Raw genomic sequence first — 72089 nt, forward strand, 5'->3', positions numbered from 1 at the left:
AGTGAAAGAAGCCAGACATATCCACATAGTACAATTTAAACTAAGTTCAAAGACTTAGTTCAGCCAAATGAACTGACAGTGACAGAGGTCAGGATAGTGACTAACTTCAGGAAAAGGATCTAAGGAGGGCCACTGGACTTCAAGTTGTATCCTAATTCTTGAAGTGGGTGCTGGTTACATGGGTGCATTCAGTTTATGAAAACTCAATGAATCTACACACTTACGATGCAATTGTTCATGACTATCATGCTTCAATAAACAGCTAACAAAATCACAAATGTTACTGATGTCAGGACAGCAGTTTGAAGAAGGTACCTCAGAGACTCAAAGATTCAACATGTCCACAGAGTCAACTCACTCATTTAGGCAAGTGAGACACAAAGAGTTTTTTGGTGGGATGTTTACTACTACTGGGGCTTCCTTTGTGGCTGAGCTAGTAAAGAATCTGCCTGCAATGCTGGAAACCTGGGTTCGATCCCTGGGTTGGGAAGATCCCCTGGAGAAGGGAAAGGCTACCCACTCCAGTATTCTGGCCTGGAGAATTCCACGGACTGTATAGTCCATGGGGTAGCAAAGAGTCAGACACGACTGAGTGACTTTCACTTTCACTTACTACTATTGAGAACTTATGCCTGCTTCCTCATCTTGCAACCCAGTCCAATAACCTCCAATTCAAACAGCAAATTTTTTTATTTACTACCTAAGTGCACCCTCAAGCCTTAGGAGTCCTCAGGAGTCATATTTTTGCAGATACTAAAAACTGTACAAGCAGAATTACAGGGGAAATGGATTTCTCTGCTAAAGAGAACATGAATTTTTTTTTCCAGTAAATCTCTCCTTGCCTACCCTCCCTCCTTTCCTCCCTCCTCCTCCTCATTTTTGCCCTCTCACCCTCTATCTACACACACGAGCACATGCACATACGTATGTACATACATATACAGGAGAACCTACAAGATTCTAATGCAGTCACACCTCTTGACTCACTGAGGCAACCAACAGCTGTAGAGTTCAACAGGCTTATGCCACTCCAGATGCAAAAGAAGACTCTCTGCCCATCAGGTCCTGTCATGGAATCAGTACATGGCTCAATCTCCAGGGTTCACCATTTCTGTATTGGTTGATGTGTATTACTTACAGCCCTTTCAGGACTGAAACCATCTTAGACTAGATCAAGAAAAAACAAAACTGTGGCCTGTATAAGTAAACCCACCAAGGTATACTAGCTCCTGGCATGGCTGGATTCAGAGCTCAGATGCAATGAGAATCCTTTTTCCCAGCCTCTTACTAGATGCTGACTCAAACTTTCAGCCAGAGGTCCCCTGGGACTGGCACATATGGCTACAGGACGTTTTGGGATTACATTTTTAAAGCCCATCTTCATCGAAGAACAAAGTACTTCCCTGCCAGCTCAGTTCAAAAAGCTCTGGGTGAGAGCTCTCATTGGCTCGGTCTGGGTCACAAGGGCTGAAAATCAGCAGCCACTCATGGATATTATGGCTGGCATGGGGAAAGAGAAGCTCCCAAAGGAAGAGAAGGGATGTTCCAAGAAGGAAGAGGAGTCCCAGAAGTGGAAAAATCACACATCTACAACCCCGGTATTTTTCAAACCTGGGCTGCTACTTATATAGGGCAGGGGGTCATGAAAATAATCCCTGGGTTGCAATCAGCAGAAATTAAAAATGAAAAAGGATAAACAGAACAGAATCAGACTGTACCCAACTCAGTATTACTTTGTGAAACTTTTGTTTTAATTATGGCTATGTGTGTATGGTGTATGTGTGTACTGGGTAACAATGGAAAAATTTCTTACTGTGGGTTTTGGTGTTAAAAAATCAGAGTAGTACAATACTCTAGGCAATCATCAAACATCAGATCTGTTTAACATCTATGCACACACACCTACCCACTCCTGGGAATACTTAGTGGATATTTCATGCCTATCCCCATATCTTCATTTAATGTGATTATGGCTATAGATAATACAAAAAAGGTTTAGCTGAGACATTTTTATTATGAACCATTACACCTTATCCAATCAATAAGAAGATGTTTAGGCATAAGAAATACATGATTGTAAAATTCTTTTCAGTGACACCCAAACAAAAGAGCCTAATAAATTAATTGGTTTTAGCATAAATACCAAGGAAAATTACTTTCAATTTACTTAATTGTTTATAATTATCTTTATAACCTTACTTTCAATCATATGATTAATACATTCTTGTTGGAAATAATGTGTTCGTTACAGAACAGCATGAAAGAAAAGATCATTTTACTGAAATCCTGTCATATAAGAAACACAGAGAAGCACACTCCCCACTCACAGAAAACTCTGGCCCTATGAGCTCTTCCTCATGAGGGCAACCACTGTCATCAGCTGATGAGTCAGTCGGTAATTACTAGGTATCCATGTAACCATCCCTTTCTGGAGATCAATTTAGCAAATCCTCCCTATTCTCCAGAGCTGGCCTAACCAACAGTTATTTCCTCTCCTTCTTTCCTCCCAGTGTCTCAGTTTTGCAGAGGCATCAGATGGCTCTGTGCAGGGCTGGGGGTGGGATGGGGGTAGTGGGAGCTGAGGTCCTCTCCCACACTAGAAACTAACTTTGAATTCATAGAAGCCAGTGCTATTTTGAGTGAGACAGCTCTTCATTATACAGAACTGTTTTGCTCATGTTAGGATGTATCACTGGTTCCTTCCTGCTGTATGCCCATAGAAACCCTGCACCCAACACTACAAACAGTTGGCACACTCAGGGTCATTGCCCATCAGTTGCCTGCCAGTTGAAAACCACTGGTTAGAGAAGCAGGGGTCAGCAAACTTTTTCTATAAAGGGCCACTTGGTAAATATTTTAAGCTTTGTGGGCCACACAGTTTCTGTTGCAACTACTCAACTCAGTCACTACAGTACAAAAGCAACCATAAATTTTTTGAATGGGCATGGGTGTTCTAATAAAACTTTATTTACAAAACATATCCTAGGCTGTATTTGGTCCACTAGTCATGGTTTGCCAATGTCCACAAGTCTAAACCAGCCAAGCCGATTCCCCAAACCAAGCAGATTTAAGAAAGACATGAGATATCATGATAACTCTGGATAATGCAAGATCAAGGGACTCTGCTATGAGGTTTCAGGGAGAGTTTTCCACACTCCCAAATAAGGGAGGCATTGCAGAAACATATTCTGCCCCTCCTTCATCTTTAGCTTTTTTGGTGTAAAGATATCATAGCTGGAGCTACTGTAGTCACTTTGCAACCATAAGAAGTGCAGTCTACGTGCTGAGATGGCACATGAGAAAAAACAACAAAACCCAGAGCCCAGGAATCCAGTTAACCAACACTAAAATGGCCCTATCTCTGAATTCTTATGTGAGAAAATAAATTCTCCTCCTCTTTAAGCTATGTTAGTTGTGTTTTCTATTACATGCTGATGACAGTATCTTAACAAATACACGTTGATCATAAAGCAGTAAGAGTCATACATTAATTTCTACTGGCATATGAGTACAGTGTCTACATTGACACTTGTTAGCTACCTCCAAAATTCAAGTGTTTATTCTGCAAACAATAGCCTTTTTGTTGTTCTCCAAGTACAGTTCTGAATAAAAGAGAAAATACAAGAGAATAACTATATGTTGATTGCTTCTTCAACATCTTTCCCCTTCTTTCTCCATGATACTGGAACCCTGATTCTGAGCATTAGGCTCTCTGGGAAGGTGAGCCATAAATGAACATCTCATTGCCCTTTGCTAGATGTGGCCATGTGATCCATTCTAGTCAAGGAGATTCTAAAGGGAGAAAGTCAGCTTCTGCAAAAGATGTTCCTCCATGATTCAAAAAAAGAAAAAAAGAGCCACACAAGGAAAACACCTCACAGTGCCCCAGCACTTGCTGTTTCCTTTCTCTGAGCCCAGTCATGTTATGATATGATGCCTGGAGCTGTAGCAACCACTTTACACCATGAGGTAATAAGCATGACACTGGTGAAGCAGAAAGAAGGAAAGAGCTTGAGGAAAGCCCAACCTAGGAATTATCTCCCTCTAGAAATATATTGTTTAAGCCAAAGTTATTCAAGTATTCTTTTACTTGCAGCTAAAATATCTTGACCAATAAACAGATAATAAGAAAGGATGACATTTTTAACTGTAAAACACAGAACCTATTCAGGTTACATATGAACTACTAAGGGCTTTCCCTGTGGTTCAGCAGTAAAGAATCCACCTGCAATGCAAGAGATGTGGGTTCGATCCCTGAGTCAGGAAGATCCCCTGGAAAAGGGAATGGCTACTTACTCAGTATTCTTGCCTGAAGAATCCCATGGACTGAGGAGCCTGGTGGCTACAGTCCATAGCGTTGCAATGAATTGGACACAAGTGAAGAGACTGAGCACATCCATGAACTACTAAGTATAGGTGGCCCTAAATGAACTACCCATAGCGTAGTGGAGTTTTGATGTCCACTTCCAAGAAAGCAGACACAGTAGGATAACCTTATAGGGCTAGGGCTGGCCTGAGGGAGTGGTCCACATTCGCTTCTGTTTCTTCTATTTTCTAAAGCAATTCTACTTTTCCAATGTGGTTTCTACACTTCCCTTCAAAGCATCCACTCATCATAGCAAAGCACTCAGTGGACAAAGGGGGAAGAGTTTATCACTCTTTTGCTTTGAATCCTTTACTACATAGCATGTGGGGGGTATTACATCTTCTTTGTGGGAAAGAAAGCAAGCACGGCAGGAGGATATAAACATTTACAACACAATTCCTATTCAAGTTGTTTAAAATCTATTTGGGAAGAGAAAAGACTGTTCACAGTGGGAACATTTATACAGAGAATCATCTGTAAGTGCAAAGTGATATTATCTAAATTCTCCTTTATGCAGAATTTCCCCCAAAGCCCAGAAAGATAAAAATATTTATAAACCCAAATCTGTATCCACAGAGAATTCCCTGATGGTCCAGTGGTTAGGACTCCTCGCTTTCACTGCCGAGGGAGTGGGTTTGATCCCTGGTTGGGGAATTAAGATCCCACATGCTCCACACTGCGGCCAAAAAAAAAAAAATTCTGTATCTGCACATTCATTTGTGATTTTCTTCCCATCAAGAACTACTTTTAATGATGTTTGATGACACAGGACAAGGATCAGCAAACTTTCTGTAGAGGGGCACATGGTTTCAGCCTTGTGAGTCATCTGGTCTCTGCAGCACTCAACTCTCACATTGTATGGACAAAGCAGCCACAGGCGACACATAATGGGTGTGGCTGTGTGCCAATACAACTTTATTTTCAGACACAAATTTGAATTTCATATAATTTTCACGTCATTAAATACTGTTCTTCTTTTGATACGGGAAAACCATTTAAAAATGTGAAAACCATTCTTAATTTTACACAAATATAGGCCCACAACAGGTAGGATCTGGCCCACGGGCTGTCGTTTGCCAACCCCTGATCCCTGACCTAGGACACAGGAAAAATATGAAATGACTTCTAGGTCAGCATTAAAACTGAGTTATGCCCGTGTACAGTTTTATGTATGTTTCTTCTTGCATTCAGATGATCTTTTTAAAACGTTAACACATATGCCTATAATAGCCAGACTCTTTGATTAAACACACCACTATATTCCAGAGAAATGTAAGTTTATGGAGTTATACATGACCACATCATTACCAGAATGAGATAAACGAAAGGATTAACCAGTAGAGACGAACCAGGCACTTTATTGCCTCCTACGTGTGTTTCATCAACTTAGTTAAATAGCACTCTATTCTTCAGCCTGTCAACATGATCTCAACCGGAAAGCCAAATTATGAACTAATGGCATCATAATCAAATTACGGTCCTAATGGAAACATCCATCAATATATCCCCAGAACATGGTTCTCCAAAAAACACCAAGTTGTCCTCTTTGGTGAACAGAAGATTGTCAGAGGATACAATTTTTAAGACTGCTGTCAAAATGTGGTGGTGTGTGTGCTCAGTCATATCCTGCTCTTTGTGACCCCATGGACTGTAACCCTCAAGGCTTCTCTAGCCATGGGATTCTCCAGACAAGAATACTGGAGTGGGTTGCCATTTCCTTCTCCAGGGGATCTCCCCAACCCAGGGATCAAACCTGTGTCTCCCATGTCTCCTGTATTAGCAGGCAGATTCCTTACCACTGAGCCACCTGGGAAGGCAAAATGTAATTAAGTTTAAAAAACTTATACATACTCTTTGTTGGGTGGTAGGGAACAAAAGAAAACATACTTTTTCATTTTATATTCCTATCAGAGAAAGAGTTATCCAGATATAAAAACTGATGGAACTTTGCTTCAGAGTACTCAATTCTATACAAAAAGTAGGAGATCATTTTCATAATCATATGATTTTTCCAGTTTCATCTTAATTTGCTAAAAAAAAATCTACCTGGTAGTCAGCGGTTAGGACTCCATGCTTTCATTGCCAAGGGCCAGAGTTCAATCACTGGTCAGGAAACTAAGATCCTGCAAGCCTTGCAGTGCAGCACCCCCCCAAATTTATATATATATATATATATATATATATATACACACACACATATAAAATAAAAATTACTACTAAATTTTTATAGATCTGAAATTTATATTACATCTCTATGACATATATCCTTAATGTAGTAGACCATCTCTTGTGCTTCATTCATCCTAAATAGAGAAAACTATGTATAGGTTAAAACTGAGTCAGCGATTTAAACTTTCATCCAAGGCAGATTTTTCAACATTTTGTCACATTTTGGGAGATCATATTTACCTAAATTTTGTTGTTTTTTTCTAAGTAAACTTCCTTCTCCCCCTAGATTCCCCCAATCTAATAACACTTTTATTAACGTCTTATGTGTCCTTTCAGTATTTTTAAACATAAATAAAATTGTACCGTTGTATAATTGTCTATGTTCACTTAATAAGTACATTTGGAAATGGTTCTATACTACTGCATAGAGTGTTTCCCTTTTCTTTACTTTTTATAGCTGTGTTTCACGCTATCTTAATCTATGTTCTTATAGGTGCATTTCTTAGAATTTGCTTATTCTATGTGTGTGTGTTAGTCGCTCTGTCATGTCTGACTCTTTGCGACCCCATAGACTGTAGTTCTCCAGGCTCCTCTGTCCACGGAGTTCTCCAGGCAAGAACACTGGAGTGGGTTGCTATTCTCTTCTCCAGGGGATCTTCCTGACCCAGGGAATGAACCTGGGTCTCCTGCATTACAGGCAGGTTCTTTACCATCTGAACCACTATCAATAAAATGATAGAAGTTTAGAAACAAATTAAATTTAGAGGGAATATTGCATAATTTCCCCATTTTACAAATGTGAAGAAACAAAGATCTGCTTGCTAAAAATCCACCTGAAGTTTCTGCCACCATTATGCAAGTCTTCCATTCCCAAATGCCTCAAGTCTTGTCACTAGGTTAACTTCTGTGACAAATGCTCCTTGTCAACTTTAATACCTTTGAGAAACCAGAATGTCCACAATTTTAGCATAAAATTTAAATACCATTTTAATGGCATCTCAAACTACCTTCTGACTTTTATGAGTTTTGAAATACTCAGTATGCTATTATTAATGTCATAAAAAATATGCTCATGAAATCCAAAGACTTCACTGTAAAGATATTCATCACATTATTATTCAAAGCAAAACACTGGAAAGGATCTAAATGTTAATTAAATAGGAAGTCATTCAGTAAACTGTGGTATATATAGCTGTTTATTTCATATGTGTAAAAAAATTTCATGATACAAGAATACATTTTTTTTTAATTTAAAGATAGAATTGTGTATATAGGATATTATAATAACTATGTAAAATAAATGGAAAGGTTAAAGAAAATAGAAAGATAACAGTGATTATATCTCGCTGGTGGAATGTCAAATATTTATATATATTTTTTCCCTTATACAGTCTATATTCTCAAAGCTTTTTACAATAAAGTTATCTTACTTTTACAATCAGAAAAATCATGTTAAAATTCTGATGCTATTATTGGACTCTTGGATTTATATGGGTATCCTCACTTTTTTGAAATTCAAATTTCTTTGTTAATAGTTGATATAATCCTAGGGTTCAAAAAATCAAAAGACAATAAAAATGTAAAGTGTGGATGGAGACATGGGGATCCACCCACGTCTCCTATCTACCCAGTCTGTCTCACACATAATCCCCTGTACCCACACTTTACAGAGTTAAACACTGTTGTTAGCTTTTTGTGTATTGTTCTAGTCATTTTTATGCAAACATAACAAATATGTGTATTAAATCCTCCTTCCTTTTTAATACAAGTTTTTCCCTTACTGTTAGCACTTAACAATAAATATATTCAGAGATCTTTTTTTTTTCAGAGATCTTTTTATATTACTACATATAAAGAAGTTCCTTGTTCTTTTTCCCCCCTGGCCACACTGCATTTTATGTTAACTTTTAAGCCAAGTTCTCATAGACCTATTTCTTAAAATTTTCTCATTCAGTGCGATATTTTAAAAGTGCAACATAAAAACTAACCCTCGGTCAAATATGTGCACTTTAACAAGATAATATCTTTCCTTTAGTACAGTGACAATTTCAATTTCTAGTACTTTATTTCCTTTTCCCAATATACTGTATGCAAGATACCCTGATCATGGGTTTGTTTGTTTTTTATTGGAGTATAGTTGATTTACAATATCCTGTTAGTTTCAAGTATACAGCACAGTGATTCAGTTTTATACACATATATTCTTTTTCAGATTCCTTTCCCTTACAGCTTATTACAAAATACTGAATATAGTTCTCTGTACTCTATAGTAGGTCCTTGTCATGGGTTCTTTACTCTCACATTAAAGTACCTAAAGCTCTCAATATCAAATCATTAAATATGATAACAAGCATTGTGTACAATTCTCTCCTGGCAGTAGAGAAACAATGTGTATAATCAGAGAAGACTAGGATATTCAGGACTAGAAGAAAGGAGAGAAAACAAAGTGAGACTGTGAGGATCTGGGTCCAGATGTAGAGCTGGGTCTCAACCTGTAGGGTTAGGCAGTGGGCTTCACTGCCAAGGGTCCAACAGGCACAAAAAATGAGCTCTGGCATCAGATCCTAAAAGTTAGGAGCAATCTTATCTGCTGAATGAAGTACAGAAGCAGGTATATCTAGGAAAATTGATACTTGACCTCACGTGGAATACAGCATGCTTTCACTCTGATTCATTCATAATTCACCAAATATTTACTCATTATCTACTCTGAACCAAGAAGTTTAATAAAAGTTCTCTTTAAAAAACAAACAAACAAACAAACAGCCCTCTTCAGGAGGCTTGCCCTCAAAGAGCTCATAAAAGAGACACAGTGCCAAATTGGACTGAATTGTAATATCATACGTGACAGTCAACTACTGCCATGGTAACACTGCATAACAAACCTCCCCAAAACTCAGTGTCAGCCAACAATAAGTGCCTGTTTTCATGCTCATAGGTTAACAGGATGATGCTGTGCCATGAATCTAGCTTCTGGAACTAGCAGACCAACCCAGACAGTTCTTCATACAGTAATGTTATAAGCGAAAAAGAAATGAACACGGCTTCTTAAGGCCATCTACCAAAATTGATGCTCTGACCCCTGCCTGTGTTCCCCAGGACAAAGCAAGTTACAAGTCCAACAGCAGTGGGTCAGGGAAGGACACTCTAAGAGGAGGAACTGTAATTTCACACAGAAAAGGCTTGAATTCAGTGAAGGTTTAAGAATTGGGAACAAAAGTACAATCTACCACATAGTGAATGAATAAATGTTATGATAAAAGTAGGGCACGTGATGCCCAGCAGAGACTGCGTACACAGCTGGACTAAATTTCCCAGCCACTCTCGCATTTAGATATGGCTAGGGTTGAGGTTAATGGAGTGTGGGTAGAAGGATGTACTTCAATTCCAGGCATTGCCCTTCAAAACCTCCCATCCAGTCTTCCCCCTTTTCTCTCCCATCATCTGTCGCTGAACCTTGGTGGGCAGGGCAACCTTGAATCGCATACTGAGGAGGAGACAGCCTCCAGCTTCTGGGTGCTCTGAGTGAGTGTGTAGAGCAGAGCTCCTTCAGTGCAGCAGGAAGGCCTGTTAGGGGCTCCAAGTAAGAATAAACCACTTATTCTCAAATTGAAGGGTTAACCTGATAAAACAATTAGATTATCTTAACTAACAAAAGATGCTCGCCAAGCCATTTAACCCAGGATGGGGAGTTAGAAAGGCTACATGGAATAAGCATAGATTAGAAACTGAAAGATAAAAAACCAAATGGTCCTTTTCTAGGTGAAAGGGGGGCAAGGTAAAGATTGTTCCAGACAAAATGAAGAGTATATTTAAAGGCTCAAAGGTGTGACACAATTTAGGACTTCTAAAACAGTTTAGCACAGTTAGAGGTAGGGAGGATGTGTGTGTGTTCGTTTGTGTGTCCACCTGTGTGTTTGGGGATTGAATACGAAGTTAATTAATTAAGGCTAGGGAGAAATAAAAGTTTCCAAAAATAAGATACCCAAAGGAAACAAAGCAAACAGGGGCCCGCCCCCACAGGGCAGAGATAAAGAATGTGGATTCTCCCTCGGGGACATTAAGGAGCAAGGAGACAGACAGATAGAGACGATCACATTCGCACTTTAGAAAGCTTCTAAATTCACCTCCAAGTGGTACAGTAAGTGTTAACAGCTAAAGACCCCAGAGGGGGCTGCCAGGGCTGGCTGGGTGCGGGGTGTCCCCCCAGTCACAGCTTCCTTTCCCTCTCCTAGCAAAGCAGGCAGACAAGGCTCTAGTCCCAGGGCAGAATTTGAGTCCTGGGCACAGAGCTCAAGGAAGAGCAGTGAAGTGTTCCTGTCAAGGGCACAGAGTAAATATTGCAGGTCTTGTAAGCCACATGATCTCTGTCATAACTATTCAACTTTGCCACAAGTAGCCACAAACACAGAAGCAAATGAGCGTGGCTGTGTTCCAATAAAACTTTATTCACAAAAACTGGCAGGAGATAAGTAAATGAAAATAGAAGTAAACATATCAGGTGGGCTAGAGAGTGCTAATCCGTGCCCTGGGCCACAATGCAGGCAGGCACGTGAGGGGTTTGTGACAAAACTAATCCCAGACTTCACTCGCTGTGTCCCTGAGACTCCCCCTGCCTGTGCCCTGGCATCAAGACTGGTGACCTGGACTGTGATTTTTATAAGAGACAAGCACTCTCAACTCCAGTTAGACGGCCATTGCAAAATCACCATGGTTAGATGTATGAGCCAATGTAGAACAGTCTAGAATTGGTCAAATGGCTTCATGCTCTCCACCATAGCAATCTTCCACCAGCTAAATAATCCTGCCAGTTAAATATATAAAGACACTCCTTCCTACATTCAATGGGTGAATTTTAACATTTATTTGGTAAATTTTGGACTATTGTGTTCTTTAAAGCTCATCTTTGTGAGATAATTATCATGTTCTCATTTTCAGTTAAGCAAATCTCACACAATCTTTGAAACATAAGGAAACAACCAAAATAAACATTAAACCTCTAAAGCAAACAGGAATTGTAGGGAAATTGCTTTCCCTTTTCGAACTTGAGGCACATTTCTTTCATAAAAATAATAGTATTTTTCTATCATTCAAAAAGGCCTTCTTAAAATAAAAACTTACTGACACCTATAAAAACTCATTTTAGCATAATACTAATTTTGCTCATTGAGCTTATAGGGTAAAACACAGCATTCTTAGAAGTTCAAGTCGATGACTTTTAAACCATTAATCATAGAAAACCACTTCAAATGTCAAAACAAAAATAAAAGTTTATTCTCTGAGACCAGTCCAAGAGACTTGCACACTCCTTTCCATTCCTGAGTTACTGATCCTGATCACTGTTCAGCTCAACAAATTACGATAACTCATTTGTTAAGAAGTATTAGAGTGGGTTTGTACATGACTTTATTCACTTATTATCTAGTATAGAGTAGTCATCATATGCCAAATGCTGTAACCATACTTGAAAATACATTTCTAAAAGAAAAGGGCAGGCTGAAACTTTCTTATCTCTTTGTCAGGAAAAAATGGGAATGGTAACTTGGTTATCTAAAACTAAGGCTTAGAGTTCTTCAAGATACTTTCCACAGCTGAAGTACATAATGACCTAAATTGCTCAGAAGCAAGGCTACATATGTTTGATATGTCTTTGCCATGAAGAACTAAAGGCATATAAGTAACATCATATAATATTCATCTTTCTGTTTCTGACTTACTTCACTTAGTATAATAATCTCTAGTTCCATCCATGTAGGTGCAAACGGCATTTTTTCAGGAGGAGGTGGGCAGGGATGGAATGGGAGGTTGGGGTTGCTGCTGCTGCTGCTGCTAAGTCACTACAGTAGTGTCCGACTCTGTGCGACCCCATAGACGGCAGCCCACCAGGCTCTGCCGTCCCTGGGATTCTCCAGGCAAGAACACCGGAGTAGGTTGCCATTGCCTTCTCCAATGCGTGAAAGTGAAAAGTGAAAGGGAAGTTGCTCAGTCGTGTCCGACTCTTAGCGACCCCATGGACTGCAGCCTACCAGGCTCCTCCGTCCGTGGGATTTTCCAGGCAAGAGTACTGGAGTGGGGTGCCATTGCATTTTCCGGAGGTTGGGGTTAGCAGATGCCAACTATTAATATTTTATACAGAATGCATAAACAACAAGGTCCTACTATATAGCACAGGGAACTGTATTCAGTATTCTATAATAAACCATAACAGAATAGAAAAAATTTAAAAACAAAAAAAGAACTAAAGGCAGTCTGGTTTTTCATTATGATGCTCTCAATCAAATCACAAGAAAGTTGAGGTGAACTCAACTGCAAATTAATACAGCCTACCTCCAGTTCTCTGTCTACAACTAAATCCACTTATCTAGTTTTCTTTCCATGTGGAAAAAGATTAATGAAGGTCATCAGCCATTAGGACCAGGTGGCTCAAGTATACTGTAAGGAAATACCAGGCCCTCTCCTGTGGACTTATCAGTTCTCCACACACGTCAGTTGAGGCTATACAAGTACTGTTGGCCCATTCTTTTTCCATCCATGTTAAACTAGAAGTTGAAAGCTTTATGGAAGGCAAGTATCACTCTAACACATATCTCTCCAGTCCAGAAAGTGGGCCAACTCAGTGACCAAAGAATAAGCATGCAAAATTGTCGCCAGTGCAGCAAATACCACGAGGGCAGTTATGTGCACTTTTGATGCTCAGTGTCCCTACAGTTAAGTAAATAAGATCAGAAGTTTCAATAAAGGCAAGGTCTACATTAACTGTGAATGTGTACTGGTGAATGTGTGTATTTAATATACTAAATTGAACATGTGTTGACAAAGCTTCTCTCCTTAACCAAACTCTAGCCAGGCTCCTCTGAGCCCTCCCTTGACTAGGTTTCAACCTCGGCCCAGAAAGAACTGAACAAACACTTCCTCAGTTTCTAAAAACTCTAAAAACTCAAGGGTACACCCTTAGGATGACTTCACCTCCATTTAAAGTGCTTGTCTGAGAAAATTTAAGGCTGCAAATGAATTAATTGACTGCTTGTTCCAGCCCAGATATGAAGATGGGGCCTCTGTCTCTCAGCCACTGTAGGAGGGCAGGAGTCTTAACTTTGATAAGAGCCAGCTGACAAAGCCAGATGGGTTTCACATGGACCAACCCTCTTCTTGCTTTTTCTAATATTTCACTTTCCTGCCTGTACTGACCCCCAGCTCCCTCCCTCCCTCTTGCCTCATTCTCCCTTTAAAATGCCCAGTCACCTCTGTACAACTGGAAGCTGTAGTTGTGTTCACAGCAGTCTCTCTTCCCCACTGCAATAGAATATTACTAATTAAAATCTGTCCATACAATTTTAACTAGTGTCTGGCTCTGTTGATCTTTGACACTGTGTATTTGGTTATGCTTGTGCCCACATACACGTGCTGATAATGTAACCAAGAGAACATAGGAAAAGGCATTGTTTTGCCCAGGAGTCAGTCAGCTGTTTCTGGAAAGAGGCAGACAGGAAATATTTCAGGCTTTGCTGGCCATAAGGGCCTTGGAGCATCTACTCAACTTTGCCGTTGTATAGCAAATGTAGACATAGACAATCAGCAGATGCAGGAGCAGAGCTGTGTTCCAATAAAACTTTATTTATGGACACTAACATTTTAATTCCATATTATTTTGATTTTTTAAACCATTTAAAAATTTAAAAACAATTCTTCAGTTCAGTTCAGTCGCTCAGTCGTGTCCAACTCTTTGTGACCATATGGGCTGCAGCGCTCCAGGCACCCCCGTCCATCACCAACTCCCAGAGCTTGTGCAAACTCATGTCCATCAAGTCAGTGATGCCATCCAACCACCTAATCCTCTGTCATCCCCTTCTCCTCCCACCTTCAATCTTTCCCAGCACCAGGGTCTTTTCCAATGAGTCAGTCTTTGCATCAGGTGGCCAAAGTTTTGGAGTTTCAGCTTCCATCAGTCCTTCCAGTGAATATTCAGTATTGATTTCCTTTAGGGTTGACTGCTTGGATCTCCTTGCAGTCCAAGGGACTCTCAAGAGTCCTCTCCAACACCACAGTTCAAAAGCATCAACTCTTCAGTGCTCAGCTTTCTTTATGGTCCAACTCTCACATCCATACCTGCCTACTGTAAAAACCATAGCTTTGACCAGACAGACCTTTGTCAGCAAAGTAAAGTCTCTGCTTTTTAATATGCTGTCTAGGTTTGTCATAGTTTTTCTCCCAAGGAGCAAGCGTCTTTTAATTTCATGGCTGTAGTCACCAGCTGCAGTGATTTTGGAGCCCAAGAAAATAAAGTCTGTCACTGTTCTTAGCTCACAGGTTATGTGAAAACAGTCAGCAAACCAGATTTGGCCCACAGGTCAGTTTACTAACCCATGGTTTAATGTATTAATTTCCTTTCCTTGCTTTGATTAGCTTTCAAAGTTCAAGATCATTTGATGATAAGAGTGGTAGATTTAAGGACTGTATTTCTCAACAAACTAGAAAAATGCTGCCAAGTTTTCTCAAGGAGCCAAGTATGAAATTAGTGGTTTTAAGTTCATTCCTTAAAGATAAATTTTCTAGTTCACCAATAATGGATATTCTCTCATAGTAAAACATCCATGCAAACTCCAAATGGAATAATAAAGCAATAAAGTTGAACTGAGTGTATATGTAATCATTAGAGAAATGCAAATCAAAACAACAATAAGATATCACCCCATACCTGTCATAATGGCCATCATCAAAAAGTCTACATACAACAAATGTTAGCAACGATAAGGAGAAAAGGGAATCCTTCATTGTTGGTGGGAATGTAAATTGGTGCAGTCACTATGGAAAACTATGGAGATTCCATAAAAATGTAAAAAGAGAACTACCATATGATCCAGGAATTATACTGTTGGATATATATCTAGAAAAAACCTGATAACACTAATTCAAAAAGATACCAGCATCCCAAAGTTCATAGCAGCACTATTTTCAGTAGTTAACATATGGAAGCAACCCAGGTGTCTATCACCATACGCATAGATAGTTAAAGAAGATGTGGTATAATGGAATATTATTCAGCCATAAAAAGAATGAAATTTTGTCATTTGCAGCAAAGTTCATGGACCTAGAGAATATTATGCTAAGTCAGACATAGACAAATATGATATCATTATATGTGGAATCTAAAAAAAAAAAAACCCAAAAGAATGTACAAAGCAAAACAGAAAGATCCACAAATACAGAAAAAAACTAGTGGTTAACAGTGGAGACAGTGAAGGGAGGAGGGACAAGATAGGGTTATGGGACTAAGAGATACAAACTATTTAATAATATGTACACAATAGATAAGCAACAAAGATATATTGTACAGCCCAGGGAATTAGCTTGTAATAACTTTTAATGGAGTACAAGCTGTAAAAATACTGAATCACTATGCTGTACACCTGTAACTAATAAAACATTGTAAGTCAACTATACTTCAGTAAGAGAGAGAAAATGAACAGCTGGAAGGTTCATAAGCAGAAAGTAAGAATTTCCAGGTCATGCTTTTAAACAAGTAAGTTTCACTTCATCTGACAATCTACATCAAATTCTGATAGCAAGAAGGTAAATTCACTTGCCCCAAAGAGAGAGAGAGAGAGAGAGAGATGCCTGAAATATACATAGCCTGAACTAGACTTCTTTTCCCAGAACAGCTAACGACTAGACTTTCACAGCTGCAAACTAGCAAGCTCTGGGAAACTAGAGTTAAATATTCCTAAAACAGGAATCTAGTTCTGTTATGAAACTGTTCATCATTTCACCTCATGACAGCCACGAAAATCAGCAGAACTCAGAAAGGACTCAGACGATGAGCAAGTAGCATTTTTAATAAAATTCAAATCCAGAGTCTTTGCGAGTTTTTCGTTGCTAGCCTCCAGAGTCACTATTATCAGTAACATTAACGCAATTACTTGGGTAAAAAGGGAGATGGGAAAAATCTGACCTTTGCATTGCTTCTTTAGCTGCCCTTTTCCCCTAGGAAATATTTAATTCTGAACAAGGGAAAGGTAAAGAATAGAAGTTTAGTAGTCTTTAAAAAGGTTTTACATAAAATGTGAGGAAATTTTATATATATATATATATATATATATTATTCTTACTCAAATGTATGCTTCGAACAAAATTAGCACACATTATTTGTCACTGCTATATACCACAAAATAACTTGTGAAACTACAAGAAAATGTAAAATAAAGCAGCCCTCAAATTTACCTAACACTGTAAGAAAGAACATTCACATTAATAACTGGGACCAAATAATTATCTCAAAGTGTTCCATTTTGCTTAAAGAAAAGAAATCTTCATTTTTTTTTTTCAATTCATGAACTCGTGGCTCAGTTTAATAACACCCCTATGAGTTCTGGGTTTCAAATTACTTCCCTCAGGCAAAGGGGGCATAATCATATGTTTTTCTACTGAACTACATTCTTCTATAAACATTTCAAAGAGTGCATCTGCTTTACACATGAAACAGCTGATACAAAGAAAAGTAACAATAAAAAATATATGCCTATTTTTATACTATTACTGGTTTATAAGGCAATCATCTGTAATGTTCTCATCTACAAAGATGGAAAATGATATATAACTGTTACCAAGGAAACAGTGAAGTAAAATTGCATGTAAACTATCAAGCAGTTTAATAACCAGAAAATTAGAAGAACAAGGAAAAAACATCTCCAGATAGAACCATGACACATTGTGCCACCCACAATGGATGCAATCAAGGGTCACTACGCAGAAAGATGATGTAAAGGGTCCCAACTTGCTAGCTAGTCCAATACTTGGCAGGTTTTTGTTTTCTTCTTTTTTAATGATGACCATAGGATGTAACTGGATTCTTAAGGGGTAATTTGTATTCTGACTTTTCACATGATTAAGAGAGTATAGATTCTGGGAACAAGTGGTTAAATGTAGGTAGTTTGAAAAGTCAAATCACGTTGTTTATTAATTCCAGTGTGGATTAATATTCTCTTGGAATTCTCTGTAACTGCTACTTTCTTTACTCACTGGTGGGACAGTTAGCAAATATCAGACAGCAAATACTTCCTGAATGAACATTTAGAAACTCAAGTTCAACTCACTTAGGAACCAAAGGAAAGGCTAAGGCCTGGGGTAACTGTGTGTTGATCTCTAAACCAGGAGAATTTTAAGCACTCAAGTAACCACACTGATCAAAGCTAAATCCTTTAGGAAGATTATCCACTCCAAAATCAGGAAAATCCTGCAGTGTAAGCACTTTTATACTTCACCTTTGAGAAAAGAACTTGATTTCTGTAACGGTGTTTAAAACACACACACAAGACTTTATTCCTTCAAGGGCAGAAACAAGCAGCTGCAAACATGTGTTTCCACATGCTGATGACCCTCTAAAGGTATTTCTATTTCAGCTTGGGGACCATCGTTGAGCTCACACTGAGAAACAAGAAGAATTCTTATGGATGGGAGATTTCTTAATCGGCACATAAGCTCAGAACATGTGCAGCTTCTCTCTTTAGAATAAACACTCTATTTGGATCACGTTAAGGATAGAAAGTGAAATTCACACTCATTTACTAAATTTTAACCTCTCTTTAAAATAAGATACTAATCCCCCACAGCCTGGCTTGGGTTTTGCAAAAGCTCAGATTTGTGAATATCATGAAGGCATCCTAGAATTGAGTAAAAGAGCATAAAACATCTTTTCACTGATACACAGCACTGTTTTCCCCCAAGCTCTGAAGTTTAAGGACAAAATCTAGGCTCTAGATGTTTCATTAATCTTAACGTTTTTAGCATTTGAGGCAATCGATGGCTATCTTGGTTACTTTGAACTATATTATCCGTTGAACCTCACTTTCCCTTGGGCATCTCTCTGTCCATCACAGATGGCACCAGGCAACTGCTAAACCCTTGCTCACAACCCTTTCCTGTCCATGGTTCATGATTTGACAGCTGTTTATAATCTAGCCACAGGCAGCAGCATGCAGGAAGTTAATAGAATAGAAGTGTGAAGCCACGGCCTTTGATGACATCGGTATGAAATCAAACAATCTGCCACAGTACAATCATCCACCACTCAACTTACCCATCAGCTGTATACCCCAAGTCTACCCAGACTAAGTTACACTGGAGCCTCTCCCTGGGAAATCTGCTAGGCACATTAAGACCCACCCAATGTGAATAGAGAAGGAAGGTGGAGATGGGCAAGAAGAACAAATAAAGACCGGTGGATGTTGGAGAGAGGCACATCTGAAAGGTAACATCCAAACTGAATGTTTCTGAAATGACCCAAACATACTTTAGCAAAGCAAAGTCAACATACATTTCTGTCAAAACAAAGTCAATACACATTTCTGACTACTTGACATTACTCACTTTTGCCTGATGCAATCGACACTTCTCACCCTGACAACGAATTATTCTCTCAGGATTCCAAGGGAGTATAAAGCAGGTCCTAAAGACCTCTGATGTCTCCCTCCTAAGATAGGGGTAGTAACTGCTATCAAGAGCTCAGGCCAGTACTTCCAGAGACCTGGGCAGTAGAGGTGGGGCACAGTCTTCTAAGTCTTCTCACACTGGGCTCTTCCAGTGAATGCCACTTCCTGGGCTTGCTGAAGTCTCCGGAAGGAAGCGTAAGCAGGGCAGGAGACCTAGGAGGAATGCTCTGACCGATAAAACCTAGGTAGCCAAAAAGTGGGAACGTTCCTCCTCTATCAGCACGGCCTGAGAAATCTGCCTGAATTGATGATTTTTCTTCCGTTTCAACAACATGGCCACTTGGAAGCAAATTTCTAAATCTCTCCAGGCTTAGAACTACACAGTTGCGCAAAGAAGAGCTAAAGGTCTTTCTCTTCTGTCTCCATGGCTTCAGCATCTAGGTCACTGCTGGGAACACCTGACAGGTTACCTGGGTCCACCTTCGAGCTCACTTTTCAGAGGTGCGGAGGTCCAGTTTTGGGGTGGGGGGCAGGGGGTCACTTTTGGTCACTGCTGCTTAGAAAGCAGGAACCCAAGCTCTAAGCACTTCTGGTTTTCCCTAGCAGGCGCGATTACAACCATCTTCTCTTAGCCCTCAATTGACCCCAAACACCACTGGGGCTTTTCTTAGGGAAAACAAACTGTCGTGAAGATTGCTCTGTGCGTGAGGGCATGTGTATGTGTATGTGTGTGTGTGTGTGTGTGTGTGTGTGTGTGTGTGTGTGTGTGTATGTGTATGTGTGTGTGTGTGTGTGTGTGTGTGTGTGTGTGTGTGTGTGGTCTACAGTCGTGGCTCCACAAGCCCCACCAGCCAGTGAGAGAGAAGTTGAACGCGGCAGCCCCTGGCCACCTCGCTTCCGTCCTAGCTTAAGCTCAGCTGCTCTCTCGGCTTTTGCTTCTCCCCGAGGCTCCCGCAAAATAAAGCACCAAGTTGCCCACGGCGGGGGCCCTGGGTGCACGTGAACCGGCGCGGCCCCTACCTCGAGAGCTTTGCAATCTTCACAAAGCTGAAGACATCCATGCAGGCAGCCGGGGACCCCGAGCGCGGTGGCTCCGTCGCCCCTTGTCACGCCAGCAGCAGCGGCAGCCGCGGCAGCCCCATGGCCGGCCAGGACCTCAGCGCGCCCCGGGGCTCGAGTGGCGGCGACGACGGGTGGCGGCGACGACCCGGGAGAGCCCGCACCTGGAAGCGGCGGCTGCTACCCCCCTCCGGCCGCAGGCTGCGTGTGCATCCCCGGGCAGGACCATTGATGGGCGCCGGTGTCGGGAAAACTCAATGGAGAGGGGGCCGGGCCGGGTGCGAGGGGCGGGGGTGGGGAACGCGGCCCGGGAACCGCCGGGCGCCCCCGGGGAGGGCGCTGCTCTTGCTCCCCGACCCGCCGGCCCCGGCAGCCCCGCGTGCCGAGGAGCGCAGACTGAGCCGGGAGGCGGCGGGCGAGCCCGGCACACGCGCGCGCACCCCTCCCGGCACTGCAGCTGCCTGCCTGCCTCCTTCCCCGAGCCCAGTCCCTTTTCCTCTCCCCACCCCCAACCCGCGGGTGGTGGTGGTGGTGGTGGTGGTGGTGGGGCTCTCCTGTCACCGCTGCCTCTGCCTCCGGATCCGAAAGATCTGATCTAACAGTCTCGGACACACCGGGGGGCCGTGAACGCTGCCCCCTCCCTCCCCAAACCTAGCGAGAGCCGGGCCACCGCAGATTGCCCAAAGCCTCGGCGGGTTCCATAAACAAAACTAGCGGTCGGAAAGGAGCAGGGATGGTCGAGGCTGGGTCGTTATTCTAGGGGAAGGGGAGGGAGATGCCCGGTGAGGCGGGCTGATTTGGAGAGCGCAGAGTTCCCACCGCTTCCCCGAACCGCTGGAGCGAGACGTGACAGCTGGGTTGGCTGGGAAGGTGTGTCTTTGGACAGCAGCACCGGGAGGGAGTCGGAGAAATAAGAAAATAAGAACGAGAGGCATCGGCGGGGGAGGGGGAGGTTGATACACAGAGCTGCTTCTTTCTAGAGGGGCAGAGAGATGAGGGTCCCAGGAGCCAGCGGGCGTGGAGACTAATAGGAATGGGGTTTCGAAATCTAAAGGAAGAGAAGGGAGGAGAATGGGGGTCTGGCAGGCGGAGCAGCCGCTTTCTCAAATTGAGCGGTGGGTGAAGAAGGAAAAAAACCGTACTCCAAACATGAAAACCAAAACACAAAAACATAAACACATACCTTAGGCAGAGTAAACTCCAAGTTGCAGCCATTTAGAACTCCTAGCCTTCTCTTTTACATAATTATCTGGGATAATCACCCCTCTTCATTAACTCAGTTTTATCTCCCCCGAGGCTCAGGCTTCCCCGGGCCCCCTTTTTCTTGTTCTTTATCTTCGAGACTCAAGGCCTCTTCTCCAAAATCCTTTAAAAATTTCTCCCCAGACTCTGTGAAGGTCAGATGGCTGCACAAAGTGTGTTCTCCCACCCAGAAGCGTTCACCTGATGACAGGGCCACCGCGAGGAAAAGATGCCACCCCCGAAATGTTGGAGGATCTGGCCAGCTCACTTCTAGCTCTCCAACAGGATTAGAGAAAAGGAAATAGGTTTAAAGTTCCCAGACTTCTGCTCCTATCCTGGTCTGTCGCTGCATTTAAAGTCTTCAGTATTCAAACCTAGTGCTTCCACTTTTTTTTTTTTTTAAAGGCATTTCTTTCAAAAATTAAACATAAAATCAGTACCAATCTGAAAGATCTGAATGACTCAAGACTCAGGCACAAAATTACATTGTTTTTAAAATAAATAGAATCCATTTTCCTTTAGCTTCCTGTAGACAGACTGGTTTAATTTCATGAACGGGTTACTACTCATGATCAGAAGAGGCAAGAAGGACCTTGGCTTTTGAACCCTCTTTTGTTTGTGTAAAAATAATTATAGTTTGGGTCTGTACTGTGCTTTATAATTTTGAAAGCGCTTTTGCATTTGAGTCTCATAGCAACCCTGTCATATAAGTAGGCAACATGTTTAAAAAAGAGAAATCTTTTCTTTTTATGCCACAATCTATTCTCAATAAATTGTCAGCACTAGACAGATGAGTTTTAAACGCTGGCCTTCCCTTGTGGCTCAGCTGATAAAGAATCCGCCTGCAATGCTGGGTTCAATCCCTGGGTTGGGCAGATCCCCTGGAGAAGGGAAAGGCTCCCCACTCCAGTATTCTGGCCTGGAGAATTCCATGGAATGTACAGCCCATGGGGTCTCAAAGAGTTGGACAGGACTGAGCGACTTTCACACTTTCAATTTCAGGTAAGATTACTTGTCTGATCGAAACTCTGCAAAAGCTCTCCATGCTTTTTTGAGCTGAAGTCACACTCCTACAATGACCAGTGAGGCCCTAGATGCCTGGACCTTGATTTCTCTGACATCATCTAATTACTTCACATCTCCCCTCACCTTTACTAGGCCCCAGCAACACTGGCCTCCTTGCATTGTTCTTCAACTCTGCAGGTACCCTCCCACCTCTGTCTCTTTGCAATGGTTGTTCCCTCGGCCTGTAATGCTCTTCCCTCAGATATCTGCATGGGCAGCTCTTTTGCCTCGTCAAGTCTTTGCACAAATATCCCTTCCAAAAAACCACCTCTGAAAACCTCTTTAAAACAGCAAGACCTCCATGCCCTGAGACTCTGAGGCCTCATTAACTGTTTTCCTTCCTTGTTTCCATAGCACTTATCACCCACTAGTATATTATATAATTTATTTTTATGTCTGTTGCTTCTTGTCTGATTCTCTTGCTGGAATAAAACCTTCACAAGGGCAGTTATCTTTTTTGGTTTTGTTTTTTGTTTTCGTGGGTCCCCCCCATTACTGATGGATCCCAAATGCCTAGAACAGTTCCCTGGATGTAGAAGAACCTTAATAGATACTTGTTGAATGAATGAATTTTATGCTTATGAGATTCACAGCGAAACCAGCGCTGGCCAAGCATCCCCAATGGGAACTGCTCCTTCTCTGACCTCATTGCTGATGTTTGTTCATCTCACACCACTCCTCCATACCCAGCATCCTTCATCCTCCTTTGGCTTACTAATAATAACAATGAAGGCCCTCATAGTCTTCACTAATTAATCCCCTTCACCCTGTCTACCTCTTCCCAAGAGAATAGCCACCAGAACCTTCCTTCATCTCAGAATCAACAACTGGCAGCACAAGATCAGCTCTTGAGAGGGAAGTAAAGCAATGCCTTGGGAGAATGTGTTTTGAAAAAGTGCTCCCTTCTGAGAACAGAACAGTTGGGATGCCCTTTAAAAAAAGATAACCCTATTAATCAAGAATTATGCCAGATACCAAATAGCTAGTTATTCAATAGTGACAATGTCAGGAAATAGGTATTATGTTTACTTGTAGAGAGACAGCCTCCCTTCAAGACATCTGGTCTACCTGGAACAGCTTGCTGTTTGGGTTTTCAATCTTTGCCAATTTGCGCGCTACAGTTATGAATGGTGCAGATGCCGACTCTCCACAGTCTAATTGCCAACAGGGGGAAACAACGACTGGCTTCTCCAGTTCTTTATACTCCTCTGGTACATTAATTATCTAAAATGTTTTCTAATGGATTGATATATATATATTTTAAAGCAAAGAGATTTCCCCCCTCCTCCTTTGTTTTTCATTGACATAAAAATGGAAGAATCTGCTCCCTTGATACAAGCTAACACAGCCAGTTTATATCTTTAAGCTCTCTTGGCAGAGAGACAAAGATGTGAGTAGCTGGTCTCCAGGCCCTGTTCCCTCTCTGTGTGCCAGGTGTGTGCAGCAGAGGTTGGGATAGGTTTCTTTGTCTAGCATGAAATGGATCTGCCTAAAACAAACAAAAACCAATGTGTGGCATTAGAATACACGTGGTTTTCTGAGGTTTTATTTTCAACCTGGAGACTCTCTAAGGCCCCTTAAATATCTTGTAGAGATTAACTCATTGGAAACTGTACCACCCAGCCATGAGAATCTGTTTGCTTTGCTTTGCTTGGCTCAAAGTGGCATTTGGTCATTTCTGAGAACAAAACACTTTCAAACACTGTTGAACATATTCACAAATAAGAGACTTAAAGGCATCAGATCCAGAGCAAGACATTTAACTTTTCTGAGACTCAGTTTTCCCAGCTGTGAAATGAAAATGTGTATTTCTACCTTACCTAGAATGAGTCTTTGAGGTTGAACACCAATCCAGAATTGACTACATGTAAATTGAGGCACATGGCTATTAACTCCAGAAGGATTTTCACAACTGTCTTGAGCCTTGGCAGTAAAAGTTTCAGTCCATAAGATCATTACTTTGAATGTGAAAATATCTGCTTAGATTGATCAGAGGAAAACATCTGCTTTGATTGATCAGAGGTGGGTGTTTTGCCTAAAAATCAATCTCATTGCTTCCTGGTCAGTCACCAGAGCCCTAAGTAGTTGTATCTTTTCTGCTCTGAGGGCTTCTCAGGGAAAAGAGGGAGGCATTTTTTCATTACTGTTAAGACCTTATTTCAAGCTAGTGTCAGGAATCTGCTATTGGGCCAGATGTTCGGTACAGGATGGTAGCTGAGGATTCTTTTGATGCAAATTACAGTAGAGAGAGCCCCACGCATTTCTCAGTTGGACTGTAGCATCTTGGCCATCTGGTCACAGTCTTGAAAACAGAAGTGAGTAGGTAAAAGCAAGGTATCCTCTAACTCAATAATTATTTAAGGAATTCTCCTATGAACCAGTTGCTGTTCTAGGCACTGGAGAATACAGCAAGCAGCAAAACAAGTTTCAGTTTGCATAAACTTTACATTTTCGTAGAGAAGACATTTGATAGACAGCAAAATACAAAAACAGCAGATGGTGATGTGCAGAGAATTAAAGTCATTTTGATTGAAAGGAAGTCATGAGATGACTAAGATCCAATGGTCAAAGAAGATTTCTCCAAGGAGGTTATCTATTAACAGATGAATGGATAAAGAACATGTGGTATATACATACAATGGGATATTACTCAGCCATAAAAAAGATGAAATAATGCCATTTGCAATAAGGATGGACCTATAGAATATTATGCTTATGAAATAAGTCAGACATGTAAAGTAATTAGCCTCCAATTAAAATAAATAAATTTATATTTAAAAAATTTTAAAAAAAGAAATAAGTCAGACAGAGAAAGACACTCTATGTCATTACTTATATATGGAACCTAAAAAATAACACAAACAAATATATATAGCAAAACAGAAATGGACTCAGATATAGAAAGCAAACCAGTGGTTACCAGTGGGGAGAGTGATGGGGGAGTATAGGAGATAAGATTAAGAGATAAAAATGACTATGTATGCCCACCTTTCTATGGTTTACAAACAATCACCTTTAAGTCATTGCTTTATATCACCCTGTTCGTGTGCATTCTTTGCTAAAGCATTCCATCCTGAGCATTCCATCCTTGTTAACCAAGCACTGAATTTTGCCTGGGATATAAAATAAATAAATATGAATTTACCTAAAAGAGTAGGCAAAAAATAAATAAATAAACAACAAGAATATAATGCATAGTACAAGGAAATATAGCCATTAGTTTGTAATAATTTTAAATGGAGTATAACCTATAAAAACTTGCACTGTGTCCAAGTTTTTGTGTGAACGTACATTCCATTTCATATGTTACCTAGGAGCAGGACTGCTGCATCATGTGACAAATTTTATGTTTAATTTTATAATAAAACTGCCAATTTCTTTTCTAAAGTATCCATACCATTTTGTATGTATGTATACCAAGCAACATATGAGTTTGTATGTATGTATAACAAGGATATCAAACCAGTCAATCCTAAAGGAAATCAACCCTGAATATCCATTGGAAGGACTAATGCTGAAGCTGAAACTCCAATACTTTGGCCACTTGATATGAAGAGCTGACTCACTGGAAAAGACCCTGATGCTGGGAAAGATTGAAAGCAGAAGGAGAAGGGGGCGACACAGGATGAGATGGTTGGATGGCATCATTGACTCAATGAATATGAGTTTGAGCAAAGTCTGGGAGATGGTGAAGGACACAGAAGCCTGGAGTGCTGCACTCCATGGGGTTGCAAAGAGTAGGACACGACTGAGTGACTGAACAACACACACACAAAACCTATGGGGAGAGAGGTAGGAGGGGGGTTCAGGATGGGGAACACATGTACACCCATGGCTGATTCATGTCAATGTATGGCAAAAACCACTACAATATTGTAAACTAATTAGCCTACAATTAAAATAAATAAATTAAAAAAATATTGAATCACTAGGCTGTACACCTGAAAATAATATAATATTATAAATCAACTATACTTTAATAAAAAAAGAAATATTCCACCCTCCAGACTCCTTATTCCTCTGTTTTAGTTTTCTCCATAGTGCTTCATATCATAGGATACTTTAAATTTGTTTTTAATTTCCTATTTCCCCTACCAGAATATGAGCTCCATAAAGGGGAAAAGGGAAATATTGCTGATTGAATGAATGACAGAATACATTACATTTCATAGAGATGAAGTGAATTGCTTAGAGTCACACACACAGTTCATAGTAGAGTAAGAATCAGAACCCCGTGTTCTTTGCACTACGTCAACTAATGCTTCCCGCATCTGAACTAGCACATAATGGATAGTAGATATTCGGAGAGAGAAAGAGCAACTAGGAGAGACAAAGAACGCTTCCTGAAGGTGGTGTTGTGTGTACGTGTGTGTGTGTGTGCTCAGTCGCTCGGCTGTGTTCGAGTCTTTGCCATCCCGTGGAATGTGTAGCCCACCAGGCTCCTCTGTTCATGGGATTTCCCAGGCAAGAATCTTGGAGTGGGTTGCCATTCCCTTCTCCAGGGGATTTTCCTGACCCAGGGAATGAACTCACATCTCCTGCATTGGCAGGCAGATGCTTTACCACTGAGCTACCTGGGAATGCTGAGTCCTAAAAGATATGTGAAATTTAGTTATCTAAAGGCAGGATGGGGCTTTCAAGGTGGAGGGCACAACATAATAAAACAGTCAGGGACATGGAAGTGTTGTGTGTGCAGGAAATGTAGGCAGTTTGATGTTGCTTGTTCTATAATGAGAAGAAGGGAGAAGAGAGATGAACCTTGAGAGGCAGGCAGGGACCAGGTCATGAACTGTATCTTATAGTCATGGGCTTCCAATTTTAATTGCATAATGTTTTTTTATTTAAAAGCAATTATTTCTAAGAATCTCTAAGAATGCAGAAAGCAAACACAGAGTGCGCTTTCCTTGTCCGAAGTGGAAGTAGATCACAGCTCCGATAGCATCCCCTTCACCTTCTTTCACTCTGCCAGCTAAGGCACCCCATGGGCTCCATATGAACCTAGTTTGAAAACCATGGATTTAGTGATGAGGAGTTATAGACTAGCTTAAGGCAGGATACGATCTGGTCAGACAGCAATTTGAAATACATCCTTCTGGAGGCTTTGGGAAGAAGAAGGAACATAAGAAGGCCAGTTGGGAGAACAGAGAGGGAGTCTATGGCAGAAGATGAAGGGATAGAGCATTGTGTTGGCGATAAAATCAGCAGGACTACTTATCTGATTATTTTGGGGAGCAGGAAGGAAGGGGTGTGAAGAAACTCTTCCAGATGCCTAACTTAGATGCCTGGGCCAATGAAAATGTGCCTGAGACAGTGGTAATCATGTAGTAGTTTTGTTGGGAAAGGTGATGAATTCATTTTGTGATGTATTGAACTTGAATAGACTGTAAAACACTCAGGTGATGTGCATCGGATGTCAGATGTACACACCCGAACCCAAAGGGCTACTGTGCCAGGTAAGTCGGTTCAGCCGCTCAGTGTGTCTGACTCTTTGTGAACCCACAGACTGCTGCAAGCCAGGCTTCCCTGTTCATCACCAACTCCCAGAGCTTGCGCAAACTCATCATGTCCATCGAGTCAGTGAGGCCATCCAACTAATTCATCCTCTGTCGTCCCCTTCTCTTCCTGCCTTCAATCTTTCCCAGCATCAGGGTCTTTTCCAATGAGTCAGTTCTTCACATCAGGTGGCCAAAGTTTTGGAGATTCAGCTTCAGCATCAGTCCTTCCAATGAATATTCAGGACTGATCTCCTTTCGGATGGACTGGTTGGATCTCCTTGCAGTCCACAGGACTCTCAAGAGTCTTCTCCAACACCACAGTTCAAAAGCATCAATTCTTCAGCACTCACTTTTCTTTACAGTCCAACTCTCACATCCATACATGACCACTGGAAAAACCATACCTCTGACTAGACAGACCTTGGTCGGCAAAGTAATGTCTCTGGTTTTTAATATGCTGCCTAGGTTTGTCATAGCTTTTCTTCCAAGGAGCAAGCGTCTTTTAAATCCATGGCTGCAGTCAACATCTGCAGTGATTTTGGAGCCCCCAAAATAAAGTCTGTCACTGCTTCCACTGTTTCCCCATCTATTTGTCATGAAGCGATGGGACTGTATGCCATGATCTTAATTTTCTGAATGTTGAGTTTTAAGCCAACTTTTTCACTCTCCTCTCACTTTCATCAAGAGACTCTTTAGTTCTTCGCTTTCTTCCATAAGGGTGGTGTTATCTGCATATCTGAAGTTACTGATATTTCTCCTGGCAATCTTGATTCCAGCTTGTGCTTCATCCAGCCTGGCATTTCGCATGATATACTCTGTATATCATTTAATAACCAGGGTGACAATATACAGCCTTGATGTACTCCTTTCTCAATTTGGAACCAGTCTGTTGTTCCATGTCTAGTTCTAACTGTTGCTTCTTGACCTGCATACAGATTTCTTAGCAGGCAGGTCAGGTGGTCTGGTATTCCCATCTCTTGAAGAATATTCCACAGTTTGTTGTGATCCACACAGTCGAAGGCTTTGGCATAGTCAATAAAGCACATATAGATGATTTTCTGACTCTCTTGCTTTTTTGATGATCCAGCGGATGTTGGCAATTTGATCTCTGGTTCCTCTGCCTTTTCTAAATCCAGCTTGAATACCTGGAAGTTCTTGGTTCACGTACTGCTGAAGCCTGGCTTGGAGAATTTTGAGCATTACTTTACTAGTGTGTGAGATGAATGCAATTGTGTGGTAGTTTGGGCATTCTTTGGCATTGCCTTTCTTTGGGACTGGCATGAAAATGGACCTTTGCCAGTCCTGTGGCCACCACTGAGTTTTCCAAATTTGCTGGAATATTGAGTGCAGCACTTTCACAGCATCATCTTTCAGGATTTGAAATAGCTTAACTGGAAATCCATCACCTCCACTAACTTTGTTCGTAGTGATACTTCCTAAGGCCCACTTGACTTCACATTCCAGGATGTCTGGCTCTAAGTGAGTGATCACACCATTGTGGTTATCTGGGTCATGAAAATCTATTTTGTATAATTCTTCTGTGTATTCTTGCCACCTCTTCTCAATATCTTCTGCTTCTGTTAGGTCCATACCATTTCTGTCCTTTATCGAGCCCATCTTTGCATAAAATGTTCCCTTGGTCACTCTAATTTTCTTGAAGAGATCTCTAGTCTTTCCCATTCTATTGTTTTCCTCTATTTCTTTACACTGATCACTGAGGAAGGCTTTCTTATCTCTCCTTATTCTTTGGACCTCTGCATTCAAATGGGTATATCTTACCTTTCCTCCTTTGCCTTTTGCTTCTCTTCTTTTCTCAGCTATTTGAAAGGCCTCCTCAGACAACCATTTTGCCTTTTTGCATTTCTTTTTCTGGATGGTCTTGATCACTGCCTCCTGAACAATGTCATGAACCTCTGTCCATAGTTCTTCAGGCACTCTGTCTGTCAGATCTAATGCATTGAATCTATCTGTCACTTCCACTGTATAATGGTAAGGGATTTGATTTAGGTCATATGTGAATGGTCTAGTGGTTTTCCCTACTTTCTTCAATTTAAGTCTGAATTTGGCAAAAAGGAGTTCATGATCTGAGCCACAGTCAGCTCCCAGTCTTGTTTTTGCTGACTGTATAGAGATTTTCTATCTTTGGCTGCAAACAATATAATCAATCTGATTTTGGTGTTGACCATCTGGTGATGTCCATGTGTAGAGTCATCTCTTCTGTTGTTTGAAGAGGATGTTTGCTATGACCAGTGCGTTCTCTTAGCAAAACTCTGTTAGCCTTTGACCTGCTTCCTTTTGTACTCCAAGGCCAAACTTGCCTGTTACTCCAGGTGTTTCTTGACTTCCTACTTTTGCATTCCAATGCCCTATGATGAAAAGGTCATCTTTTTGGGGTGTTGGTTCTAGAAGGCCTTGTAGGTCTTCACAGAACCGTTCAACTTCAGTTTCTTCAGCATTACTGGTTGGGGCATAGACATGGATTACTGTGATATTGAATGGTTTGCCTTGGAAATGAACAGAGATCATTCTTGCAGACGCATAGACTATACGGTCCATGGAATTCTCTAGGCCAGAATACTCGAGTGGGTAGCGTTTCCCTTCTCCAGGGGATCTTCCCAACCCAGGGACTGAACTCAGGTTTCCTGCATTGCAGGCAGATTCCTTACCAGCTGAGCCACAAGGGAAGCCCTGTGACAGATCAATGAGGCACAAAATATGATAAAATGTTAATTACCAAATGTTAATTCTTCAGGGAATAGTGGGTGTAAATAATTGAGCAATGTTCTCAGAGCTGGAGTTGGCACCTAAAATAAAAGGGATTCTTGAGAAATGAGGCTAAAAAACTAATAAGAGCAGTAAAGGAAGGATTGCTTCTTTTAATTTTCTTCCTTCCTTTACTTTTTACTTTCTACCTTGCATGTCTTAGTATTTTATGGAGTTGGGTGTTGGGACTAGAGGTAACAAGGCTAGACGAGCTGGTTTAAAAGTCTGATTCGTATTAAATAAGATGATGAATCATGCCATACATTTGTAAGTTTTCATTTTTCTAAACTCTTTTTGTCCTATTAGTCCTTGAAATTACCCTGTAAGTTAGACAAGAAAGTTATTACTATCCCATTTGGGTGATGACAAAAGGCAAGATCAAAAAAGCTAAGTGATGACAATAATTTCTATAAAGTATGAGGATTATTATGAGAAGCACTGGTTCCTAGGAATAAGTCTAGTGTCAGGAGGGTAACTTTTGCACAAAGATTTATGGAATAAAAGTGTCTCAAGTTCCACCAACATAATTCAAGTTTTATCTCATATTTGATTATCTTAAAGGAGATTCAAAAACTAAACATGCCATATAGGGCATTAGAAAGAGAAACAGACAAGGCACTAGGATTTCTTGGTTCTGCTCCCATATCCATAAATAAAAGCGACCCTTGAAATATCACTTAACTTTTCTTAGTGTTGACTTCCTCATCTGTAAACTTTTATGGGTTAAAATACATTTGCATATTCCCACTCCCTTCCTTATTTTGTGCAATGCAGATAGACAAGCACACCTTCCTAAAGATCAATAGATACACGATATTTTGAGATCTTATCCACTTTGGTAATTCTGTAATCAAGAAGGCTAGATTTTACAGGAACAAATTTATGATCAGAGACTTTTACCAGTCAACTGTAAATCTATGAAATAGAAAATTATTAGCTCATTCTCCTATGAGTTGAACTTTATTCAAAGTTAAGAACCACATTTGCTATATGTACCTTCCAGTAGGCCTTATTAGGTCACCTAATTTTCTTTATATCTTTAATCCCCGCCCTTGCTCACCCATTTTGCTCAGGCATATACCAAAAATCTGTCAAAGTAGGAAGGATCATAATTACTGCTTTCCTACTGAATCTCCTCCTGTCTGATAAAGTATGAAAAGAAAAGGGGGAGGAGGTCATTTAAAAGATTCTAAGAGTGTGTAATTTTCAGAATGTGATTCTCACTATGATATACCCTGCAACAATATTTTGAATTCCTATGCAACTTTGTATAAAAAGAAAACCATAAAGGCTCATATGTGTCAGAGACATGTTTTAATATTTCAGACTCATTTTAAACTCTTAGATCTGGACTCACTTTTATGCTATCTTTGTCATATAATGTTCCTGCATCTGGGCCCTTGACTAGACAAAAACTAATCAAATCACTTTGAATAATAACACTTCTGCTTGATGGATAAATTGCTCTAGTTGTGAAGGCTCCCATGAGGGTGAACTTAAAGGAAGATAAATGTACAAACATGGCTGTATTGAAACCGCTTATTTCAGGCTTTTGAAATCTCAATCATTCATTTATTAATTAGTTCATTCAATTACTATTTATTGAACAGCTACCATATGACATCGACTGTATTCTAGGCACTGCAGAGAGGAAATCAAGATGAACAAGACTTGATTCCTGCATCAAGGACTGTAGCAGACACAGCTGCCTACTCAACATGTATACTTTTTCTCTTCTCAGTGGAAATGAGGTCCCTTTTCAAAGCCACCTGAGGATCCACCTCTGATCCAGTACCTCCTCCTATACACACAAACAGTGCATCCTGTCTCCAGTGAGGTCATCAAGTCTTGGGCTGTGGCTATCATCTTGCGACTATGAGACAACAAGCATGAAGATAGAAAGTCAAGGTACTGAAGACAGTGGGGCAGAACCCGGACAATGTTGAGTTGTAGACCGTACCTTGACTGCTGGCCTTCAGATTTCTTATTTTATGAAATAAATACATCTCTTTTCTGCTTAAACCTGTGAAAATCATGTATTCTATTACTTGCACCTGAATGCCTGCCTAAGTGATACAGGGGGTTAACACTGATTGTGGGAGGATGGAATGAAATAATTTCTCAGATAGCTATAATGGAAGAAATATAATAAGGCAATTAAGCAAAAACCTAGAGTATAAGATAGATAACCATTATGATATCCCAGACTGGTATAATAGTTTCCAATTAGAAAAGGTTTCTGCATATATCATCTCAGGATTTATGGCAATCCTATGAGGCAAGGATTATTACCTCCAACTTGAAAATGATAATACAGAGGTTCTAAGAGGTTAAGTCACTTGTCAGACATCACACACAAGCCAAGTGGAAGCATCAAACAGATGCACCCTAATTTCTAACGCATTGCGCTTTCAGCTATACCACAGGTACCTCAACCAGAACAATAGCCAGGGGCCTGGGGAAACCCCATGAGAGGTGGAGAGAAGAGGGTATGGAGTGAACAACAATGCTGAGAGGAAGGAAACACATCAGGAGGGGAAACAACAGACGCCACCTGAAGAAGGGACACCTTTTGAGCTGGGCCCTAAATATGGGTGTGTGCTAAGTTGCTTCACATGTGTCTGACTCTTTCTGACCCCATGGACTGTAGCCCACCAGGCTCTTCTATCCATGGCATTTCCCAGGCAAGAATACCGGAGTGGGTTGCCATGCCCTCCTAGGGATCTTCCTAGCCCAGGTATTGAATCTGCCTCTCTTATGTCTCCTGCACTGGCAAGTGAGTTCTTTACCACTAGTACCACCTGGGAAGCCCAAAAGATGGGTGGGATTTAGAAAGGGATCAGAGGAAAGACCATTCTAGAAAAGAGAATATTATGAAGATGCAAGTTACACTGAACAAGTATCTCAATTGAAGTTAGAGAGAAACTAAAGATATAAGGGACATAAGAATTCTGAAACTAGATCATAAATTTCATGCCAAGGAGTCCAAGTTTGTAGAAAATGGGGCTCTGTTTGCAACTCTAGAAGAGAGACTACGGAGGCAGTTACAAAAGGAAATTGAGTTTTATCAACAGAGTTATAGGTAGATGAAGGAGAACAGAGCCCAGAGAAACCAGGAAGAGGGTATCTGTGGTAGTTGGTCCAGATAAGAGAGCTCGTGATGACCTAAAGTGGGGCTCAGTTCAGTTCAGTGCAGTCATTCAGTCGTGTCCGACTCTCTGCGACCCCGTGAACTGCAGCACATCAGGCCTCCCTGTCCATCATCAACTCCCGGAGTTCACCCAAACCCTTGTCCAATGAGTCGGTGATGCCATCCAACCATTTCATCCTCTGTCGTCCCCTTCTCCTCCTGCCCCCAATCTTTCCCAGCATCAGGGTCTTTTCCAATGAGTCAGCTGGGACATCCAAAATTGAAGAAACAGGATGGAGTTGGGATGGTGGTGGGACTTATCTACCGAGTGCAGGAGATGGTGTAAAAGGGAGGAACAAATGAGAAACTTCCAAAAATCCAGTAGAAGCAAGTTTAGGGGAATGACAGAGATGATTGGTCCACTTGCTCTCTCACATCCTAGGAAGAACACTTAATTTAATCAAATCAAACTGTCCCACTCCCTGACTTGCAGAACCACTCGGAGGGTTCTTTCTTGGGCCATTAATCCAGTCTGTATGTGTAATATGGGACCTCTGTCTCGTTTCCTGGAGTCACCACCAAAATTCCAGATCCATCCTAAGTTATGTACCTGGCTTTGTGATGTGCTAAAATCCACCTCTCCCACACTATCATTTAGAGCAGGAGAATGGAGGGAGATCCATTATCCCTTTCTTTCTGAGGCACTAGCTTTGTCTCTGAGCAAGAAATGTGATCTTCTCCTCTCTATGGCTTTTTGTTGTTATTATTATTGTGTCATTCATTCTGGCTTTCCTGGGAATCCTCGCCATCAATTGGCAGACAGATGTCCTTCTCTATGGTTCTTCCTGTGTCCTGCTGTGTCACTGGCTAGTGACAAGCTGTGGCTTAGTTGTCAGCTAACTAATTACAGGACAGTCTAATTACAGACATGTTACACTTGCAAGGTATTATTACTGAGGCCCTATCTGCCATCACCCAGAAGTAATCTAGCAAAATGTCATCACGATTGTTAGGGGACTGGTATATGGAACAATGTAAATTCTGCCATAAATCATTAGCCCTGGGAATGCCCTTGGACTCTGGGCAGGAGACAGGAGCATAGGAAATGGAGAAAGGTCACTAAGCTGGATTCTTTAGGGCTGTTCAGTGTGGCAAGGCAGACTTTTCTGTGTCCCTCTCCTTATTCAATCCTTGGCCTCCTCACTCTAAGAGCACTTTTGTTTTTCTATGCTTAAGCTTAATGGCGTTTGAATTCTTATTATGAGGGGCTATCACTGTTAGCAAGGGGAAAGTTTTTCTTATGTCATTTCACTCTGAAGAGACGGAGGATGTAAAGCTATATCTGTGGAGGACTTCATCCTGTCTGAAAGGATTCACTGGATTCCTTCTAGAACAGAGTTGGGAAAGACAGCCTCTACCCACTTGACCCCAAGGTGCTTGCCATGCAGGCTCCAGAAAAGAATCAGGGGTGGAAAATTAAAAGAAGGGTGGCCAGGGAGGGAAAAACTGTCAATCACCCACCAGAAGCTGACTGTTAAGGTGGTAAGATTACTCAGTAAGAAAACTAATCTTGGGCATGGTCCTTTGGACTTTCTGTATATTTGAGATTAGCCAAAAATGAGATCCCTTTCTTTCTGGTAACACCCTTGGAAAGCCTCCCAGATATGGTTTCCTTCCAGTGTTGCAGAATCTAAGGGATATCCTTTTAAGTCCAGATGCTTGATATCTCAGGATTATGAAGATCCAGAAGAATCTTCTAGAAAATTAATACAACTTATGTTCATTCAAGAATACACAGAAGAACTACACACAAAAAAGGTCCTAATGACCCAGATAACCACGATGGTGTGGTCACTCACCTAGAACCACACATCCGGGAGTGTAAAGTCAAATGGGCTTTAGGAAGCATTACTACAAACAAGGCTACTGGAGGTGATGGAATTCAAGCTGAGCTATTTCAAATTTCTAAAAGATGATGCTGTTAAAGTGATGCACTCAATATGCCAGCAAATTTGGAAAACTCAGCAGTGACCACAGGACTGGAAAAGGTCAGTTTTCAGTCCAATCCCAAAGAAAGGCAAGGCCAAAGAATGTTCAAACTACCACACAATTGTACTCATTTCACATGCTAGCAAGGTAATGTTCAAAATCCTTCAAGCCAAGGCTTCAGCAGTACGTGAATTAAGAACCTCCAGATGTACAAGCTGGATTTAGAAAAGACAGAAGAACCAGAGATCAAATTGCTAACATCTCTTGTATAATAGAAAAAGCAATGGAATTCCCCCTAAAACACTTACTTTTGCTTCATTGACTATGCTAAAACCTTTGACTATGTGGATCACAACAAAGTCAAAACAACCTTTCACTGTGAAATATTCTTCAAGAGATGGGAATAACAGACCACCTTACCTGTCTCCTGAGAAGCCTGTAAGCAGGACAAGAAGCAACAGTTAGAACCAGACATGGAACAATGGACTGGTTCCAAATTGGGAAAGGAGTATGCCAAGGCTGTGTATTGTCACTCTGCTTATTTAACTTATATCCAGAGTACAGCATCAGAAATGCTAGGCTGGATGAAGCACACACTGGAATCATGATTGCCAGGAGAAATATCAATAATCTCAGCTATGCAGATAATACCACTTTAATGGCAGAAAGCAAAGAGGAACTAAAGAGACTCTTGATGAATGTGAAAGAGGAGAGTGAAAAAGCTGGGTTAAAACTCAACTTTCAAAAAACTGGGATCATGGCATTCAGTCCCATCTCTTAATGGCAAATAGATGGGGAATAAGTGGAAACCGTGATAGATTTGATTTTCTTGGGCTCCAAAATCACTGCAGATGGTGACTACAGTCACAAAATTAAGACTCTTGCTCCTTAGAAGAAAAGTTTATGACAAACCTAGGCAGCATATTAAAAAGCAGAGACATCACTTTGCCAACAAAGGTCTGTATAGTCAAAGGCATGGTTTTTCTGGTAGTTGTGTACGGATGTGAGTGCTGAAGAAATGCTGTTTTTGAATTGTGGTATGGAGAAGACACTTGAGAGTCCCCTGTACAGCAAGGAGATCAAACCAGTCAATCCTAAAGGAAATCAACCCTGAACATTCACTGGAAGGACTGATGCTGAAACTGCAGCTCCAATATTTTAGCTACCTGATACAAAGAGCAGACTCATTGGAAAAGAGTTCAATTCCCTTCTTTTGCCAAGTACTAAAGGGAAGACTGGGCTTGCCAGGTGGCTTGGTGGTAAAGAACTCACCCTAAGTGCAGGAAACACGGGTTTTATCCCTAGGTTGGGAAGATCCCTTGGAGAAGGAAACAGCAACCCACTCTAGTATCCTGGCCTGGAGAACCCCATGGACAGAGGACGTTGGTGGGCTACAGCACATACGGTTGCAAAGAGTCAGACATGACTGAAGCAACTTAGCATGCATGCATGCACATAAGACACGACAATATGAAACTCCTAAAAGATAACATTGGCATAAATTGTCCCAATATTTTCTTAGGTCTACCAAGACAATAGAAATAAAAGTAAAAATAAATAAATGAGACCTAATCAAACTTATAACCTTATACATAGCAAAGGAAACCATAAATAAAATGAAAAGATAACCTACATACTGGCAGAAAATATTTGCAAATGATGAGACCAAAAAGGCCTTAACTTTCAAAATACACAAACAGCTCATACAACTCAATAACAACAATGACAACATACTCAATCAGAAAATGGGCAGAAGACCTAAATAGACATTTGTCCAAAGACATACAAATGGCCAACAGGCACATGAAAAGAGCTACATATCACTAGTTACTAGAGAAATGTAAATAAAAACTGCCATGATGTACCTACCACCTCACACTGGTCAGAATGACCATCATTAAAAAGCATACAAATAACAAATGTTGGAGGGGACGTGGAGAAAAGGGAACCTTCTAATGCTATTGGTGGGAATGTAAATTGGTGCAGACACTAAGGAAAACAGTATGAGTGAGTGATAGTCACTCAGTCATGTCCGACTCTGTGACCCCCATGGACTGTAGCCTGCCAGGCTCCTTTGTCCATGGAATTCTCCAGGCAAGAATATAGGAGTGGGTTGCCATTTCCTTCTCTAGGAAATCAGTATGGAGACTCATTAAAAAGCTAAAGATAGAGTTGCTATATGATCCAGTAATGCCACTTCTGTGCATATACCTAGAGAAAGCTCTAATTTGAAAAGAGGCATGCATTCCTATGTTCATAGCAGCACAATTTACAATAGCCAAGACATGGAAACAACCTAAATGTCCATCAACACATGAATAGATCAAGAAGATATGGTATATATACACAATGGAATACTATTCAGCCATAAAAAGAATGAAATAATGCCATTTGCAGCCACAAGGATGGACCTAGAAATTATCACACTAAGTGAAGTCAGAAAGAGAAAGACATATACCATATGATATCACTTATATGCAGAATCTAAAAAATAACACAAATGAACTTACTTAGAAAACAAAGATACTCATGGTCATAGAAAACAAACTTACGGTTACTAAAGGGCAAAGGGGATGGGAGAGGGATATATTAGGAATCTGGGATTAGCAGATACAAACCAATATATATATATAATAGATGAACTGTAAGGTCCTACTGTATAGCAAAGAGAAATAAACTCAATATTCTGTAATAAACCATAATAGAAAAGAATATTTAAAAGAATATGTATATATACGTATAACTGAATCACAATGCTATACAACAGAAACTAACACAACATTGTACATCAACTATACATCAATCAGAAAAAAGAAAATACAGAAGAATCAATGATAAAAGAGAAAATAAGGACACATATAATTATATATACTCAAAGATGACAATATACGCATGTAAATGCAAAACTAAAAAAATGTAATTTCAAAATATAATTATGCATACTATTCATAATAAAAAATACCCAGTTTGCTTTTGTGATTCAAATTCTGTTTATATGCAACTATGTAAGAAGAGGTGGCAAGAATACACAGAAGAACTGTACAAAAAAGATCTTCACGACCCAGATAATCACGATGGTGTGATCACTCACCTAGAGCCTGACATCCTGGAATGTGAAGTCAAGTGGGCCTTAGAAAGCATCACTATGAACAAAGCTAGTGGTGGTGATGGAATTCCAGTTGAGCTATTTCAAATCTGAAAGATGATGCTGTGAAAGTGCTGCACTCAATATGCCAGCAAATTTGGAAAACTCAGCGGTGGCCACAGGACTGGAAAAGGTCAGTTTTCATTCCAATCCCAAAGAAAGGCAATGCCAAAGAATGCTCAAACTACCACACGATTGCACTCATCTCACACGCTAGTAAAGGAATGCTCAAAATTCTCCAAGCCAGGCTTCAGCAATATGTGAACTGTGAACTTCCAGATGTTCAATCTGGTTTTAGAAAAGGCAGAGAAACCAGAGATCAAATTGCCAACATCCGCTGGATCATTGAAAAAGCAAGACAGTTCCAGAAAAACATCTACTTGGGCTTTATTGATAATGCCAAAGCCTTTGACTGTGTGGATCACAACAAATTGTGGAATATTCTTCAAGAGATGGGAATACCAGACCACCTGACCTGCCTCCTGAGATATCTGTATACAGGTCAAGAAGCAACAGTTAGAACCGGACACAGAACAACAGACTGGTTCCAAATAGGGAAAGAAGTACATCAAGGCTGTATATTGTCACCCTGCTTATTTAACTTACATGCAGAGTACATCATGAGAAATGTCGGGCTGGATGAAGCACAAGCTGGAATCAAGACTGCCATGAGAGACATCAATAACCTCAGACACTCAGATGACACCACCCTTTATGGCAGAAAGTGAAGAGGAACTGAAGAGCCTCTTGATGAAAGTGAAAGAGGAGAGTGAAAAAGCTGGCTTAAAACTCAACATTCAAAAAACAAAGATCATGGCATCTGGTCCCATCACTCCATGGCAAAAAGATGGGGAAACAATGGAACCAGTGACAGACTTTACTTTCTTAGGCTCCAAAATCACTGCAGATGGTGACTGCAGCCATGAAATTAAAAGACACTTGCTCCTTGGAAGAAAAGCTATGACAAACCTGGGCAGCATATTAAAAAGCAGACATTACTTTGCTGACAAAGGTCCATCTAGTCAGAGGTATGGTTTTTCCAGTAGTCATGTATGGATGTGAGAGTTGGACTGTAAATAAAGCTAAGCACTGGAGAACTGATGCTTTTGAACTGTGGTGTTGGAGAAGACTCTTGCGAGTCCCTTGGACTGCAAGGAGATCCAACCAGTCCATCCGAAAGGAAATCAGTCCTGAATATTCATTGGAGGGACTGATGCTGAAGCTGAAACTCCAATACTTTGGCCACCTGATGTGAAGAGCTGACTCATTTGAAAAGACCCTGATGCTGGGAAAGATTGAAGGCAGGAGGAGAAGGGGACGACAGAGGATGAGATGGTTGGATGGCATCACCGGCTTGATGGACATGAGTTTGGGTGAACTCCGGGAGTTGGTGATGGACAGGGAGGCCTGGCGTGCTGCAGTCCATGGGGTCGCAAAGAGTCAGACACAACTGAGCGACTGAACTGAACTGAAGGATGAGAAATGCTATTGTGCATGGGACAAACTGAAGGAACCATGAAAAGGAACATTTAATGAAAAGCAAGCTAAGCTAAGCTAAGTCACTTCAGTCGTGTCTGACTCTGTGAGACCCCATAGACTGCAGCCTACCAGGCTCCCCCATCCCTAGGATTCTCCAGGCAAGTATACTGGAGTGGGTTGCCATTTCCTTCTCCAATGCATGAAAGTGAAAAGTGAAAGGGAAGTTGCTCAGTCGTGTCCGACTCTTAGCGACCCCATGGACTGCAGCCTACCAGGCTCCTCCGTCCATGGGATTTTCCAGGCAAGAGTACTGGAGTGGGGTGCCATTGCCTTCTCTGAAAGAAAAGCAAGCAATAAGTTAATTATGCTCTCTGGGTGCATTCCTGCAAGACAACTGGAAACCTGGGCTGAACTATAATGACTAAAGGGGTGGGAATCCTTAGCAAGCATAAAGGCAGGCCATCTTTTTAGTTGTACAGGACGTGTACTGCAAAATTTCAGAGGGCATCATTCATATTATATTAATAATAGGTCTGCATATTTGCTCTGAAAATTTTCTCGTAAATTTTCAGTGAAGAAAATTAACACTGAAGTGTCTGAGGAAAATAGTCTTTTCTATTATAATTTTCACTAGGATGTTATAAGGGCTGCTTAGTTTTAGGTATAATATTAAAGTTTTTGATAGTTAATCTCAGGCCCATAGACACTTACATCTGAGGACCTCGGCCCTGGAGGCCTTAAAGTAAAGAAACTTCCATGTCAGGGATATCGAATTATTGGTGTGTCCTCAGTCATTCAGTAATGTCCAATTCTTTGTGACCCCCATGGACTGTAGCCCGCCAGGCTCCTATTTCCATGGGATTTTCCAGGCAAGAATACTGCAGTGGGTTGCCATTCCCTACTGCAGGGGATCTTCTTGACCCAGTGATCGAACATGAGTCTCTTGCATCTCCTGCAATGGCAGGCAGATTCTTTACCACTGTGCCACCTGGGAATCCCTATCCAATTATTGGTAGACCTTCTAAAGTATCAGTTGATCTGAGAGCTCAGACTCTAGCAATACTCCTATAATCTCCTCATTATTACTTAACATCAAACTCTTTACAGGTGCTCTATGACTGTTCAGCTCTTCTCTTTTTCCTTCTGGGCAGCTAGATCATATTTCCCAGCATCCCTAACCATTGGGTGTAGCCATATGAGAGATTAAAAGCCATGAAATACAGGTGGAAATGCTGACTTGACTTGTGCAGTTTTCCATTATCCTCATTGACTGACTAAAGGTAGAGAATTCCAAGGGCTTACAGAAGGATGGAGCCACAAGATGGAAAGATCCTGGGTCTCTGAGTGACCATATGGAACCCTTACCTACCCACTTTGCACTGGAACACAAAGGAATTACTTTTATATGAATCTTCTGTAAATTTTAGGTTGGCTGTTACAGCAGTCAGTCGACCCTTCCCAGTACATTGGAAGAGGAAACTTTAGTCAACAAGCCCATAGGGAGAGTGATAGCATACAGACTTAAACACCACAGAACCTGGAGCCAAATGATTTGTGTCTGAATCTGACTTTTCTTACTTACGACCTGTGAGACCTTAACCAAATTTAGCTAAACAGCATGTCTCAGTTTCCTCTGACATAAAACTGCCATAATAAGTATACTGAACTCCCAAGTGTGTTACGAGATTTAATACATATAAATTAGCTAGCCTGATGTCTCATCTGTCATGAGCATCAGTAACAGCAATTCTGAGGCTGATAGTGGAACACCAATTATGCATATGCTGAAAGACATACTGATGGTAATGATACAAGAGCAGGCTTTGTCACCAAGTCCAGGTCTTCTCCAGGGCCCTCCCCTCAGCATAAAATGCCATCAGTCTTTGACCCAGAGATGAGTAATGCTGGAGAATCCATACACCACAGGAATGGAATATGTTATGAGGCTTGGATATGATGGTATCGGTGAGAACCACACACACAGTTCAGTTTCAACTTTTACCAGTTTGAGAGGATTCCCAAATATCTGTACGCTGTGAGGGATTCTTCTCCTGAGGGTCCCACCACCTACCATAAGACCATGGCAGAAGGCAGGAAAGTTAGAGCATGCATGGATCACCTTACTCAAAGTCACTTTGCCAAGGTAAACTGGTTCTCCAATCATTTTGCTTCAGGACTCTTAATACACTTTTAAAGTTAATGAATGACCTCAAAAATCTTTTTTTTCACCACTCCGAGCAGCATGTGGGATCTTAGTTCTCTAACCAGGAATCAAACTAGAGCCCCCTGCAGTAGAACCACAGAGTCTTAACCAGTGGACTGCCAAGGAAGTTCCTCAAGTCTTTTGTTTGTACGAAAAATATGTACTGATATTTACTATATTAGAAATCAAAACTGGAAAGTGTTTAAATATTTATTTTTAAAAAATAAGAACAATAAGCCCATTACATGGTAAAAGTGAAAGTCAAAGTCACTCAGTCATGTCTGACTCTTTGGGACCCCATGACTATACAGCCCATGGAATTTTTGAGGTCAGAATACTGGAGTGGGTAGCCTTTCCCTTCTCCAGGGGATCTTCCCAACCCAGGTCTCCCACACTGCCTACTTTGCAGGCAGATTCTTTACCAGCTGAGCCACAAGGGAAGCCCAAGAATACTGGAGTGGGTGCCCTATCCCTTCTCCAGTGGATCTTCCTGATCCAGGAATTGAACCCGGGTCTCCTGCATTGCAGGCAGACTCTTTACCAACTGAGCTATCAGGGTAATACAAACAATATTTTAAGTGAAAAAGAACTGCATTTCCAAAAGAAAAAAATTAATAAGAAGAATAGGACTGTTTTATATTTTTGAAAATCTCTTTAAGCTCTGGCTTAAAGAAGCCAGCTGGATTCTCATATCTGCTTTTGCATTCAATCTGTGAGATATCACACACTATGTAGCCTCCAGAAAACTCCACCAGGCATTCGTGAGAGAATGAGATTGAAAAAAAGCAAATAAAATCTTAGTATTACTATACAAGTTATTTTGACCTTGCAACCCCCCTGAATGAGTTTTGGGGACCCTCAGGATCCCCAAATGACATTGCAAGTAGAAGTGGTAGGCCATGCCTCAGTGCCCAAGGCTTGCTCAGTTCTCAGTGGCTCTCACTACTGGGCTGTAGGACTTGCGATCTGAATTGACTATACTTTCTTGTAAGTAATCATACATTATTATATCTTGAAGTAGATGAGGTATATACATTGTCATCATTTGAAGGAGAAATTAAGGCACAAAGAATTTATTTGTTCATCCAAGGTCATACAGTAAAATTCTCTGGAATTCCAGGCTTGAGTTATCTTCCACCGAATCAAAATTCTTACGTGGCCCTGATACTACATTGACATGTCTACTTAGTTCACTCTTGGGTTGGTAAGTACAGATAATTTGAGGATAGTGATAAATACAGATAATCTGAGTAGAGTAAACTTTTTTTCATGGGTGACCTCAGCTCCAAGAGGTCATACTGGAGGCTATACTTAGCATTTTCTATGCATCCTAACAGAGATCCAACTCCCTGACTCAATAACAGAGACAGATATTTGGTGACAATTTTCTGGTGAAATCTTGAGGGAGGGGGTGGATAAAGACGACTCACACTACACACTACTTACAGGAAAGTCTGTTAATTTCTTTGAAATTTCCATCATTATTTCCCCATTTCTGGTCACTTCGTCTGTCCTTCTCTCTTCTCTCACCTAGTCACTAGAATCTTACTTGCTTCATTATGAAGGAAAATTTAGCTTTCACCCTTAGTTCATAATTCCCGCTCCACAAAAGAAAATTCAGTGATTGGTGACTATTGCTGCTCCTTTGAATGCCCCTTAGAGAGCACAATTCATTTGGCCACATCTGGAATCATTCATTAAGAAAAATATGATGACAAAAGTTTTTTGTTTTTTTTTTTTTTACTTCTGTCTTTAACTTCTACTTCTACTGACTTTCACAAAACTAACCTCAGGATCATAGAGCTTGAGGCAATCTCAACAAAGTCCTCTAATTTATACTCCTGTGAGTATGATACCACATATCTGCTCCTATAAATACATTTATGAAAAGTGAAAAAGAAAGTGAAAGTTGCTCAGTCATGTCCAACCCCATGGACTACACAGTCCATGGAATTCTCCAGGCCAGAATACTGGAATGGGTAGCCTTTCCCTTCTCCAGGGGATCTTCCCAACCCAGGGATCAAACCCAGGTCTCCTGCATTGCAGGCTGATTCTTTACCAGCTGAGCCACTGCTGCTGCTGCTGCTAGTTCGCTTCAGTTGTGTACGACTCTGTGTGACCCCATAGATGGCAGCCCACCAGGCTCCTGTCCCTGGGATTCTCCAGGCAAGAACACTGGAGTGGGTTGCCATTTCCTTCTCCAGTGCATGAAAGTGAAAAGTGAAAGTGAAGTCGCTCAGTTGTGTCCGACTCATAGCGACCCCACGGACTGCAGCCTACCAGGCTCCTCCACCCATGGGATCTTCCAGGCAAGAGTACTGGAGTGGGGTGCCATTGCCTTCTCCGGCTGAGCCACAAGGGAAGCCCAAATACATTTATACATCTTATATAAATAAAGAGTCCATGAATTTCTCTGAGCACAGCACTGCAGCCTAAAAGGTTGAGTTTATGTTGTCATTAAAATCTATATTCTATTGCATATTATATCATGGCAATAAAGGTGATCTCACTATATCTCTATTTCACCTTCATATGTTTGGGGAAATTCTCACATCATTACTATCTTCTCCAGGTTAAATAAGCATTAAACTCACATGCTATTTTATTTCTCTTTTATCATTTCCCTAGTTTTGCATTGTTGTTATTCAGTTGCTAAGTTGTGTCTGACTCTTTGTGACCCGAGGGACTGCAGCACACCAGGCTTCCCTGTCCTTCACCATCTCCCTGAGATTGCTCAAACTCATGCCCATTGAGTCAGTGATGTCATCCAACCATCTCATTCTCTGTCGTCCCCTTCTCCTGCCTTCAATCTAGACCCCCTCGAATTCTTCCATATGCTCTTTTAAATTTGTAGGCCAAAATTGCACTGAACTTCTAATAAGGTTGATTTTTAACCATGTAATGCATGATACACATGATTGTAAGAACTAGTTCATAATTTTTCCTCATTTTCTATTGATGACATCAGTAACATGACAATTTTAAGATTAATGAGTCTTCTTCCATATCATAGTGAAACTAGCTATTAAAATTAGAAGAAGGCAAAGAAACAGGCCTGGGGTGTGAAGATTCTCAAATACATACATAACACTCAACTTTTTTATAGTGGAAGTTTGGGGACCTATGTGTGACTCACTTAAAACCTCCTTGAACAAACAGGACCAAGTGTTTATTTTTATAATGTGTGCCCCCAGCCCCACAGTGCTGTGGACCAAGGATGTACACCTGGCCTAACGTCAACCATCATATCAAATCAAAGTTTAGCCAAATCCCTTGCCTTGAGAATCTGCAATCAGCCAACAGTAGATGATGGATTAAGTCAGTAAAGTCATGTGAATTGGGCCCCTTCGAGCCCCTTACAAGTAGTCAGCATCTTTGGAGAGCAGAGACCAAGAAAAGCAGAGATGGGAGAGGTGTTGCAGTTGTTGACAAAGAGTTAAAGAGAAAAAAAGAGATTTCAATCTCAGCATCTTCTTCCATTCTCAAGAAGCTTGGCCATTTTCTGATTCCTGTGTCTGAGTAATTGCATAGTATAAATGTACTACAATTCCCTTCTTCCCATGACCTCATCTGAGATTTCTAGCTCTTGCAACCAAACAATTCCTAGCCAAGACCATATTTGCTATCCGATGAAGACTAAGGTTTGCCCTGGAAATGAACAGAGATCATTCTGTCGTTTTTGAGATTGCATCCAAGTACTGCATTTTGGACTCTTTTGTTGACTATGATGGCTACTCCATTTCTTCTAAAGAATTCCTGCCCACAGTAGTAGATATAATGGTCATCTGAGTTAAATTCATCCATTCCAGTCCATCTTAGTTTGCTGATTCCTAGAATATCGATGTTCACTCTTGTCATCACCTGTTTGACCACTTTCAACTTGCCTTGATTCATGGACCTAACATTCCAGGTTCCTATGCAATATTGCTTTTTACAGCATCGAACCTTGCTTCTATCACCAGTCACATCCACAACTGGGTGTTGTTTTTGATTTGGCTCCATCCCGTCATTCTTTCTGGAGTTATTTCTCCACTGATCTCCAGTGGCATATTGGGCACCTATTGACCTGGAGAGTTCATCTTTCAGTGTCCTATCTTTTTGCCTTTGACTGTGTGGATCACAAGAAACTGTGGAAAATTCTGAAGGAGATGGGAATACCAGACCACCTGATCTGTCTCTTGAGAAACCTGTATGCAGGTCAGGAAGCAACAGTTAGAACTGGACATGGAACAACAGAGTGGTTCCGAAGAGGAAAAGGAGTACATCAAGGCTGTATCTTGTCACCCTGCTTATTTAACTTATATGCAGAGTACATCATGAGAAACACTGGGCTGGAGGAGGCACAAGCTGGAATCAAGATTGCCAGGAGAAATATCAATAACCTCAGATATGCAGATGACACCACCCTTATGGCAGAAAGGGAAGAAGAACTAAAGAGCCTCTTGATGAAAGTAAAAAAGGAGAGTGAAAAAGTTGACTTAAAGCTCAACATTCAGAAAACGAAGATCATGGCATCTGGTCCCATCACTTCGTGGGAAATAGGTGGGGAAACAGTGGAAGCAGTGGCTGACTTTATTTTTCTGGGCTCCAAAATCACTGCAGATGGTGATTGGAGCCATGAAATTAAAAGACGCTTACTCCTTGGAAGGAAAGTTATGACCAACCTAGACAGCATATTAAAAAGCAGAGACATTACTTTGTCAACAAAGGTACGTCTAGTCAAGGCTATGGTTTTTCCAGTGGTCATGTATGAGTGTGAGAGTTGGGCTATAAAGAAAGCTGAGCACAGAAGAATTGATGCTTTTGAACTGTGGTGTTGGAGAAGACTCTTGAGAGTCCCTTGGACTGCAAGGAGATCCAACCAGTCCATCCTAAAGGAGATCAGTCCTGAGTCTTTGGAAGGACTGATGTTGAAACTGAAACTCCAGTACTTTGGCCACATGATGCAAAGAGCTGATTCATTTGAAAAGACCCTGATGCTGGGAAAGATTGAAGGCAGGAGGAGAAGGGGACGACAGAGGATGAGATGGTTGGATGGCATCACCGGCTTGATGGACATGAGTTTGGGTGAACTCCGGGAGTTGGTGATGGACAGGGAGGCCTGGCGTGCTGCAGTCCATGGGGTCGCAAAGAGTCGGACATGATTGAGCGACTAAACTGAACTGAAGTTTGTTAATAGCCAGCAGTGACCTACTGTGGACCTTTATATTTTTAAAAATAAAAAGTATTCCGCAATTTGGTATAAAAAAGGGGAAGAAAGTGGAGGTAACAGTAATACTTCTTGTTTTCCTTGCTGTCCACTCAAGTTATACTTAACAGGCTAATTATTGGTTCTTGATGAGGAGAGTTCCAGTGGATAATTCCACTTACTAGTATGGAGACAAGGCAGTAATGGACTGTAAGAATGAAAATTAGGAAAGAGTGAGTATTTAGGTTAAAGAGAGTCAAGCAGGCTTTTGGGAGGAGGTAGATTTTGAAGTGGTACAAGGGGGTTTTAGAAATCAGTAATAATTAAGAAAAAAAATGAACACTGTAATTCACTGTTTGCTTACTCTTCCTAACCACCGTATGTGGGTTATATTGAGAATAAGAGTGTTTTGAACATGAAGAAAAGAATTATCCAGGTGAAATGTGATGTGGGGAACAGGAAAAGAAGCAGTAAATATGGCTTACGATGTTCAGGAAACAAAATGATTAGAACGTGCATATTGGGAGGATCATTTGGTAAGATCTGACAATGAATTTTTTTAGTTCAGTAAAACAGGTTGCAGTGAGGGAAGGGTGGTAGGTATAGCGCAAGTAAAAGAGTATGTACAGGAGAGCACCACCTCTGAGTGCAGTGAAGGAGGCGTGCTGGATGGAGACTCTGGGGCCAAACTGTGGGAGACCTGGAGTGCTAGGCTCATGAGGTCAACTTAACCTCAAAGCCAGTTGGTATGATATCTATAAGAGGAATGATAATGTGTCTTTCTGTTTTGGGGAAAAATTGATCTGGGTTCAGTATCATTTAAGGGGAGAGCATGAAAGAGGTAAGGGGCAGCATGAAGAGATGACTGCAGGAATGTGGGCTGAGATGATAATATACTAGACGAGGAGGGTGGGCATGAAAATGTAAAGAAAGGATAGACTCTGAGCAATGCTGAAAATAAAGACTGATATGTGTGGTGACTGTTTTGATATAGGGAAAAAAGAAAATGGAGAAATTTCAAAGGCTATTCATCTGATTAATTATTCAACAAACATATACAGCAATAAATACATACTCTCTGGTGCTGTTATAGTAGAGAACGCTCTTATTTGCTAGCAACCAAAACTGAATCTAGCTATCTCAGGTGTGCAAGGAATGGATCATAATGCCAGGGGCTCACAGCATCAGTGAGAACTCAGAGATTGAGGCTTAGAAATTTGGCAGATCCAAAATTGCCTTGTAGCAGTCTTTCTAACCCGAGTTTCATGAGAAAATTAAGTTCTATCACCCTATAGCATGCTTTATATACAGTATAGTGACTTAACGCCTCTCCTCTGCATCTAAAATGGCACTCGTCATATGCTATCTTTGGCAGGATGGAGAAATCTGTCACTCAAATCATTTTCACTTTCTCTGCCTCAAATGAGGTACCCTACTTGAGAAAGCCTGGCTGGGAGCTAAGCAGAAGTCACCACGAGATGGTCTTGCTGCTGCTGCTGCTAAGTTGCTTCAGTCATGTCCGACTCTGTGCGACCCCAGAGACGGCAGCCCACCAGGCTCCCCCGTCCCTGGGATTCTCCAGGCAAGGACACTGGAGTGGTTTGCCATTTCCTTCTCCAGTGCATGAAAGTGAAAAGTGAAAGTGAAGTAGCTCAGTCGTGTCTGACTCTTAGCGACCCCATGGACTGCAGCCCTCCAGGCTCCTCCATCCATGGGATTTTCCAGGCAAGAGTACTGGAGTGGGCAACACATTATTCATTGCCTTTGTTCCCATGTGTGCTTAGTCACTCAATTGTGTCTGATTCTTTGCGACCCCATGGACTGTAGCCCACCAGGCTCCTCTGTCACTGGGAATTCTCCAGGCAAGAATACTGGAGTGGGTTGCCATGCCCTCCTTTATGGGATCTTCCCAACCCAGGGATCAAACGCAGGTCTTGTGCATTGCAGGCAGATTCTTTACCATCTGAGCCACCAGGGAAGCCCTTTGTTCCCATATTATTACTCATTTGCTTAAGATTTAAAATTCCAGGAGCATGGAGAGAGTTCAAGTATATGGGAAGGCTTTTTTTTTAATTTATTTATTTTAATCAGAGGCTAATTACTTTACAATGCTGTAGTGGTTTTTGCCATACTTGACATGAATCCGCCACGGGTGTACACGTGTTCCCCATCCTGAAACCCCCTCCCACCTCCCTCCCCAATCCCATCCCTCTGGGTCATCCCAGTGCACCAGCCCCAAGCACCCTGTCTCATGCATCGAACCTGGACTGGCCATCTGTTTCACAAATGATAATATACATGTTTCAATGCTATTCTCTCAGATCATTCCACCCTCAGCTTCTCCCACAGAGTCCAACAGTTTGTTCTTTATCTCTGTGTCTCTTTTGCTGTCTCACATATAGGGTGATCGTTACCATCTTTCTAAATTCCATATAAATGTGTTAATATACTGTATTGGTGTTTTTCTTTCTGACTTACTTCACTCTGTATAATAGGCTCCAGTTTCATCCACCTCATTAGCACTGATTCAAATGTATTCTTTTTAATGGCTGAGTAATATTCCATTGTATATAGGTACCACAGCTTTCTTATCCATTAGTCTGCCAATGGACATCTAGGTTGCTTCCATGTCCTGGCTATTGTAAACAGTGCTGCAATGAACATTGGGGTACACGTGTCTCTCTTTCAATTCTGGTTTTCCTGGTGTGTATGCCCAGTAGTGTGATTGCTGGGTCGTATGGCAGTTCTATTTCCAGTTTTTTTAAGGAATCTCCACACTGTTCTCCATAGTGGCTGTACTAGTTTGCATTCCCACCAACAGTGTAAAAGGGTTCCCTTTTCTCTGCACCCTCTCCAGCATTTATTGCTTGTAGACTTTTGGATAGCAGCCATTCTGACCAGCGTGAGATGGTACCTCATTGTGGTTTTGATTTGCATTTCTCTGATAATGAATGATATTGAGCATCTTTTCATGTGTTTGTTAGCCATCTGTATGTCTTCTTTGGAGAAATGTCTGTTTAGTTCTTTGGCCCATTTTTTGATTGGGTCGTTTATTTTTCTGGGATTGAGCTGCAGGAGCTGCTTGTATATTTTTGAGATTAATTCTTTGTCAGTTGGGGAAGGCTTTTTTAAAAGATGCTTTTAAATGGATCCTGAAAAAAAAATCAGTGGGGACTTGAAAGTCCTGCCAAAAAGAGATCATCACGTGTAAAGTCAGAAGGTTGAAAGGGCTTGGTTGACCTGTTTTGGAAATGACATCATGGGCAAAAGGGCTGGGGATGTGAGATTGGGGCTGATGGCAGAAGATGAGGTGGGTAAATGTGAACAGGCCTTGAAGGTCTGTTCCAACAAAGAGTTTAGATTTTATCCTCTAGGTCCTAAAAATTACTGAAGTTAGCAAAGTTTGAGAGTGACAAGATCAGACTTTGTTTGTCACAACAGGAATACTGATGAGGGATAAGTTCTAAGAAGGAAAGACTCAAAGAGTAAGGAAACTCCTATATACATGATATGTCAGCAGCAGTGGGCTATTCATCCATGAGCCAAGGTACATAAATCAAGACCCAGAAATGTTTAAATGACTACTGTAGACCTGCACAGCTTGCAAGGAAGAGTGAGGATTGAAATTGCCAGGGAGCAAGGACACCATCCAGGAATGAATTGCAATTGTCCAGGTGATAAACGATAAGGTTTCACAACAAAGAAGTGGGAGTGACAGTGGGGAGAAGACACTGTAGGAATGATACCAGGCTAAGGAACTGGTCAAGAGATAACCTTGAGCCTAGAGTATGATTGGGTTATGTGTGACATAAAGGCATTATCTGAAGTCAGTGAGGAAGACAGCAAAGGGGCCAGCATTGGAGGATAGTCAGAGTTAGGGGATGGAACGAGGAAAGGAATCAACAGAGGGGATGGGGCAAAAAGAAAATATCACAACACCATGGGGTCGGGGGGCAACACTGGAGGAAGGGGACACTTAAGAAAGAGAAAGGAATCTCAGAAACAAGAAACAACCATCCCAAAGGGGATACATCTCATCTCTTCTCCCTGAAATCCCTCAGATTCCAGGCTCATTAAAAACAAAACAAAACCACTTCTTCAATCTTGTTCATATGACAGAGAATAACCTCATCTTTTTGCTTCTTTGTGCTAGCTTCTTTCCATCAAAGTCTTATTTACTCTCTGGGGTATTTATTCTTACATTGTGAAAAGTATACTAGAAATAATTAGGTATGACCATATTGCTTGGCCTCATCTACTACCTTTAGGAATATATTTCAAGGAATCACTTAAAAATGTGTTCAAGACTGGTTATACCCATAGTGCTCATAGTGTAAACAAACAAAGCAAAATCAAAACAGAAGAGACACCCAGTAAGTGAGCACAGCTGGGACATGGTTCCATGTACTATACTCCAACATTTTACTGCACTGTGGATCCAGCAGATACACAGAAAATTTACATGGATTAAAGGAAAAGAAAAAAATAAACTTTGAATGTACCAGCACAAGAGTTGGAAAGGGGTCATAGAATCTTACAGAAAAAAATAAGATTACATTCTAAAGTTATTTTGTACTTTTATTATCTATTCAGTTCAGTTCAGTTCAGTTGCTCAGTCATGTCCAACTCTTTGTGACCCCATGAATCACAGTACGCCAGGCCTCCCTGTCCATCACCAACTCCTGGAGTTAAAAGGTGAGTGCTCAGTCAGGTCCAACTTTGTACGACCCCATGGACTGTAACCTGCCGGACTCCTCTGTCCATGGGGTTTTCCAGGCAAGAATACTGGAGTAGGTTACCATTTCCTACTTCAGGGGATCTTCCTGACCCAGGGATTGAACCCACATCTCTTGTGTCTCCTGCACTGGCAGGCAGATTCTTTACCACTGACCCACCGGGGAAGCCATTAACATAGTTATTTGTGTTTATTTTAAAGATGGCTAGTTGGTGAAATATAAACCAGTTATTTCTCATATGTTAGTACAATGAGAAAAGAAATTTCATTTGTTGGATTAAATTGCCACAGATAACACAGTTAAATGTCATTGATTAAATAAAGATCTTGTACAATGTACTTGATGGGGTTTGGACAAACTACCTGAAAATATGGCACCTTGACAGATTGATTGTTTTAACCTGAAGGAATTTGAGCAAACTCTGGCAAAAGCAGGAAGGTCACTATAGCCTCCGCCTGAAACAGGTCATAAGATGCTCATGTGAGATGCCCCCTCCTCACATTTCAAGGAAAGGAACACTCTGATCCTCCAAAAGCTGAGAAAAATCTGAACAAACAGGCCTTGCTAAGCTCCCCTAGTTTACTACAATTACTTCGTGCTCCTTTAACCTGTCATATTTTTCCACAACTGTCCAATCTTCATCAAGGCTAGCATCCAAATACACAGGTCTAACTATTTCTTTGGTTTTTCATTTCCTTATGAAGGTTCTTGTATCATGTAAAACTTACACCAAATAAATTTGTAGGATTTTTGTCCTGTTCATTTGTCTCTCTAAGTTTACTTTTCAGGCCCAGCCAGGGACACCGAGAGGGTTAAGGAAAACTTTCTTCTCCCCTATGTATTCTTACAAGCACAAAGTCAAAACGCCCTGGTGCAAAAATATTTCAACTTTAAAAAGAGGAGATTAAAATAAGAATGAGTACTTAAAGACTAAAAATATCCTTCTCTAAGCTTTTCAGGAAAGTAATATAGGGAAACAGCAAAGAATAAGAACCACTCTGAAAGCGAGAGATTTATTTATTCATTTATTGTGAAATGGGAATTCATGTTTATTTGATACTAGCCATGAGAATTATAACAAAACATTCTCTAGAACAGCAGAAGCACACAATTAAAAAAAAAAAAAAAAAAAAGCTTTGAGCCTATTTCCTACTCCCAAACACAAACAGAAAAAAAAAAAAAAATTCACAGAAACAGTGAACAAGGGAAAACAGTTCAAACTTAAGAAAGACAAAGATGAATATTCTGAAAAACAAGAAGAGTGACAGTTGAGAGGAAAGAAGAAAAATGAATAACAGGAGGAAAAAACATTGCAGAAAGTCTCTGTAGCATATAATAGGCTGTAGGAAGGAAGATATTTTAAAGGTGAACTTGACTGAGAACAAGAGTATCTGAAAGAGAATTCCCAGTTGGTAGCATAACAAAAGTGAAAAAAAGTGTTTTAAAAAGGTACAAAGAGATTAAAGGACAGGAAAATATTGGAGTCATTTAAAGTTATATGTATAATTTAATGTTCTCTGCACAATTTTTCATATTTCCAAAAATGCTTTATAATTCCAAATATCTATATAAAATGTTCTTAAATTGCTCCTGAAAACCATTTTCTTTAATACAGTATTTTTCAAGATTCTTAGTTGCAAATAACAGTATTCCAACTCAGACCAGCTTAAATCAAAAAGAAGTAATTCACTTATTGTGGCAGGTCCCCAAAGATATCCATGTCCTAAGTCCTCAGAATTGGAAAATACGCCTCCTTACAGGGCATAGGGGACTTCTGCTGATGTGATTAAGTCAAGGATTCTGAGATGGGGTGACTATCTTAGATTACTTCAGTGGATCCAAAGTAATCACAAAGGGCCTTATAAGGGAAAAGAGTGGAGAGAGTCAAAGAAAGATGTGATGGCAGAAGCAGAGGTCAGAGTGATGAGAAGCTATAAACCAAGGAAGGCAGGCAGCCCCTAGGAGGTAGGAAAGGCAGAGCCATTTTAGACTTCTGACCTACAGATTATAAGACAATGAATGCACAGGTGTGTGCTAAATCACTTCAGTCATGTCTGACTCTTTGCGATCCTATGGACTGCAGCCCGCTAAGCTCCTCTGTAAATAGGATTCTCCAGGCAAAAATACTGGAGTGGGTTGCCATGCCCTCCTCCAGGGGATCTTCCCTGGCCCAGGGATCTAACTAAAGTCTCTTATTTCTCTTGTGTTGTCAGGCAGGCTCTTTACTACTATTGCCACTTGGGAAGCTCTTTTTTTATACTGGAGTGTGTAGCCTATCCCTTCTCCAGGGGAACATCCTTACCTAGGAATCAAACTGGGGTCTCCCACATTGCAGGCAGATTCTTTACCAGCTGAGCTACCCAGGAAGCCCCTGATAATTTGTTATAGCAGCAATAGGGAACGAAGACACTCAGCCACACTACACTGTGTAGCTGCTGCTAAGTTGCTTCAGTCGTGTCCAACTCTGCGACCCCAGAGATGGCAGCCCACCAGGCTCCCCCGTCCTGGAATTCTCCAGGCAAGGACACTGGAGTGGGTTGCCATTTCCTTCTCCAATGCAGATGGTAACAATAACCCTGTGTACGAGACAGCAAAAGAGACACTGATGTATAGAACAGTCTTATGGACTCTGTGGGAGAGGGAGAGGGTGGGAAGATTTGGGAGAATGGCATTGAAACATGTAAAATATCATGTATGAAACGAGATGCCAGTCCAGGTTCGATGCACGATACTGGATGCTTGGGGCTAGTGCACTGGGATGACCCAGAGGGATGGTATGGGGAGGGAGGAGGGAGGAGGGTTCACGATGGGGAACACATGTATACCTATGGCGGATTCATTTTGATATTTGGCAAAACTAATACAATTATGTAAAGTTTAAAAATAAAATAAAATTAAAAAAAAAACTCAACATTCAAAAAATGAAAAAAAAAAAAAAAGAAAGAAAGTGAAGTTTCTCAGTCGTGCCTGACTCTTAGCGACCCCATGGACTGCAGCCTTCCAGGCTCCTCCATTCATGGGATTTTCCAGGCAAGAGTACTGGAGTGGGGTGCCATTGCCTTCTCCAACACTGTGTGGCAGCCCTGATTAAAACTAGCAACCCCAGAAGAAAAGCAAAATTTCCCTGCCTCAGCTCCAGAAAAGCCCAGAGGAGAGAATCTGACCTGGGTGCTACAGGCCCCACCCATTTCTTGAACCAATTATAGCTAGGGGTTTTCTCTGGATATATACACGCACCCCAGTGTTCACTGCAGCATTATTTACACTACCCAAGACACGGAAGCAACCTAAATGTCCATTGACAGAGGAGTGGATAAAGAAGATGTGGTACATATATACAATGGAATATTACTCGGCCATAGAAACGAATGAAATAATGCCAACTGCAGCAACATGGATGAAACTAGAGAGTGTCATACTGAGTGAAGTAAGTCAGACAAAGGCAAATATCACTTATACATGGAATCTAAAAACAAAATGGTACAAATGAACTTATCTACAAAACAGAAATAGTCACAGATGTAGAAAACAAACTTATGGTTACCAAGGGAGAAAGGGGGAGAGATAAATTGGGAGATTGGGATTGATATATACACTCTACTATATATATAAAATAAATAACTAGTAAGGATCTACTGTATAGCAGAGGGAAGTCTACTCAACACTCTGTAATGATGTATATGAGAATAGAATCTAAACAAGAGTGGATATATGTATGTGTGTAACTGATTCATTTTGCTATACAGCAGAAACTAACACAATATTGTAAATCAACTATACTTCAATAAAAATTTTAAAAAAGACATTTCCTAAGAAACATTGTATTTGCGATAAAACAATAAATTGATAAATGTGGGTTAAAGGCAGCAAAGGTATAGTGAACTGGGGGGTGAACTTGAAGTCAAGAGTCCAGAATTTAAATTTTAGTTCTATCACCAGACATTGAGGCCACCTTGCACAATCCCTTAACTGTAATGACTGTTTCTTCAGCCCTAAAATGGAAATAAAACTAAATTGTCTTCTCCCATCCCACTCGTAAAAAATTCTATATTACTAACTGAAGTTGGCAGCTCAGCATTAAGGAGGACAATTATTATGTTAATAACAGGTAAAACAATTGCAAAATGCAATGTCAAAGTGGCACTGTTTTTAACCTGAGCTGAGGTTGCCCCTTTAAGGACATGGTCACTGTTCAAAGGGGGCTTGAGATGCCAGGGTGTAAGAATTCCAAAGAGTTGATGGTTGGTAGAATCAGATGGCAGCTCATCAGGACTCTGATTATTTGGCTTCCTCCTTTTTTACTGACCTGTTATAGTCACGTCCTCCCTTCCTGTTCTGATGAGCCTGGTTGTGGCCAAGGCCGAGTGGTGGGTGTGGAATCCAAGAAGGTGAAGTGACCCTTTGGGGTGTAGCTCTCAGAAAATTGTCTTAGAAAACATCAAAAATATGTTCACACCTTCCAAGATATCTTTAAATCTCAGGTGAAAGGAACCAACTCTGGTGTGAATATGGTAGTGATTTACTTTAAAGACTTACCAGGTAGCATCAGAGTTGATCTAGAGGTCAGGGGGAGCTCACTAAATACATACTGAATGAATGAACTGGTTTCAAAGTGCTGCTGTTCATCACTTGCTGAATACAATTTTAATTTTGAAAGTGAAAATGTTAGTAGCTCAGAAGTATCTGCCTCTTTGTGACCCCATGGACTGTAGCCTCTGTCCATGGAATTCTCCAGGTAAGAATATCGGAGTGGGTTGCCATTCCCACCTCCTGGGGATCTTCCCAACCCTGGGATCAAACCCAGGTCTCCCACATTGCAGGCAGATTCTTTACCATCTGAGCCAGCAATGAAGCCCTAGATTTTAAGTTTAAGTTTATATAAAAGAGGCAAAACTCTTGTTTTTCTTTCTGGTTCCATATCTTTATTATCATCAGCAAGCATTTGCTATCTGCTTCCTTCAGACATTACTTTTGTTTTAAAGAGCCTGAAGTCAGGGGTTAAGTGAAAGTTTAAGGAAGCTATACACAGAGATGATTTCGATGATACTAAAACCACAAATAAATACACAACATACACACATACGAAGGATATTTAAGTTAATGCAAAATCTCGATGTCTAAGATAATGCAGACTGGAATGCGGCCAGCAAAAATGTCATTTTCTGACTTAATGGAGAGATTAATAAATCAAAACCATGACTTATATATGAAGTCTCAGCCAGGGTCTCGGTTATTTTTAGCACAGGAGAGTAACACGATGCTGCAGGTATGGTCTGTGCCAACACCATAACGGGAGGAGCAAGTACCCAACAAAGCAGGACTGCAATGTTTCAATCAACAAAAGCAGAAACAAAAACTCAGCATCCTCCAGAAGAGAGAGCCAGCTTTTCTCCTGTGCAAAACCTAATGGCGAGCACGAAGGAAGGAATCACGAGTGTGGGGGTGGGGGGGGGCGGCTTCACTAGCACATAACAGCTGATGCAAATACCTGACACTGTCTTCAGTGTCTCTGCCTGTCAAGTGATAAAGGTAATTTGCGATGGGATTTTAAGTTACCCTATGATAAAGAAGGCCACTGTCTGAAATAAAAATAAACAGGGATAATTAGCACCAGACGAAGATACATTACATACACAGACTTAAAAAGGAGTCTACAGACTTGAGTTCAAATCCCGGGTCTCTGTTGTCCTCAACAAGTAATTGAACCTATAGAAGCCTTAATTCACCTGTCTGTGAAATGAAAGCAGTTTGTCTGTATCATAAGGTTTGGGAAGGACTCAACTTAATGACCTATGTGAAGTGCTTAGCATGGTGTCCAGTATATAGAAAGTGCTCAATAGTTAATATTTCTCAGAGATACGTCTGACAGTCACAAAGGTTAAGTGCATGTGTGTAACTCCGTATTAACCTTTATAATCATTAATAAATATAACTATTTATATATAAAACTTAAGGGATAGGCTTTAAAAGGTTTTAGTCGACGTTTCACAAAATGAAACAAGTCCAGGCCCCACAGATACTGAAGAGTTTGGGAGCACCCAGTGTGACAATCACATAAGGGAGTTTGCTCTTCAGTGAAGAGAGAAGACAACTCAGGAAAAGAGGAAACCTATAATATGTTATATCAACACCACTTCCCTGGCCTTTAGTGCCACAGGTACTGGACCCAGAGAGCAGTCCCACCCACTAATGACCATATTTAAGCTTTAGTGTTAAGAAGGAAATCACAAATAAACCAACCTCTTGGAGACTTCCAAACAGGAGAGATTAAGAATATCTTTTTACTGGATGAACAAACATTTATTGAATATTCACCAAAACGTAAACTCTAGTTATTGCTGGGTGGCAGACTACACACGATTTTTAATTTTCAACACGTCTTTTGATTTGTAGATAATTTATAGATTTTCTAACATATTTATATTTACATATGCATTAAGAACCAGAAGATATTTAAGTAGTATCTTCTTAGTTTATCTAAGGTAGGGAATAGGCAGGGGCCTGCAAACTCCAATCTGATGGTCCCCTGTTTTTGTAAATGAAGTTTTGCTATAACCCAGCCACAGCCCTTTGTTTGTGTACTCTCCATGGCTGCTTTGGCATCACAATGGCAGAGGTGGGCAGGAGCAACAGAGACCTCAATGACCACAAAGCCTAACATATTTACCATTTAGCGCTTTAGAGACAGTTCACTGAGCCCAGAGTGAGTCAGTGTGAAGGAAATTCTCAAGCATGGCTTGCCCATTCTGGAATACCTTCTACAAGTGGGCCCCCCCCCCAACCTATGATGGTTTGGACAAGTCATTAAACTCATAAGTTGCCTTATTTGTAGAAATAAATAAATAAACATAAACCTTTATTGAGTGTTTACTATGTACCAGGCACTCTTCTGAGTGCCTCACAGATTAACTCATTTAGTCCGTATGACTTCCCTGGTGGTTCAGTTGGTAAAGAATCTGCCTGTGATGCAGGAGACAGTGACTCTGTAACAGTCAGTTCAGCTTGACATGGGGATGGCCTCTGTCAGTCAGACTTCAAAAAGGACACAGATCAGTTTCCAGGTGACCATACAACAAAGTGAAATGCAGTCATTAAGAACAATATTCATGAACACTATAGTAAACCCACAGTATTCCCTCACACACAGACTGGAAAATTATGGACTACAGTTTCTGAAAGGGGCTTCCCAGGTCGTACCTGTGGTAAAGAACCCACCTGCCAATGCAAGAGACATAAGAGATCCAAGTTCGATCCCTGGGTCTGGAAGATTCCCCTGGAGAAGGAAATGGCAACCCACTTCAGTATTCTTGCATAGGGAGGCCCATGGACAGAGGAGCCTGGTGGGCTACAGTCCATGGGGTTGCAAAGAGTCAGACACGACTGAAACAACTTAGCATGTAGGCAGTTTCTGATTTATTTGGGCAGTGAAATAATAGGGTGACTTTTTCCCTTTCTCCCTTCCTTCTGTTCTTCCTTTCCTTTCTTTCTTTTGGAGATACATATTGTCCAAGGTTTTTATAATTAATATTTGTTACCTTTGAAATCAGAAAAAAAGTTACACTTGGAAAAGAAAACCTTGATGCACTAGAATTGATCAATATAAGCAACCCCCAGATACTAAAAGGTCAGAATCTTGTCTTAGGAGAAACATCAGAAGGGCTGTGCAATTTTTATCATGGAAAAAAATGAAGGCTTTGAAGGGTGAGATAAAACTTATCAACTACTCTGAAGAGCAACCATGTAGAGGAGAGACGAAACTTAATTCTGGGTAGTTTCAGAGAGGAGAAACTAGGACCGACAGACAGAAGAGGAAAGGAAGGTTCAGTAGAGGAGGAAATCCTTTCCCATAACGACAGTGTGCTAAAAAGCTTGACAGCACTCCCTCTCTGTGGAGGCACACCCTCAGATGACCATCTATAGAAACACATACCCAGATGCAGGCTGATTATCTACAGAAACACCCCAGATGCCGGATGACCATACATGAAAACACTTGCAGATGCCAATCACAATACATGGAATTCTACGTCCAGATGCCAATGAACAAAAAGGCACACACTGTGATGCTGAATGTCCTTCCTGCTCACAACCCTTCATAAATGACCATGAACTTGGCTTTCTATCTTTAGGATACTCTTCAGGGCTGGGACACATGTCCTAAAATAAGTTATGAAGTCGGTAGCATGTCATCCTAAAACAAGTTATAAAGTTGGCAGCATGTCTTTAGGGACAGTGTTTCATGAATATGAAGAATGGTTTGGAATCAACAGCACGGTGACAATTAGCTGCAGAAGAGTTGCATGCTAATACTCAGCTGCTCCTCCTTTCAACCACCTGCCCTATGGCTTCACAGATGCAGGGGATACTCATTACCCTCCCTTACAAAATGCTCTCAATTAAGGAAAAAAAGAGGGGAGCTTCAAAGTGAAAGGAAGGACACACAAGATTAAAGAGGAGAAACAAGGAATGATCAAGTATGGAGAACAAGGAAGACAGCAACGAGTGAATACAAACATAAAACTGTTTAGAGAACAACTAAGAGCGAACACTGAAAATACAGTTACAAAATAAATAAATAAATAAATTCACACTCTGGCCTTTGAGGTTTATTCACCTGCTTAAATCATGACCTACTTTTGTAGATGTTTCAAAAACTGTCCTGAAAGAAGTTTTACAGGGTTATTTAAATAGAAGGAAAAAGAAAAACCAAAACATCTGTGATATCTATATTTTTGTCACCAATTCTCCTACTTAGCTCTATAACCTGTAGAAAGTTAATCTCTCTGAAGCTCCACTTGTTCATATACAAAATGAGGATTATACCTATACAGGAATGACAGGACCAATTTCAGCTCTGAGCTGCCTTTTCTCTAAGAAACTGGAGCATAAATTCTCTGTGTTTAGGATTTCTTGTCACATGAAGGTAGTTTTCTGCCTCCTAGAAAGTACCATGTTAGAGAGAGTAGAGGACTCAACAGATGAGGCAGGGGAGCTGGCTAGGCTAAGGTCACAGTACAGAATTTAAATAGGACACTGATTTCTGGTTCCCTCATCCAGGAGGCCTTCTCTGATACCCAGCGTGAGTTGGGTGTCTCTTCTCTGTACCAAAAGAGTACCAAGCACATCTCTATTATACTACATATGCCCTTTCAGAATTGTCGATTTGCTCATCTGGTAGACTTTTTTGTCAAGCTTTTGTCTGCAACTACTGCAAAGCTGAGCAGATTGTGGGCTCCCAGTAAACATTCAATAACAATAAAATGTCTTTGGTTTGTTTACCAGGAAAATGGGAGAACAGGTTGAGAGGGTTGTTAATGTCTCTCCTGGTCTTGAGATTTGGATAAAGACCACTGTTCTAAGTCGCAAATCGAGTCTCAAAGGGGTGATTGTTTTTTTGGTTTGGGGGGTAGAAGGAGACAGAGTCTCAAAGGAGAAAGACATTGATATAACTAGATCCTTCTCTTCCCATGAAATGGACATTCCTAACTCAGCATCCAGAAGGATCCATTTTTCAAAGAATTCAGCTCTTATTATTCCTCTGCTCATAACCCTCCAAATGATTCCCCATCTTGCCCAGAGTAAAAGCCACAACGAGACCAGATGCCATTCATCAACAGATGAATCGATAAGGAAGATGGGATACATATACACAATGGTATACTACTCTGGCATAAAAAACAATGAGATCATGCCATTTGCAACAACATGGATGGACCTAGAGGTGATCACATTAAGTCAAAGACAAATATCATATGGTATCACTTACATGTGGAATCCAAAGAAAATGATATAAATTCATTAAACAGAAACAGACTCATAGACAAAGAAAACAAACTTATGGTTACCAAAGGGGGAAGGAGGGGGAGGGATAAATAAGGAGTTTGGGAGTCAGTTTATTTCAGTCGCTCAGTCGTGTCTGACTCTTTGTGACCCTGTGGACTGCAGCACGCCAGGCTTCCCTGTCCATCACCAACTCCTGGAGCTTGCTCAAACTCATGTCCATTGAGTCAGTGATGCTATCCAACCATCTCATCCTCTGTCATCTCCTTCTCCTCCTGCCTTCAATCTTTCTCAGCATCAGGGTCTTTTCCAATGAGTCAGTTCTTGGACACTGATGTTAGAGCTTCAGCTTTAGCATCAGTCCTTCCAATGAATATTGAGGGTTGACTAGTTGGATCTCCTTGCAGTCCAAGGGACTCTCCAGAGTCTTCTCCAACATCACAGTTCAAAAGCATATATTCTTTGGCACTCAGCTTTCTTTATGGTCCAACTCTCACATCCATACATGACTACTGGAAAAATCATAGCTTTGACTAGACAGACCTTTGTCGGCAAAGTGACGTCTGTGCTTTTTAATATGCTGTCTAGGTTTGCCATAGCTTTTCTTCCAAGGAGCAAGCATCTTTTAATTTCATGGCTGCAGTCACCATCTGCCATGATTTTGGAGCCCAAGAAAATAAAGTCTGTCACTGTTTCCACTGTTTCCCCATCTATTTGCCATGAAGTGATGGGAATAGATGCCATGATCTTAGTTTTTTGAATGCTGAGTTTTAAGTCAGCCAATGCAAACTACAGTACATACAACGAACAAACAAGCAGCTCCTACTGTATAACACAGAGAACTATATTCAGTATCCTGTAATGAACTATAATGGAAAAGAAAAAAAGAGCCACCACTCTTTCCATGACTTATAGATAGTATACTGGCTGGTCTTTTCCTCACTCACCTCTCTGACCTCTCTCCCTGGCTCACTCCATTCCAGCCTCCTTACTGCTCCTCCAATTTACCATGTGCTATTCATCCTCAGGGTCTAAATCCATGTGGTTCCCTCCTCTGGAACTTTCCCCCTAGATATCCCAATGGCTTGCTCTCTCACCTCCTCCAGATTTGCCAAAAGTCGCCTTCACAAGAAGACTTATTCTGACCACCTCACTGGCAACCTGTAGTCTCCCTTCCAGCACTCCCCATCCTTTTTGCTGATTTATTTTTCTCCATAATTCTTGTTGCCTTTCTTATACTATACAAGTTACTTTTACTTCATCGGCTCTTTGAGTCTGTGCTTTTGTCTGTCTTGATCACTGCTGTGTCCCAGCACCTAGAAGCCTACCAGGCGTGCAGCATGGGACTCAATGAATGTCTGCTGGATGGATGGACACAACTAAGGCAGCACAATGAGATGGGAGTGAGGCTCATGAGCCTCAAGCCGCATTGCCTTTCCTGTTTGGCCTTTGGGCTGTTGCTCTAATTTCATGTTTATGGCCTCCTCCTGAGTTCATATTTGCTCTGCTCTTCAGCTGTCTTTCTCTTTCAATCTGTGTCCACAGGTTACTCCCTTTCTGGTCAGTGGGAGCTCGATCCCAAGGCAAATTAAGCAGGAGATAAAGCAATGGAAAGGGAAAATGCCTGCATGTACTAATGGAAGGCAAAAAGCTATTATCAACAGAGAAGGCATGGGGTTGACCATTGACCTTATTTCCTGATGTGGAAAAAGGAGGCAAACATCAATTTTTCAATCCCAGACTTTCAGAAAATCTATTTTTGAGTTAATGATGGTTAGAAAAGAGATCTTACAAATAAAACCTGAAGACAAAAAATCTAGCACTGTTTTCTAGGCACAGTTGGTGCTCATGGGGTCTGTCCAAATCTTGAAATCCTATGTCCAAAGATGTAATTCATTATAAGAATGAGGCAGTGAGGCAGAACGCAAAGAGCCAGGCTTTGCATATAAGCATTTGTATTTCTTAGTGAAGAAACAAAATCATAATCCCTACTTATGAATTTATTTTAGAATGAAACAGGATATTTTAAGAGAAGCATATTATATGTATAATTATCCAACCCATAATGGGTGCTCAATAGATGTCAGCTGTCACCGCCACTGCCACCACCACCACCATCATCGCTGTTATTTGCAAGGGTTGATCTATCAATATCTAGGGGGCAGTAAGAGAGAAGGGTACTATCATGCTGAGAGAAACAGAGAGGAAGGGACACGCTATAGGCTGAAAGATGAATTTAATTCAACTAGTTGAGGGTTTCTCAAGCTCAGCACAGTTGACATTCAGGACCACATAATTCTTTACTCTAGGTGGCTACCCTATACATTTTGAACATTATCCATGGCCTATACAGATGAGACAAACAGAAATCCCCCAGCTGTGATAAACAAAAATGTCTGTTCAGTTCAGTCACTCAGTCGTGTCCGACTCTTCGCAACCCCATGAATCACAGCATGCCAGGCCTCCCTGTCCATCACCAACTCCCGGAGTTTACCCAAACTCATGTCCATCAAGTCAGTGATGCCATCCAGCCATCTCATCCTCTGTCATCCCCTTCTCCTCCTGCCCTCAATCCCTCCCAGAATCAGGGTCTTTTCCAATGAGTCAACTCTTTGCATGAGGTGGCCAAAGTATTGTAGTTTCAGCTTTAGCATCAGTCCTTCCAATGAACACCCAGGATTGATCTCCTTTAGGATGGACTGGTTGGATCTCCTTGCAGTCCAAGGGATTCTCAAGAGTCTTCTCCAACACCATAGTTCAAAAGCATCAATTCTTCGGCACTCAGCTTTCTTTATAGTCCAATTCTCACATCCATACATGACCACAGGAAAAACCATAGCCTTGACTAGACAGACCTTTGTTGGCAAAGTAATGTCTGCTTTTTAATATACTATCTAGGTTGGTCATAACTTTCCTTCCAAGGAGTAAGCATCTTTTAATTTCATGGCTACAGTCACCATCTTCAGTGATTTTGGAGCCCCCCAAAATAAAGTCTGACACTGTTTCCACTGTTTCCCCATCTATTTGCCATGAAGTGATGGGACCAGATGCCATGATCTTCGTTTTCTGAATGTGGAGCTTTAAGCCAACTTTTTCACTCTCCTCTTTCACTTGCATCAAGAGGCTTTTTAGTTCCTCTTCACTTTCTGCCATGAGGGTGGTGTCATCTGCATATCTGAGGTTATTGGTATTTCTCCCGGCAATCTTGATTCCACCTTGTGCTTCTTCCAGCCCAGCATTTCTCATGATGTACTCTGCATATAAGTTACATAGGCAGGGTGACAATATACAGCCTTGATGTACTCCTTTTCCTATTTGGAACCATTGCCAAATATCCTCAGAAACAATCACTCCAAGTAGAGAACCACTGATGTCTGACCAGGAAACAGGAAATAGAAAGCAGCAAAAAGCAGATCTGACTTAAAACGTTTGTATGCTGCTGCTGCTGCTAAGTCGCTTCAGTCGTGTCCGACTCTGTGCGACCCCATAGACGGCAGCCCACCAGGCTCCCCCGTCCCTGGGATTCTCCAGCCAAGAACACCGGAGTGGGTTGCCATTTCCCTCTCTAATGCATGAAAGTGAAAAGTGAAAGTGAAGTCGCTCAGTCGTGTCCGACTCTTAGCGACCCCATGACTGCAGCCCACCAGGCTCCTCCATCCATGGGATTTTCCAGGCAAGAGTACTGGAGTGGGGTGCCATTGCCTTCTCCAAAACATTTGTATACATATCCCTATTTATCTTTGTGCTGTGTAGTTTACAGTGGAAGTTTGGCAAGTCATGGTGTGTATGTGTGTGCTAAGTCACTTCAGTTGTGTCCAATTCTGTGTGACGCTATGGACTATAGCCCGCCAGGCTCCTCTGTCCATGGGATTCCCCAGGCAAGGATACTGGAGGGGTTGCCATGACCTCCTCCAGGGGATCTTCCTGATCCAAGGATCGAACTCACATCTCTTATGTCTCCTGCATTAGCAGGTGGGTTCTTTACCACTAGCGCCACCTGGGAAGCCCAGGCAAATCATGGTTCGCTGGTCAAATCCATCCCTTGCTTTTTTAAATTATATTTTGTCAAAACACAGACATGTTCATCATTTCCATGTTATCCGCACCTGCTTTCACGCTACAAAGGCTGAGTTGAGCAGTTGTGGCAGAGAGTGTGTGGCCCGCCAAGCCTAAAATATGTACTGTCTGGCCTTCTGTAGACAAAGCTGTGAGATCCTTGGTTTATAGCAGAGACAGACTCTGGAGTCAGGCTGCTTGTTCTTAAATTCTAGCTCGGCTTATCACCAGTATATTCTGCAGCAAGGTCCTTGAACCTCCTGGTGCGTCACCTTCCTAATCTGTCAGTAGGGCTGATGATAATGGTGCCAAACTCCCAGGGTTGTTGTGGGGATTAAATGAATAAAGACATGGGATGTGCTCTGAACAGTTCTGTGAATGTTGTAGGCACTCAATACGTGTTTGCCATTATAATACTCTTCAAGGAGAAACAAAGAAAACATGGTGATCTTACCTTTTAAGGGACTGATTTATATATCAGTAAAGTCTGCTCAGAAAAGAATAAAATCTCTCATATTTCAATAAACTTATTAGTCTCCTTCCTTAAATAATCTCTCACTAATACTTGATGAGCTAACTTCAAAGAAAGGAGAGAATCAAAGGCCTTTGCAAAATGTGAGTTTAAAGTGTCTGATGTTACCATCTACCCTGTATACGAGACAGCAAAAGAGACACTGATGTATAGAACAGTCTTTTGGACTCTGTGGGAGAAGGAGAGGGTGGGATGATTTGGGAGACTGGCATTGAAACACGTATAATAGCATATATGAAACGAGTCGCCAGTCCAGGTTCAATGCATGATACTGGATGCTTGGGGCTGGTACACTGGGACAACCCAGAGGGATGGTACGGGGAGGGAGGAGGGAAGAGGGTTCAGGATGGGGAACACATGTATACCTGTGGCAGATTCATTTTGATATATGGCAAAACCAATACAATATTGTAAAGTTAAAAAATAAAAGAAAAAAAATAAAGTGTCTGATGGAAAACCCGGCAAGAGAAATACAAATCTGTAGTAAAACCCATCGAGTACTTTCTCGTCACTTCAGATGAAGGAAGGCTATGCTTTCTTTTGTTCATTGTCTTCTTCCTTGTCTTATTTTTAAACTTCTAAAAAGGAAGGCTTTCAAGTAATAACACACATTCAAGTGGGCCTGGATGTGTATACAGCCCCATCACAAATCCCTCACTGTGACTAGACTTGGAGCCTCATTTTACAGGAGTAAATGAAATTCTTGCCTGCCTGCTAGCATGTGCTAGGGTTGTTTGAGATTCTCCAATTCCTGTTTATTCTCCAGGTATCAGCATCAGTTCAGTTCAGTTCAGTCACTCAGTCGTGTCCAACTCTTTGCGATGCCATGGACTGCAGCATGCCAGACTTCCCTGTCTACCACCAACTCCCAGAGCTTACTCAAACTCATGTCCATCAAATCAGTGATGCCATCCAACCATCTCATCCTTTGTCGCCTGCTTCTCCTCCTGCCCTCAATCTTCCCAGCATCAGGGTCTTTTCCAGTGAAATGGATCTTCACATTAGGTGGCCAAAGTATTGGAGTTTCAGCTTCAGCATCAGTCCTTCCAATGAATATTCAGGACTGATTTCCTTTCGGATGGACTGGTTGGATCCCCATGCAGTGCAAGGGACTCTCAAGAGTCTTCTCCAACACCACAGTTCAAAAGCATCAATTCTTCAGTGCTCAGCTTTTTATAGTCCAACTCTCACATCCATACATGACTACTGGAAAAATCATAGCTTTGACTAAACAGACCTTTCTGTTGGCAAAGTAATCAGCCCATACATGACTACTGGAAAAATCATAGCTTTGACTAAACAGACCTTTTGGTTGGAAAAGTAATCAGCATAGGTACTTCCTTTCTTCTCATGACCCTTGGCATGTTCTCCAAACTACTTCAAATTCCAGAAGGGTTCAGAGGACTTCATGTCTCAACAAGGCTTTTCATCCCATACCCACTGCATCTGTTACTCAATGCCTGCTCATGTGGCTGCCTTGTTTCCCAATCAAATGTCAAATGACTTGTGGCAATGACCTTGCCTTGTGTTTCTCATGTGTATCTCCTTTTGCACTATGCTTAGAGGAGGAGCCTGTAGTAGGCACTAAACTAATTAATTAAAAATTACATTGTTTACAGTACATATATTCAATAAAGGACTCACATAATTAAATTATGTATCCACATAACCCTATGAGGCAGTACCCTGGAGAAGGAAATGGCCACCTACTCCAGTATTCTTACCTGCAAAATCCCATGGACAGAGGAGCCTGGCAGGCTATTGTCCATGGGGTGGCAAAGAGCTGGACATGACTGAGCAACTAAGCACATGAGATAGAAAGTACTATGAAACCAACTTAAAGGTAAGGAAATTGAGGATTACAAAGATTAAGCAACTTGTCCAAGGTCACATGTGGAGGCAGGATTTAAACTCATACAGTCTCTTTCCAGAAATTGTATGTTTAGCTGCTACATTATGCCGCAATTAGAATAATTGTTCAATGCAAAAAAAAAAAAAAGAAATAAGGATTAATGTAAATAGATATAGATATAATTCTATGAATCATTGAAGAAGCAAACAACATCATGGTTAAATGGATGAAAAATTTAAACAAATAGCTCACAGGAGTTTATCTAAATGGTCAACAAACATATGAGTAAATACTCAACTGCATGAGTTATCAGGGAAATGCACATTAAAACCTTATGTTGCTATCATGACTTACCCATTGGAATGTCTAAAACAAAAAAGATGGAGAGCAAGGAGTAGAGCAACTGAATTCTCACACATGCTGGACGGGACCACAGATTGATATAACTATTTTGTAAAACTGTTTAGCAGTATCTATAAAATCTCAACAAAAGTACATCCCATGACTCAGCAATTCCACTCTTCGGTTTATTTTCCACAGAAATGCATACACAGATTAATTAAAGGTAAGTATTAAGAATACTCATAGTAACACCATTCATAATAGCCAAAAGCTGGAAACCACCTAAATGTTGATACATAGTAGAATGAATAAAGAAACACCTATATTCTTCTAATAGAATATGGCTCAACAAAGAAAAGGAACAACATATAATGTCTCATCAATACGGATGAATTTCACAATGTTGAGTGAAGGAAGCCAGTCGTAGAAGGTACCTAGCATCTGATCCAGTATAATACAGCACAGATCCTAGTGAAACAAACCTATGCTGTTAGAAGTTAAGAAAACAGTTATCCTTGGAGAAGGGAGTATGCGTGGGTCTTCTCAGAAAAGACCGCTAATATTCTATTTTTTCCTCTGAGTGTTGGTGAATGTGTTCAATTTGTGAAAATTCATTGAGCTATGTGATTAAAATATATTCCCTCTTCAATACAGAGTGTTTTTCCATATCCAGTTAAAATTATTTTGGTTGATTTAAAAAGGAGTAAATTATCAATATTCTCCTTTATTTCCAGACACTGCTTTTTGTTTTGTACATGGTATTTAGATAACAAAAGTCACTATTCCCTGGAGAGACCAACTCATAACCCATAAGAACTGTTTTTCTGCTTGCACTGTCACAAACCCTTTCATTCTCCAGATCAGTTCACCACCTCCAGTCTTTTGCTAAACACACTAGAACATGTCATTCTTTACACAGAGCTCAGCACTTGAGAACTGGAAAGAGCTTCACAAGCAACAAAATTGATGCTTAAGAGTCAAGTTGTTGGTCTGACACCATGCAGCCAATTCACAGTTAAAGTGAGAGCTTGGACCCAGAACCCCTGACTCCCAGCTGCACTCCTGTCCCCACTGTTGGCTAGGAATTAGCAGACTCCATGGGGAAGGTCCAGAGTTTACACTCTTCTAGGGCAGCTGACCATCCCTGGAGTACAAAAAAAAGATGGATGCCTGCAGCAAAGGCCTCAGGAGTTCGCCATCCACACACTTCTCCATGAAAACTTGATAGGAATCCAATAGGAGACGATACATTTCTTAATTTTCTTTGCAGCCAATTGTTTCTCTCAGACTATATGTACATGCTAATTTCTGTAGCTGAACAGAAGAATCATAACCTAGTACTTGGTGAGTAATTACATGGTACATTGTGCTATAGGACTGTTAACGTGCTTTGGGGGAAAGAAAGAGAAGAATTTTACAAGCAGCAGTTTTTTGCCTTGTCATTTTGAAGGCCAAAAAAATCTATATTTTGTATTCAAGGAAAACATGTTTAAATTAACGATGTGGGTATTTTTTGTTTCTCCTTGAACAAGGCTTTTGTATCTCTTCCCTGCTTAGTGCATACTGATGCCAGAAGGAGGTGAAGCTACAAAAGAGGCCAAAGTATTACATAACCCAGCCTGGGTAAACAAATCCGTCTACCTGGGAGGCCTCCTGAATCTCGATGCTGACCCTGGGTGATAACAACAATGAGCAAGGAATTCTAAGAGGAGAGCGCTGAGTGCATAAACTTGTACATTAAATACAAGCTGCAGAGCAGCAGAGAACTGAGTTCAGTTATAAAAGAGGGGAAGTTGGCCTGGAAAGCCTGCTGTGCCATATTCTGGACTTCTTTTCTCTCTCTGATTTTGCCCTAGCCTCTTAGCCCCTTACCCCTCACCCTGACCTCCCATCCGTAGGCCCTCGGCGCTTTTGGTGGATATACCCTAAGGTGACCCTCAAAGACTCACAGCTGTGCATAACCCCTTCCTGGGTACAAGTAGAACTTATGATTTGCTTCTGACCAACAGAATGTCGCAAAGATGGTGAGATGTCACTCCTTTCAGTTATGTTACAAGGCAAAGGTGATGGGATATTCGGTAGGAGTCCATCTTAGCAGGTTGGACTGAGAGACTTACCCTTGTTGGCCTTGAAAAAGTAAGCGCCATGTTGTGAGATGGCCTCATGGCAAGGAATGCAAGCAGCCTCTGAGAGTGAGCTGGCATCAGTAAGAAATTTGGCAACCTCAGTTCCACAGTACCAAGAAACAGTTCTGCCAACAACATGAGTTTGGAAGAGGACTTCAGCAAGGTAAGGCAGCCCAGCTGATATACAATGGCAGCCTCGTGAGACAATGAGCAGAGGACCCAGCTTATCTACACCTAGACTCCAGATCCACAGAAACTGTGAGATAATACAGGTGTATTGCTTTAAGCCACTAAGTTTGTGGTAATTTGTTACGCAGTAATAGAAAAAAAGTACACACTAACTGGAGTAAAGCTGAAAAATTCATGAATATGTTGAGATTAGATTACATGCTCTTGAACAACCAAAGGTCAAAGAAGAAATCTAAAGAAAATTCAAGAAATATCTTAAAACAAATGAAAATGGAAGTACATCATATTAAAACCTATGGGATAGGGAAATGTTGCATGACATCCCTTATATGTAGAATCTAAAAAGAAATGATACAAAAAAACTTACTTACAAAACAGATACTCATAGTTTAGAGAAGGCATTTATGATTGTAGAGGGGTGGGAGGATGGATGGAGGAAGGGATGGTTAGGGACTTTGGGAAGGTCATGTACTCACTGCTATATTTCAAATGGAGAAGCAACAAAGACATACTGTATAGGACATGGGACTCTGCTCAATGTCATGTGGCAGCTTGGGTGGGATGAGAGTTTGTGGGAGAATGGATACACATATATGCATGGCTGAGTATGTTTGCTGTCCACCTGAAACTATTGCAACATTGTTAATCAGCTATACCCCAATACAAAACTAACAGTTAGAAAATGAAAAATAAAGCCTATGGGGTGCTGCAAAATCAGTTCTAAGATGGAATTTTATCATTATAAATGCCTACATTAA

This window comes from Bos taurus, chromosome X (assembly GCF_002263795.3).
Source record: "Bos taurus isolate L1 Dominette 01449 registration number 42190680 breed Hereford chromosome X, ARS-UCD2.0, whole genome shotgun sequence".
Taxonomy (NCBI): domain Eukaryota; kingdom Metazoa; phylum Chordata; class Mammalia; order Artiodactyla; family Bovidae; genus Bos; species Bos taurus.